Source organism: Arachis hypogaea, chromosome 18 (assembly GCF_003086295.3).
Source record: "Arachis hypogaea cultivar Tifrunner chromosome 18, arahy.Tifrunner.gnm2.J5K5, whole genome shotgun sequence".
Taxonomy (NCBI): Eukaryota; Viridiplantae; Streptophyta; class Magnoliopsida; order Fabales; family Fabaceae; genus Arachis; species Arachis hypogaea.
This window is the reverse complement of record NC_092053.1, coordinates 49,906,012-49,978,100: the sequence shown is the minus strand read 5'-3', so window position 1 is coordinate 49,978,100 and position 72,089 is coordinate 49,906,012.

The following is a 72,089-nucleotide window of genomic DNA, read 5'->3' as shown; positions in this document are numbered from 1 at the left end:
TACACATCAGATGCGGCCCATATGTTAGAGCCCGAGTCGGTCGAGTTGAGGGAGAACTTGACATTTCAAGTAACACCGGTGCGTATTGACGACACTAGTGTGAAGAAACTGCGTGCAAAGGAAGTTCCATTAGTTAAAGTTGCCAGGAAGAGAGCAGGAGTGGAAGAGCATACTTAGGAATTGGAGTCTGAGATGCGGAAGGATTATCCCGAGGTATTCTCAGGTAATCACTAAATTTTGAGGACAAAATTCTTATTTGGTTGGAAGAATGTAAGAACCGCGATTAACTAACCGATTAATTAAATAATTAAATTGCCCAAATTAGGTTCCGAAATTTTAGAATGAGAACTTGGGGATTTAAATATGATTTTTGGACTCAGTAGATTTTTCTGAGTCAGATGAACCGGCAGATGAACCGGCCAAACCGGTTTAAGTTTGTCTGGTACTGTGCGAGAATAATTAAAAATAGTAAAAAACCTTAGGAAAATATTTAAAGTCGAAAACTAGGCGTTAATTTTAAAGGTTTGGTCCGAAATTTGGCCAAATGGACCAAAAATGCTAACGGGTTGGACCGAACCCAAGTTGGGCCCAAGCCCAACATATAAAACCTTATTTAATGAGCCATCAGCTCATTCACCACACTTATAAACACAAAACACAGCTGCAAGAGTGAAGTGAGAGGGGAGAGCTAAAACACTATTCACTCTCTTCTTCAATCCATCATATCTCGAGCTACGATGCTCCAATTCACGAGCCATCAGCGGTGGCGCGAAGCTCTTGCCGAGCCTGTCATTTCTAGCTAAGCCTTGTGGTAAGCTTCTCAAAATTCAATGCCAGTTTCCTGCCCTAAGAATTTCGAGTTTTTGGGTTTTGTATTAAGTGAAATTTTGTGATTTTGGGTGTTTATGTACACTCTAGCCTTTGGTTCCTATTGGGTTTGACCCAATAAATCTTGGATAAGGTGAGTTTATTCTGAACCCTTGTGAAGTTGCAATTTTGATGAAACCCTAGGTTGATTTAGTTATGAGTTATGTGTATATAGCTTGAATTGGTGTTGTATGGAGAATGTTGGTGACTTGAATAACTTGAAAGTGGACTTGGTGATTTGATTGAGTTTGAAAGAGCTTGTGGAAACTTGGTGGAGTTAATTTGGTGATTTAGTGCATATTGGGAATGGGCCAAGGTATGGTTTCGGTTTTCTCTATTTAATATATATAATATTTCTGGACACTTAGGCTAGTGACTCATAGGATAGGATTGGATTAAATTGGTTGTTGAATTTGTTGAATGATGATGTATGATAATTTGATGATTTTGGGTTATTTTGATGGAAGTTGGTATTGATATTGATAAATAATGTTGGATGTTGAACTTGAAGTTGATTTCTCATGATTGGTGGTAATAGAATGATGATTGATAAGTTTGTTATGTGAGAAATGGTTTAAAGCGATATAATTGATAATTGGGTTTGAGAATTTAATGATATGGGTGGTGGAATGTGGTACACATGGTAAGAACTGATGTGAGTTGAATTTGATGTGGTTTTGGTTTGGTTTTGGTTGAAAATTTTGGTAAATTTAGAAATTAGTGAACTTTTGTAAAAATAAATTTTTGATGAACTTCAACGGATTATATCTTGAGCTACAGTTTGTGAAATGAGATGAATTTTATATCAAATCAAAGATAATTTAAAGAGCTCTAAAACGGTATCAACTTTGTAGAAATCCAAATTTTGAATAGAAAGATATGATCGTTGCAAGTTGATGTCTGAAATCTGAATTCTGTGAATGCTGCAGAATTTGTGATTTCTGGTTTGTGTGCGCACACACACCCTGTGTAATTTTGATAGTGTGCGCACGCACACAAGGGGATATGGCTGCTGTTGGGAGCGCTAGCAGGCTCTGTGCGCACACACAACTAACGAAGTTTTGCAAGCTGTGCGCATGCGCAGCCTTGTGCACACGCACATGTTGGAAGGTGCATTCTGTTGAGGGTGTTCGCACGCATCGTGCGTATGAGCAGAATGAAAATTTTTACTCCCTGTGCATACGCACACCTTTATACGTACGCACACTTCTTAAAAATCTTTCTGGGCTTGCATACGCATAACCCTATGCGTATGCACACTGTCCTGTTTTTCAATAAAAACCTTGTTTTCAACTGTTTCACCTTCCCAGCAAGCTTGTGAACTTCCGTGACACTTATATAAGACTCTTTGGCTTGTTTTTGGATGTCAAAACATAGAAAAGGTTCTAGGCGATCTAACTCGGTATTTCTGGTAAAAAGTTAGAAAACGGAGGCTTAAGTTTCTGGAGTACTGAGGATGGTTTTAGTTGAGTGAAAGGGCGGCGTATGGTATTGGTGATTATTGATAATGAATTGTGAAAGTGGTAAACTGAAGAATTCTGAATGAATTGTGAAAGTGGTGAACTGAAGAGTTCGGATTGGAAATTATGAATTGACAGTGGTTGAGATGAGTCTGGGACTCGGAATGCAATGATAAATTATTGATATACTAAAAAATGATTTTCTGAAAACCACTGGATTGCTGTTATATACTGAGAATTGTTGAGACGCTATGCGCCTGGCAGGGACGGTAGGTTAATCTCGCCTGTCGAGGTCACGGCGGCGGCGTAAGGACGGTAGGTTTATCCCACTTATGCTGAGATGCGAGGTTTGTGGCAAGAGTATCCTGCTCGCATCCCTTTGGAATCATTAGAGTGTGCAGACACTGACATCCTAGACGGTGTTTCGGGCACCATATCTTGGGGGTTCCCATTATGAGACCGAAGGGCGACATCTCCATGGAGATGTGCCGGGTTGGCAGTTGAACCGATAATGTGATATTACAACCAATAGGACAGGCATTCATCATGTGAATCTTTTATCTGTTTGCTTGCTTTGCCGACTTGTATTGCTTGCCTAATTGTATAACATGCTTAATTGCCTATTTGAATTACTTGACGTATATGCTTATACTTGTGTTTTACTTGCATTGTATTAATTGTGTATTCTATTGGGATTGAGGAGGTTCAGAAGTCGGTGGCGATAGGATCGCATGGAGGATAGGTTGGTGAAGGCTGTGGGACAGCGCAGAGTTGTTAGTTTAGAAATCCACTAAGTTAGATTATCCTTTTATCATTATGGTTTTAAGTTATGTTTTAATGATTTAGTTATGCTTTAAGTTGAATCTTGTGATGGATATAAAGTTCTAGGATTGCCTCTGGCGTCCCGGAGTCTTATATCTTACATCACTAGTTACTGTTACCATACTGAGAACCTCCGATTCTCATACCATATTCTGTTGTTGTTTTTCAGATGCAGGACGCAACCCACCTCTGTGAGTTGTTTTGGTGGTGACAGAGTGGAGGATCTCTATCTTGTTTTGAAGTCATTTTGGTTATTTTGTTTAAGATCTCTCACTTTTGTATTTATTTGGCCTAGAGATTTACTTTGAGAGGAAAATTTGTATAGGTTGTGTTAACTAAACTCTGTATGTCTGTATGTAACTAGCCGGCTTAAACTCCGCGAGCGGCGGCTAGATCTCTATATTATTATCTTTTGTTATATATTTTGTTATTAACCTTTGCTTTATGATATGAGGTAAGGTTTAGGATAATTAGGGTGTTACATAGATTGTGGTTTGTTCTAAACATATTAAAACAACATTTTAAGAGTTTAACAGGAGCGTCTAATAGGAAAGAGGTGCAATAAAAGTGGTTGATGAAATTTTTTGCAGTCATTTAAAATATTTGATTGAAAAGAAACGGAAGGATATTTTAGAACAAAAAATCAAATGTTGTGGTAAATATTAATAAATTGTTTCTAGACTATGAAAAATGGAGTAATATTGATTTTTTTATTATTGATGATAATGACAGAAATAACAATGAGATAAATTTATTAATTTTGTGTTCTTGTTTGTTTTATTCTCTTTTGTTCCACTTTACTATATTAAACTTTTTTGTTTGAAGAAAAAAGATGTCATGTTCTTAATAAAAATAAAACTATCACAAAATTCAAGAAAAACTGTCTCCCTTCACATTCCGAAAAAATATGGAACAAACTCTCCAAGCTGTCACGTTCTTCTTCATTAAACAAAAAAAAAGGTGAATTCTACTATATATAGAAAAGAATGTCATTTTATATGTATAGAAATGTGATGTATAATATGACTATGTGACAAGTGTCCTACTAAAAAACAAAATCTATCTTTATTCAGTCTGTCTACAAATTTACTACAGTATAGTTTCACATAATGAAACTGATAAACAACTATGATAATGTGAGGTATTAGTAGTAATTATGTTAGCATAATTATGGGCTTGTAAGTTAAGCATTTTTAAGTTTTTGGACAAAAGAATGAATTTAAAATAAAGATACACGTAGACACAATAAAAATCTAAGCATGCTGACCCTCACAGATTATTTATTATTTTCTTCCTTTTTTCCCCTTAATTCTCTCTATACAATATATATAGGACCATAAAATCCAAAAAACAAAATCTCTCTCTTCATGGTTAATTTAGTCTATTAATTAACATATATATTTATTTCTTATTTATTTAAATATTATCTAAATAATAAAAATAATTATTTAAGATAATAAATTTTTTAACTTAATAAATTGTAAACAAAATTTGTGATAGATATATATAACAAAAAATATTTTAGGAACAAAATTATTACACCAAAGTAATTTTAATTTTGGTATATATATATAGTAGATTCTTTATCTACCTTTTCAAACAAAAAAAAATTCTCAAAAAGTAAAAAGAAATAAGAATTTCTAATTCATTTTTGTGATTTTTTTCATTCTAATATGAAATTACATGAAATATTTTCTTTTTCTCAATAACAACTACAAAAATTGTAGTGTAAATTATAATATGTTCTCTTAAGTCTTAACTTTAATTTATGAATAATTTACTCACTAATTTTTTTTTAAAATAAAGAATTTTACCGAATTATCAAATACTCTCGTATAATATATTTTTTATATTTATGTTTTTTATAATTTAGTTTTAATCTAATAAAATTTAAAAATAATCTATTTTAATTTCTAACAATCAAAATATTTTGTAATAGTAGGTTAGATACTTACGAAATATTTTCAAATAATGAAATAATTAAGAGTTTTAACTTATCTTTTTAATTATTTTTTAATTTATAAATAAAATTTTTTGAATGTTTTATTTTTGATATTTTTAAAAAATAACATATATATTTAAATTTGAGAATTAATTACGACTTTTAATAATTACTCTAGAAAAATACAACTTTAAATATTTTACTATATCAAACCGATACAACCAACAAACTATTTTTTAAAGACAGAAAAAAGTATTTTAGAGGGACTAAAATGTCATAAATAAATATTGAAGAAGTAAACTTTCCAAAAAACATTAGCAGCCTTTACTGTAAAGTTACTCTTTTGTCCTAAAAAAAATCAACTTATAAGCCCATAAGCCCACAATTATACTAACATATTACTACTAATAATATATTTATTTATCAACCTCATCACATGAACTGTATTATAGTATCCCTATAAATAGACTGAACCAAAACAGATTTTATCCCTTTAATAAAACACTTGTTGCTTAGTTATAGCATACACCGCATTTTTACACATGTAAAAAAATAAGTCTTTCTACACCAAAAAATTCACCAAAAAAAAAAAAAAGGCAATGACCCTCCAAATTTCATTTTTTATAATTATATAAATAACAATTTAGTTTTCTCTAAAATTTTAGTTTAATTGATTTTTTATTAATTTCAACCCCTTCCTAAAATTTAATATAGCTCTATCCTTGCTAACGTACACCTACTAAAAGTTTAAAAATTATTTCTAACATTAAATTTAATTTTATTTTATTTTTAATGTTTGAAATAAATTTTAGTTTTACTCTTACTTTTATCTATCGTTGATTTTTTATAGTTGACAATTAATTGAATTTTACACCTATAGCATACATTTATGTATCATCACCAAAAGTTGATATCACTGGTAGACAATGAAAAAAAAAAAATATATATATATATATATATATATACTTTTAACACTTTAATTGACAATTTATTTGTGAAAGAAACACTACATTTTAGGAGTAGTGCTCTTTGCATTTGGTTGTTAAACAAAAAGCTACTTAAAAGAAAGGCACACTGGCATTAAGATGATCTGGAGAAAGTTTATGACAGAGTTGACTGGAGGTTTTTAACTCATATCCTTAAAAGCTTTGGTTTTTCTATTTCTACACTCAATTTGATTATGAATTGTGTCACTGCTTCTTCCTTATCTATTCTTTGGAATGGGAGTCGTCTGAATGGCTTTACTCCTAGCCGAGGTCTTAGACAAGGAGACCCTATGTCACCCTATCTTTTTGTGTTGTGTATGGAGCGATTGGCATGCTTTATTAGTCATCAGGTTGATTTGGGCTTGTGGGAACCGATTGCTATTTCTAGAGGAGGACCAAGAATATCCCACTTAATGTTTGCGGATGACTTGCTTCTATTCTGTAAAGCTACAAAGAGACAAGTGCAAAATGTGATGTTGGTTTTAGAGACTTTTTGCAAAGCATCTGGGATGAAGATTAATGTGGAGAAGTCTAAAGCGCTTTGCTCCAAGAATGTCTCTGCAACAAGGAAAGAGGTTTTCACTGGGGTATCCTCTATCAGATTTGTCCAGGACTTGGGCAAGTATCTTGGAGTTACCCTTAGCCATTCTAGGGTGACTCGTTCAGCTTTCAATGGTGTCCTGGATAAGATTCGGAGTAGGCTAGCAAGCTGGAAAGGAAGTTTACTCAATCGGGCTGGTAGACTTTGCTTGGTTAATTCTGTTGTCGCTGCTATTCCCACGTACCAGATGCAGGTCTCTATTTTTCCCAAAGGAATCATTAGTAAATTGGAGTCTATGATGAGGAATTTTCTTTGGAAAGGACAAGTTGATGGAAGAGGATTGAATCTTGTTAGTTGGAAGGTACTGGTTACTCCAAAAAAATATGGAGGTTTAGGGATTAGAGATCCTTATTGTGTAAATATTGCTCTTCTTGGAAAGCTAGTTTGGACTTTCTTCCAGCAGCCAAACAAGCTATGGGTCCAATTGTTGGATGCCAAATACCGATCATCTCTATATGACTGTTTTAGTTATCCTAAGAACAAGGACTCTCCCATTTGGAGGTGTCTTTGCAAGGCTTGGGAAGTGTTGAAGGATGGGTTTGCTTGGTGTATTGGAGATTTGAACCAGAATTTTTAGTTTTCTAGCTGGAGGAAAGAAGGACGGTTATCTAATGAGATCGATTATGTTCACATTTCTAATTCGAATCTCCGATACAGGATATTTGGTCGGTTGGTAGGTGGCATTTGGATACTCTTTATTCTCCTTTATCTCAAAATCTAAAAGATAATATTCTTTCTTACAATCCAGATGAACAAGCAGGTCGGAAGTGGGTTGGTATTGGAGTGGGTCTGCTGCCAAAGTCTATAACTCTCGCAATGGTTACTTGTGGTTGTGTAAGCAGCTGTTTGGTTGGGAGGAGCGGGAGAATTGGCTTTGGCTTTGGCGCCAGCTTGTTCCGGAAAAGCATAAATTTTTGGCTTGGTTGTGTCTTAAGGAGGCTCTTCCTACTGCAAGTTTTCGCTTTAGAAGAGGGATGTCGTCGTCGGATAAGTGTCCAAGATGTCTTTCTAGCCAGGAATTGGTTTTACATTGTATTCGGGATTGTTCCAAAGCTCAGCTTGTCTGGCATAGGTTGGATATTTCTTGTCATCCTTTGGATTTGAAGAACTGGTTCTTGTATCATAGCAGAGAGCATCCGTTCAAGTTCTTTTCGGGACTTTGGTGGATATGGCGAGCAAGGAATAATGACATCTTTAATCCCGATGAAACTTGGCCTCCGGAAAAAGTGATTTGTCTGGCATTAACTTCAGAAAAGGAGCTTAGGAATATCTTTGAATTACAACGTATGTCCCTTCCCTCTACTCTAAATGGTTTTTGGAATCCCCCATCCATTGGTACTTTTAAGATTAATTGTGATGCTAGTTATTTTGGTTCGGGTGATAGTGTTGGTTTTGCTTGTGTTATTAGAGATTGTAATGGGAGCTGGCAAAGGGGGTGTTTGGGAATGATTGAGAGTAATAGTATTCTTCAAGGAGAATTGTTTGCTATTTGGAGAGGATATCTCTTAGCTTGGGATGTGGGTCAATGAGATGTTATTTGTGAGACGGATTGTGTGGAAGCATTTAATCTTGTTACTCAAGATGGTTTTGGGTTTATTGATCCACTGGTGCTCAAAATAAGAGATATCATGAATTGGAATTGGCGGGTTGACTTTCGTTTGATTATGAGAGATGCAAACACGGTGGCAGATACTATGGCAAAGATGGCGATGAAGTTACAACTTTCGCATGTGGAGCTTCTTTCACCTTGGGAGGAGTTTAAGAGTAGTCTTAAACGGGACTGTCCCTCTATTTAGGCAGTTCCTTGTTTTGTTTGTTTTGTTTTTCTTTGTTTAATTTATTTCAGTCACCAAAAAAACAAAAAGCTACTTGAGACATTTGCTTTCTTTGCAATTTGTTGTTTAACTAAAAGGTACACAACTAACACAAGGCATGATATTTTTTTGCAACAGATAGTGCATATTTTTCAAATATCATATTTTTGTAACACTTTTAAAAATTGTTTATTATTGTAATCAAATTTTGTTATAAGAAAAAGACTTTTTCTATACATAGAAAGAACAGGAATATTTAATCTTATTTTAAAATAAAATTAAATAATAATATATTTAATACAAGGCCAAATGTAAGTTTGAAATTTCTCCTTAATAAGAGAGTCGTTTCGTTGTAAGTATAGTTTCAAACCAACAATTAATCTGCATTAAAGTTTAATTTTGTTTGTCACAAGTTCAACCCAATAAAAATAACCGAGAGTATTACTTTTGGGTCGTTCTCCCTAAGAATTACAATTGAATGCTCAATTATTGGTTATGAGTTTCACGGAGGTGGGTTGATAAAGAAGTAAGAAATTAAATGGCAAGAAATTTAAATAACAAGAAAATAAAAAAAACAACTAAGATAACAAATACTAAAGAAGCATTTATGGTAAGAATTGAGAATCAAAGTTTTCTATCATAGTCATTAATCATAATACAACAAATATCAAGAGTTAAGCCTATTACGTTATCTTCGTATCGGAAGAAAGTCAAATATGCCTAGTTAACCCTAATCCATAAGTAATGTTAATGGAAATAAGATTAACTAACAACTCTAGATCACCAACCCAAGTTGGGTATTAATGACTCAAGATTGCCTAATTTCTCTTTCTAAGCCAAGAATGCTAAAAAATCTACTCTAAAACTAAGCCAAACATTTTAGCAAACACTTGGTGTGCATTAAAGTAAAAGCATGATAAATTATAATAATAATAAATCTACTACTATAAAATGCAAGAAAATAACAACAATAACTCAAACAAGAATCAATAAAACAAGAAACATCAAATTGCATTAAAGAAAATTCAATTTAACAAAAGTGTTCCTAAACTAAAAAGTGGCATAAAAGAGAAATTAACAATAAGAACTAAGAGAACAAAGATGTAAGAACAAGAAATTATAAGAAAAACTAATTGAAAACAAGAATTAAAACATAAATCTACCCTAATTCTAGAGAAAAGAGGGAGCTTCTCTCTCTAGAAAACTACTCTAAAACATGTTTCTAACCTACACTAATTGCTCCCCTTGTTCCTTCTTGGATTTGGTTTCAAATACTTCAGAAATGAATTGGATTTGGGTCTGGATGAGTTCAAAAATCGCTCCCAGCGTGTTCCTTTAAGTTTGTCACGTGACAAGTGTTATGTGTACGTGAAGGTCACGCGTACGCATCGCTTGACAAAGCTCTGGTCACGCGTACACGCGGGTCAGGCACACGCCGAATTGGGCAGATTACCAAAACCTCATTTCTTCATGAATTCTTCATTTTTGCAGCTTTTTCTTCATTTCTTCAACCAAATCTTTGCCTTTTAAGCCTGAAATCACTTAACAAACACATCAAAGCATCGAATGGAATTAAAAGAAATTAAATTTAACAATTTAAGAATCTAAAAGTATGTTTTTACTCTTAAGCACAATTTAGGAGAAATTTACAAAATCATACTATTTTATTGAATAAATATGAAATAAGTTGATAAAATTCACTAAATTCAACTCAAGATAAACTCTAAAAATTAGGATTTATCAATATTTTACGTGATAACTATTTAACCACGATATATTTTTATATATAAATAAAAAAATATTTTATTTATTAATATATATAAATTTTAGACTATTTACGAATTTAAAACCTGATATACATTTCGAATACAGTAGATACAAAATAAATATACATGTGTCTGAATGCACTTTATTTAAAATATGAAAAAAATTAAATACATTTATCTCGAAATCCTTTTTTTTTTTGTCAATTTAAGCACATTTTAGTATTTTAAATGTTGTGCATCTGGGATCTGTGTGCATGTGCATTTGAACTTTAAAATATTTCATTGATATATACAAAATATATGTGTGTGTTCGAACCATTTCAAATTGATAGTATCTATTTATTTTTTCAATCAACAAGTCATATAATTATATTTTGTGTTGGGAATAAGTAGTATGACTACAATTCAATCAATTATGTGTCAAATAATTTGTTATTGTTATTATATTAAAATGTTAATATAATAAGGTCTTTGATTAAATTTAGAGATTTATCATTGTGATAGTGATCATAATATTGAGAGATAAATCTTTTATAATTTAATCTAAATTGTTCTTGGTCATAGGATTATTAAAAAAGACATTAATAATCCGGAAAGACCAATATATATATAATATTTTCATTAGATGAAGATTAATAGATCTAATTTATTAAATTATATATATAGATGGTGCATATAGAGATATGACCATTGAACTGACTCACTCTGAGAATTCCTAATGGTTATAATTACCGCATATTTGTCAATAGGATATTCTCAAGATGAACATAGTAATAGAGTTTCCTTTGACCTGCAACTATAATAGTAATTAACAATGTATTTATTATACTTTGATTCCGGACACCTAATACCCTAGGGTGCTAGTTGAATGGATATTGGGTATGATTTAAATACTTGTAGAATTAATGATTAGTCAATAAAGAATCCGTCTACTCTCGGTAAAGAGTTTGAGCTCTGATTATAATGACTGAGATGAATAAAACCTTGGCCAAGGGGATTGAATGAATGAAGAAATGAGTTTCTTAGGTCATTCACAGTTCATTATAATAATGGTAATAAGTTAGAGTTTGACAATTAAACCATACTCTAAGGGTTAACCAAGAGCTGGAAAGATGGAAGGAATTATACTTTGTTCTTCTAAGGTTCTTACTAAAAATATATTATTTCATACTATCGGGTCGTTAATGAGTGTTGCTAGACGCCAACCTTGATTAGTAAATTTAGTATGACTAATTTACTACTCGCTTAGTATTGAACCTATGGGGTCACACACTAACAAGTGTTCTAATATTTGCTGTAGAATTATTTAATTATTATTTTGATTTGATCAAATAAATAATTATATTAATTCAGATGGAATATTATTATATTTTTTGCTAGCACCAAGAATATAATAATAGTATGATAATTGAGAATATTAAATGAGATTTGAGAATAATTAGTTATTCTATTTCTAAATTTGAGAAATAAATTTGGATGGGATCCTAACTGATTCTGTTTCAAATTGAGTTATGATATGATTCATAAATTTGAAGGATTTAGATTTAGAATTTCAAAATATGATTTAAATTTGAATTGAGAATCAAATTTAAAATCAGTAACAAATCTCATACTATATATATCTATGACAAGAGTGGAGGAATAACAGAGGAGAATAAAACATATTCTTTTACCTCTACACACATAAATGTATGTGAGCCTAATTCTTGGAGAAGAATTTTATGGCGTGCAAAGAGTTGCAAGAGGTTTCTTAATTTAGATCAAATTTCCATTGGTCAAGAAGTTGACAGTAAAGATTGTCTCGGTGGGGATACGTATAAAGTCTTCGTACAATCGAAGAATAAAGTTTTTACTAAAGCATCCAAAGGTATTTAGATCTAATCTATATTACATTATTGAAATAAAATTTAAGCACAAAAATAGATCTTTAGGATTACCTTCTTTTCTTCCGCTGCGTGTTATGAACACATGCTAATCCTTCTTTTCTAATACTTTATTATTGAGTCTTTTCTAATATTTTATTAATAATAGTGTGTTTTTAGTTATGTTTTTTCTAAAATTAAGAATTTGCTTTAATCTTTTATACTTTTTAATCTTTTTATTTTCAAAATAAAAAACCTATAAATACTAAAATTTTTATTTTTTCACAATATTCTAAAAAAATTAAAATTTACATTTTATATATAATATAATTTTTTTGTTATTTAATTAGAATTTATTGTTGTGGTATAAACATACACGAAGTTAATTAGAGACAGATTTTATAATAGTGCTTTTCAAGCTTAGAAAGAGAAGCTAAATCCAGTTTGTAATCAAACTTTTAAAATTATTTATTAATATAATAATATCTCTAATATAAACACTTCAATTCACTCTCTAATTTTCTCTACGAGGTGCATTGTTAGGATGGTGGCCCTCCATCTTCCTCTTCTCTGATCCGTTTACTCACTCCCACCTTCTCTTTCCACACACCTTTCCTGCCTCCATCTTTTCTTTGTATTTTTTTGTGTTTTGCTAGCCTTCCCCTAACTTTTTTCTCTAATTTCTTCATGTCACATCTTTTTGCCCCCTTTTTTTTTTCTCTTTTATTGTCTTACCACCCTTCTCCTCTCCTCCTTTCTCCTTTTCTCTAGTTTCTGTTTTCATCTCAGATCCAAATTCAAGTCTCAAAAACTTTACTATTTTCCTTCTTCATTATAGCATTACCAAAGTTTTGTAGGTGAACGATGGTTTTAAGAAAAAATAAAGCATCTTAAAATTATTACTTTGGTGAGGAATTGAAAAATTTTTTATTTGAAAAATTATCGGTGGATATATGAAAATAAAAGAAATAAATTTGGTATTATAAATTTACAAATAACAAAAGATAGTTTGCCGCAAAATCTTATTATTTTTGAGAGTTCCTTCAATGGAATGGGATAGTTCTATGAAATAATTTATCTACTTTTTTAATGCGGTCTTAAACTCCTTAATTCTAGAAGAAAAAAAAATTCTATTTCATTTATAACATAAGAGTGTCATGTCACATGTGGTAGTTGTCAAAAGAGGGAGAGAAAAATAGAATTATATCAATTTTTAGTTGTTAAAAATTATATCAAATATCAAATATTTCATTTCAATTGTAATAAAATTATATCAAATATTAATTTTTAGTTGTTAAATTAGTAATATATCATAAATATGAAAAAGTTTTAGATAAAATAATTTAAGAGCAATGTTAGGGACCAGCAACTTTTGTGATTGGTAGTTATCAAATAACCATTAATGATGATTTAATAGTGTGAGATTGGTGTGAGATTTCATCTAATGACTCACCTTTCTCTGCTGGTTACATACTAACCAAAATTTAATAAAATTGCTGACCCCTAGACTTTTCCATAATTTGATATTTTATTAATATTAAACTATAAAATAGCTTTTTTTTTATATTTTGGATGTTGTTTTCAATTATATAAAAAATTTTAGAATATGTTTTGTGTTAATAATTAATAATATATATTATTTTTAAATTTATTTTAAAAATATCACACAAAAAAATGTTCGACATGCCGACCTATCAAATTTGAGTGAGTTTAAGCATGTTCAAAAATATTTTTTTTATTAGTATGAAAGACATCAAGACATGCATATATAATAAGCATCGATGAGTTATGTGACATGCAGAAACAGCAATTAAAGAAGTGTATTTTACTAAAATATAAGGTTGAGAAGCCAAGTACAGCAAAATCATGGCAAGGCATGTGTCCCTCATTGTAGTGTGGGGCGATAAACTAAATTCTACTTCACTAAATGCCCTAAGTGAGTAGTGTATTGAGAGAGAAGTTTCTATAAAGGAATGAGTGAAATTTTATATTGCTATATGGGTTGGAGAAAGAAGATATATAAATCAAATAATGTATATATGCATAGTTCAAACGTGCAATCATCCCGTAGCGTATACACGACATTGGAAAAAATTGGCTCCTTCCTACACATGATGCGCATGCAAGAGCCTTGAGAGATCAATGTATATCGAAAAAACATTTCAAAAAGGAAGTAACATGTATGTTTTGCTACTCATTACAAACATTATAAATACAATATTATTCATAATCACTACAAGAAAAATACTGAGTACCTTAAAAAAACGAATAAACTTCAACGTTATAAATTTCACCAGAAAATATTTATTATCAGATTTTTTCGTCTAACGATAATTACCATCGAAAATTGTGATGGATTATTGATGCGTGGTAGAAGTTAACCAATTAAGAGATTTCAATTAAGAGAACAGCGTTGTACGTATAGCTCTTAACCAGTTAAGATCCACCTCACCAATTTAAAAAGGGTTGTCACAAATTTTAGAAATAAAAATACTGGGAGTATGAGTCCCAGGTCGTCTACCAACGAGTTGCAGGAAAGAATGCTATTTTATTAACTAGGGAATTTTAGAAAAATTGAGTTTTGGTAATGAGTAATTAAAATGATTAAAAATTAAAGCAATAAAAATAAACTAAGAATAATTATTGATACTCTAAATAAAAGGCCTTAACTGGGGGAATAAAATGGAACTTCTATCCTTGTTGGGATCTTCTCAAGTGTGGTGTAAAAAGGTTGTTGTTCTCAATCGATTACCCCTTACTAAATAAGGGAAAGTATGGTTATTGAACTAACTCTTACTCTCAAGTCCTAGTCCTCTCCCTTGGGGAGGTCTAGTGTCAGTAGAAATGGAATTAGCTAACAACGTCCAGTTTAACCAAGCACTTGAGCATTCCAACTCAAGTATCTCCTCTTAATCAACCCCCATGTCAAGTGGAAGTTCTACTCCATTGACATGGAATTAATAATCATAAAAATATGAGAAGACATAATTAAATAAAATAAAATAGAGGATTAAAATTAATTAAAATAAAAATAATTCTATATATTAATAAATTCAAAATGCAACATAATTATCTGAACAGAGTCAATGAGTAACTAATTAAAAATAAGGGACTAAGGAAACAAACTAAAGTAATGTTTTCAATGGAGGTAATGACTCTCAGCATCTAAAAAGCCAAGTAAAAGCATAAACTATCAATGTAACGCAAATCTAAAAGCTCAGATCTAAAACTGAAGTAATCCTAATATGATGAATCTGAATGTGTGTGGATGTGTAATGAGTTTCTGCATGTTCCCTAGGTTTAGTCTGTGTTTCTGGGCCAAAACTGTGTTAAAATGCGGCCCGAAATTGCCCCCAGCGTATTCTGTTATTTCTGCAGATCGCGCAGGTCACGCGTACGTGTCGTTCACGCATTCGCGTCATTCAGCGATTTTCTTTGTCACGTGTTCACGTCATTTGTGCAGGCTCCATCCACGCGTTTGCGTCAGGCACGTATTTGCGTCGCTGCGAATTCTCCATTTCGCGCGTTTGCGTGGGCCATGCGCTCGCGTCATTGCTCGCTGGTCATCTCCTTAGTTTCTTGTGTTCCTTCCATTTTTGCAAGCCTCCTCTCCAATTTCCAAGTCATTCATGCCCTATGAAGCCTGAAACACTTAACACATGGATCACGGCATCGAATGAGATAAAAGAGAATTAAAATACATAATTAAAAGTCTCTAGGAAGCAAGTTTTCAACCATGGAGTGATTTTGCGAAGGAATTGAAAATACGTGCTAATCATATGAATAAGTGGGTAAAGATTTGATAAAATCACACAATTAAACACAATATAAATCATAAAATAATGGTTTATCAACCTCCCCATATTTAAACATTAGCATGTCCTCATGCTTAGTTGAAGGAGATAAAATAAATGAGTAGGGACATGTAAAACTCATGCAATGCAATGCAACATATATATATATATATATATTATATTTTTTTATATATATATATATATGAATGTAACTATATGATTCTTGTCTACTTGGTTAAAAGTAAATAAGTTCTTCAAGACAAATATAAATTGACGAACGCCCCAGCGGTGTATTGGTAGATTTCTCTTTAATAACACCTCGTCGTGAGTATAGCTCTACCAACAACAATCCTCGGGGTGTCAAATTTAGAAGAGGAATTTGGTTGTCACAAGTTTAACCCCAATAGAAATAACCGAAGTATTCAAACCTCGGGTCGTCTCACAAGGAATGGACAAACATGTGCTTCGACATTGGTTAGAAATCCGGGGTTGTGAGTTATGAGCATGAAAATAAATGGAAATATTAACAAGCAAGTAATCTTAAATTGCAATAAAATAATTCAACCACCTAAGCAAAACTTGAGCAATTCCAATGAACAAGCAATATTCTATTTAATTCTACTTAAACCAAACAAGTAACTATAACTAAGGCAATTGAAATTGGAAATTGGTTTTCAAATATGAATGATAAAAACAACTCTTGACTAGACATGGGAATTGGGATCACAATCCTTGTCCAACAACTATATCTTGACAATTATGAGGAACCAAGCTCATTAAGTCTACCCCCAAAGTCTTAAGTATGTGATATCTACCCCTAGACTTGAGGTATGTCAAATGGCTTTGGCCACATCAACCCATAAGTCCCAACCTACCTACTAATTAAATTAGTAGTGGGTTGGCGTCAATGAGTATCAAATTGACTACCAAGGGCTCCGAAATCATCAAATCTATTAGACCCAATGACTCAAGTTTACCCAATTCCCTTGACCTAGGCCAAGAGTGGAAAAGACTACTCCATAATCAAAGCAAACAATTCATCAAACACTTGGTAAGCATTAATAAAAGACATGTTCAAAATAGCAATCAAATTGAATTCCACAAATACCCACTAACAATTATCAAAATACAATTAAGTAATCAATAAGATTAAACATACAAATCATCAATGTAACATCAACAAGTCAAGATTCACAACATTCATGAAATAGGTATAAAATGACAATTGACAAGAATCATAAAACTATCACTAAATGTAAGCAAGATTGTAACAAGGAATTCAATTTGAACAATTAAAACTGTAATTAACAAGATCCAATTCACAAATCAACAAGGAAAGATCAAAATGAAAACTAGGTCTAGAGAGGAACAAGGGTTTCTCTCTCTAGAATAACCAAAGAACCTAAAACTAGCTAAAATTGTGTCCTAGTGTAAAATGAGTCATCTCTTTCTTTCCTCCTAGCATCCGTGGGTCTTTTCCATGCAGAAACAGCTTGAAGTTGGGCCTCCTTGGCCTCAGAAATCGCCAGGCACGATTTCTCTTAATGAGGTCACGTGCAGCTTCCCACGTGTGTGCGCCATGAGTGCGTGCACGCCATGCGTGCGCGCGCGCCGATTGCTTTTATGATCCACGCGTGCGCACCAGTTGTGCGTGTGCGTTGATAGGAATCTTCCAATCTGCGCGGATGCGTCCATCCTTTCGCGTCGCTTCCAGCCAATCCCATCCACGCGTGCGCGTGGAGTGCGCGGGCGCGCCGATGCTGCTGCTCCCAAGACTTCAATTCTTCATGTTCCTCCCTTTTTGTACATGCTTTCTGATGTGTATTTTCGGAAAATGAAAAATGAATCCCAAACACACAAAACTTAACCGGCAAGTGCACCGTGTCGCATCAAGTAATAAAACTCACGGGAGTGAGGTCGATCCCACAGGGATTGAAGGATTGAGCAATTTTAGTTTAGTGGTTGATTTAGTCAAGCGAATCAAGAGTTGATTTGAGTGGTTTGTATTCGACAGAAGCTAAATTTGCATGAAATTAAAAGGGAGAGGGACAATTGCAGTAAATTAAAGAGCAAAGAAGGTAAATGTGCTGAATCTTAAAGAGCAAGAAATTAAATGGCAGAAACTTAGAACGCAAGAAATGTAAATTGCAGAATCTTAAAGTGCAAGAAATGTAAATGGCTTGAATTGTAAAGGGAATTGGGAAGTGGATTTGCAGAATTTAAACAAGGAAAAGTAAATTACATTAATCAGACAAGTAGAAGGTGACTTGAATTGAACCGGATCTAAAACGGAAATGTAAATGAACTTGAAGAGCTCTAAACAGAGAATTTAAAATGCAACTCCAGATCTCAGGACCCAAGAGACTAGATAACCGAGTCTAGATCTCAATTCCTTCCTAGATCCAAATGTAGAATTCAATTGCAAGAAATTAAAGATCAAAACAGAAGAAAACTTGAATGTGAATCTCAATTCTCCAATGGTGCAGTAAAAGAAACAGAAAGAGATCTCAAGGTGAGATTGAGACAGAATTTCCCCAATTCTCAACACCCAAGACTCAAGACAAGTGTAATTGAAATTGAAAACAAGAAAACTAAGAGGAAGAGAATTCAATTCTCCTCTCCGAAACTCAGAAACTCAAAATAATTCAAAACCAAAAGCTCTCCAAAAACTACTCACAAAACTAAAAGGAAAGCTCCCTTAAAACTTAAATCCTAAGCTATTTATACACTTTCTTCAAATGGTCTTCAAGCCTTGAATTGGGCCTTTGCTCTTGATGGAATTGGGTTGATAAAGGCCTTGGTTGATTGCTCTTGGAGTTGGAGAAAGATCCATTGTGAACCGGGTTGTAAATCATAAAAGCTTGAGTAAAAGTTTGAGGCAAACTTTTACTCAAACTTTTTATACCAGCTGCCCTCCTTTTGCTGATACCAACGTTTGGGCTAAAGTTTGAGGTCAAACTTTTGCTCAAATGTTGGTTCCCTTGTGTATATGTGTGGCGCCAACGTTTGCCAAAAAGCTTGAGGCAAACGTTGGCGCAAGCTTTTCTCCTCCAGGGTGTGCAAGTGTGGCGCCAACGTTTGCCAAAAAGCTTGAGGCAAACGTTGGCACAAGCTTTTCTCCTCCAGGGTGTTGTTTTTGTGATGCCAACGTTTGCCAAAAAGTTTGAGGCAAACGTTGGCTCAAGCTTTTTCCTCCAGGGTATTTTCAATTCTTCCAAAAGTTTGAGCTAAAGTTTGAGGCAAACTTTGGCTCAAACTTTTTTCCTCTGGGATGTTTTCAACTCTTCCAAAAGTTTGAGCTAAAGTTTGAGGCAAACTTTGGCTCAAACTTTTTGTTCTCTCTTGCTCCTAGCCATTCCTTCTTCCTTCAACCTTCTTCAAAACTCTTTTCACCTATCATCAATCAATCAAAACAATCAAAACTATGCCCCAAATCATAAGATTGTGTTTCTTTCATAATATATGACAATTATAGCACAAAATCTCATGAAAGTGCATTAATTCATCCATGGTTGATTGAATCAAAGGAAACATGGAAATCTACCCAATTGGCTTGCTTATGGCTTAAGAAAGTGCATAAATCAATTGAAAACAAGAGAAAAAGACTAGTGAAAATAGGCTAAGATGACTTGTCATCACAACACCAAACTTAAAGCTTGCTTGTCCCCAAGCAAGAAAGGAATTATGCTCAAAGGTTCTTTTAATTAAGACGGATTGAAGAATAACTTGTAAGGTCCTGTGAGTGAAGTGATTAAGAAACAGTGGGGTGAACTCTAAATTATATGCTCATGCAGGGGCTTCAGTGCTTACTAGTCCTCACATATTGGGGGTCTTAGGTCCTAGGACTTTCATCCAAATGATATCATGGAGATCTCTTTATAGGTAATCACCTTGAAGCAGCTTATGATTCTTGTGTTTTGGCTTTGACTCTAAGTGTCATGTCTCAAAGCGGCTTTTTAGGTAAGCTTTCAATCAATACTCCTAAACCAGTTGGTTTTATGGTATTAGGTGTTAAAGCACCCCTAAGGATTTACTTACTCAAGCCTCTCTCTTTGACACAATTCGACCACAAGCATTTACTAGGATAACAACTCTTTGAGTTCTTGTTTCTTTCTTCTTTTCTGCCTAGTAATTGATGCTCAGAGCCTTGGGCCATGTTCTTTTTGTTTTTGTATTTTCTTTATTTTCTTTTGTTTTGTTTGCTGCTTCTTGGATCAATAATTGTTTGAGAATCTCCACAACACTTCTTTGAACTCTATGTCCTGCCTATGAACTCCCATGCAAGTTTTCATAAGCATGCAACCTCAATACATAATCATACAACTAGAACCACCACTTCTCCTAATCTTTTGCTTGCCTCAAAATTGTTTAATTCCTCAACCCTTCTTTTCAAAGAACTTTCATGTGATGCATTTTTTTGAATTATTGAGTGCAAACAAGTTTTGGAGATAGTGTTGTAAATGATCAAGCATCTTGCTTATTGAATTGCAGAAAAACTATATTAGACAGAAGGACAGATAGGGGTATAATATAACTTTCAATCACAACAATATCTGATAATGAATAATACAACCTTTTGGAGTTTACTTGCTGTCCTCTTCCTCATCATCATTGCTGGTCTTCACATTCCTCTTTCATCTCTTTGATTGATGATGCTAAATCTTCCCAAAAGTTTGTATGGTACTCTGCAGTGATATTGAAAGTTGCTTGTTCCCCAAGCACTTAGAAACAATGGTTAGCATGCATGATTTATTTATAGGCCTTTGAACTTACTTTGGTGTGGGAACACCAAACTTAGTACCTTGCCAATGGTTCTCATGCTTCAGATTAACCATGTGTGGAACTCTTTTTCTTTTTTCAAAAGCAATAGAACTAAAGACTAGGAAACAGCAGAATAGTTAACTAGTTCGTCTAGATACTTGAAGCTAGCATTATGCAGAAAGTGAGAATGTGTTTTATGATGGGATTTTGGTGGAACACCAAACTTAGAATCCTTCATTCTCTTTATATTGTTTTGGTGTGTAACACCAAACTTAGCTTCTTGCAATATAGATGAAGTTAATTAACCTTTTTATTAAAATAGCTATGAAAAGAGAACTACCTCAGGTTGGGTTGCCTCCCAACAAGCGCTCTTTTATTGTCATTAGCTTGATATCCTCTGTGCTTGCTCAGCTCAGATTCTGAGCTTCCTTCTCCTTGTCCCATTGTCCTCCTAAGTGAGGCTTTGCTCTGTGATGCTCATCCTGGATGAGTGATTCTTTTCCTTCAGCCCTCTTCTCACCCATTTCTGCGAGGTTCTTAGCCAGTTGTTGCATTTGCTTCTCAATTCTTTTGATTGAGGCTTCCTGGTTCTTCATTGTCACCTCTTGGTGTTTCATCATTCTCTCTATTAAGATCTCCAGATTAGTGATCCTTTGAGAGTCTTGTGAGATTGGTTGGTTGTGGGGTGTTGGGGGTTGGAAGGGTGGGTAGTGTGGTGGTATGTAGTGATTGTTGTTGGTATGGTGGTGTTTTTGCAGGTTTGGGAAATTGGGGTTGTTGCAGTTGAAGTCCCTTTGTTCCTGATGTTGAGATTCCCTCATTCTTAGATAAGAATGTGGCTTCCATGGTGGGAATTGTGCATTCACTGTAGTAGAATGTAGAAAATCAATTTGTCTAGCTATTGACTCCAATTGTTGCTGAGTTTGCTGGTGTAGCTATTTGTTTTGATTCATGACTGCCTTCACTCCTTCAAGATTCATTACTTCCTTTTCTGAAATTGCATTCTGTGGTGTCTCAAATGAGTGTTGGTTATTGGCTCTTTTGTCATTGAACTCTGCAGTTCCTTGGCCGGTTGCTGTTGCTTTGAGTAGGCCATCTGAGAAGTAATCCACCGCTTTTCTTGTTTTTGGGGTTAATCCTTCATAGAACGCTTGGAAACCCACTTTGTCACTTGCTTTCTTGTATCTTTCCCATGCTTTGAACAATGGTTCTTCCTCTCCTTGTATGAATGGATGTATTCCCTCTTTCATCTTGATGTTTTGTTGGGATGAGGAGAATTTGGCTAGAAACTTAGCAACCAAATCATCCCAACTAGTGATACTTCCTTGGGGAAAGGTTTCAAGCCATTGTGCCGCTTCATCCTTCAGTGAGAAAGGAAATAACAAGAGCTTATAGGTATCATGATTTACACTATCGAGATTGATAGCGCCACAAGTCCTCAGAAAAATGGATAGGTGCTATTTAGGATCCTCCAATGGATTTCCACCATAGGAACAGTTGTTCTTGATTAGTGTAATGAGTTGCGGCTTCATGTTGTGGTGTTCTTCTTTCTCAGAAACTTCTTCTTCAATGATATCCTTCCCTCTGGCCTCTCTTCTTTCCTGTGACATATAAATCAACAAACGGAACACACAGTGGTATTCTTGAAAATTGAGTGTAGTCAGTTGAGACAAAACTTCAAACAGTTAGTGGGTTAGTCAAAAATTAGAGAAACAGAAAAGAAAAAGTGCTTGATCTAGATCTCCACTTCACTTAATCATTGTCAATCTATTTCAATCCCCGGCAACGGCGCCAAAAACTTGATGTGTACTTTTGGAAAACAAAAAATGAATCCCAAACACACAAAACTTAACCGGCAAGTGCATCGGGTCACATCAAGTAATAAAACTCATGGGAGTGAGGTCGATCCCACAGGGATTGAAGGATTGAGCAATTTTAGTTTAGTGGTTGATTTAGTCAAGCGAATCAAGAGTTGATTTGAGTGGTTTGTATTCGACAGAAGCTAAATTTACATGAAATTAAAAGGGAGAGGGACAATTGCAGTAAATTAAAGAGCAGAGAAGGTAAATATGCTGAATCTTAAAGAGCAAGAAATTAAATGGCAGAAACTTAGAACGCAAGAAATGTAAATTGCAGAATCTTAAAGTGCAAGAAATGTAAATGGTTTGAATTGTAAAGGGAATTGGGAAGTGGATTTGCAGAATTTAAACAAGGAAAAGTAAATTGCATTAATCAGACAAGTAGAAGGTGACTTGAATTGAACCGGATCTAAAACGGAAATGTAAATGAACTTGAAGAGCTCTAAATAGAGAATTTAAAATGCAACTCCAAATCTCAGGACCCAAGAGGCTAGATAATCGAGTCTAGATCTCAATGCCTTCCTAGATCCAAATGTAGAATTCAATTGCAAGAAATTAAAGATCAAAACAGAAGAAAACTTGAATGTGAATCTCAATTCTCCAATGGTGCAGTAAAAGAAACAGAAAGAGATCTCAAGGTGAGATTGAGACAGAATTTCCCCAATTCTCAACACCCAAGACTCAAGACAAGTGTAATTGAAATTGAAAACAAGAAAACTAAGAGGAAGAGAATTCAATTCTCCTCTCCGAAACTCAGAAACTCAAAATAATTCAAAACCAAAAGCTCTCCAAAAACTATTCAGCAAAACTAAAAGGAAAGCTCCCTTAAAACTTAAATCCTAAGCTATTTATACACTTTCTTCAAATGGTCTTCAAGCCTTGAATTGGGCCTTTGCTCTTGATGGAATTGGGTTGATAAAGGCCTTGGTTGATTGCTCTTGGAGTTGGAGAAAGATCCATTGTGAACCTGGTTGTAAATCATAAAAGCTTGAGTAAAAGTTTGAGGCAAACTTTTACTCAAACTTTTTATACCAGCTGCCCTCCTTTTGCTGATACCAATGTTTGGGCTAAATTTTGAGGTCAAACTTTTGCTCAAACGTTGGTTCCCTTGTGTATATGTGTGGCGCCAACGTTTTCCAAAAAGCTTGAGGCAAACGTTGGCGCAAGCTTTTCTCCTCCAGGGTGTGCAAGTGTGGCGCCAACGTTTGCCAAAAAGCTTGAGGCAAACGTTGGCGCAAGCTTTTCTCCTCCAGGGTGTTGTTTTTGTGATGCCAACATTTGCCAAAAAGTTTGAGGCAAACGTTGGCTCAAGCTTTTTCCTCCAGGGTGTTTTCAATTCTTCCAAAAGTTTGAGCTAAAGTTTGAGGCAAACTTTGGCTCAAACTTTTTTCCTCTGGGATGTTTTCAACTCTTCCAAAAGTTTGAGCTAAAGTTTGAGGCAAACTTTGGCTCAAACTTTTTGTTCTCTCTTGCTCCTAGCCATTCCTTCTTCCTTTAACCTTCTTCAAAACTCTTTTCACCTATCATCAATCAATCAAAACAATCAAAGCTATGCCCCAAATCATAAGATTGTGTTTCTTTCATAATATATGACAATTATAGCAAAAAATCTCATGAAAGTGCATTAATTCATCCATGGTTGATTGAATCAAAGGAAACATGGAAATCTACCCAATTGGCTTGCTTATGGCTTAAGAAAGTGCATAAATCAATTGAAAACAAGAGAAAAAGACTAGTGAAAATAGGCTAAGATGACTTGTCATCACTTTCTCCCTCTCTCCTAAGTCATTCCTACCCTATAATTCCTGAAATTACTCAACAAAAACATCACGGTATCGAATGGCAATAGAAGAGGATTAAAATATGGCAATTTCAAGGCAAAATAAGCATGTTCTTCATCATAAAGTAATATTGGGAAGCGAACAAAAAACCATGCAATTCTTGTGAATAAATGTGTGAAATATTGATAAAATCCCCCAAAATAAGCGCAAGATAAACCACGAAATCGGGGTTTATCAAATCTCCCCACACTTAAACCAAGCATGTCCTCATGCTTAAAATAAAAAGACCAAAGATTATGATGGGAAAGGATTTATGAAATGCTAAGTACCTAAACGGATGCATGCAACTAATGTAAAATCATCTACCTACTTGGTCAAAAGTGAATCCATCCTTCAAGAATACATGTGAGCATATAGGTTGAAAATAGTATGCAATTCATGAATCCTACCAAATTGAACATCACCATGGAGTGCATATAACTTGCTAAACGAACGCTTGTGAAAGCCGGGAGCAAGCATTGAGCCTCGAACCCTCACCAGAAGTGTATCCGCTCTATTCGCTCAAGTGTATAGGGTTCATCACTCAATCTCCTCCTAATCATGCTTTCCAAGCTTTGTCTTTCATCTAATCAATCAACAATTACTTAATGCATACTTAAAAGTATCATGAGGTCTTATTCACGGGTTGTAATGGGGCTAGGGTGAAGGTAAGGATGTATATGGCTAAGTGGGCTTAAAATTTGAGTCCTTGATCAACCTCGGATCCCACTAGACACCTAAAACAACCTATACAACTACAATACATTCCTAGCTACCCTTGAATTTTACCCTTTTTGCATACTCATGCATCCTTTTCAATCCACCTACTATATGCATTGTTTTTATTACTTTATCTTGGGGCATTTTTGTCCCCTTTCATTTCTTTCTTTCTCTCTCTTTTTTTTTTGACATTATCATCATCCCCTTTTCTTTGGGGGTTTCTTTGTGAACCAAAGTGTCAATGCATACGGTGTAATCATTTAGCACATGAGTATGTTCCCACGATCCTAGAATTTTCAATTACACTACAATTACATGCCTATATACCTACCCGAATTTCCAAAGTATACCCCCTTATTTGAATGATACACATCCTAACTCACCTAAGCTAATCAAAGATTCAAATTCAGGGACATTCATGGTTTTTCACTTAGGATTGTTGATGTGCTCTGTTTAAGAACAAGAAGGTTTATCAAAGGCTCAAAATTAGTTAGCAATGGTAGATATAAGGGTTAAGGCTATTTGGGAAAAGTGACTGTTGAAATGATGGCCTCAATCATGCAAATGCATTCATACACAAAGCAATAGACATATAGAATTAGACAAAGCAAGGATCACACTCATAGAGAGAGAGATATGCACACAAGAATGGAAATAATGGTTATAAGATGTAACCATGCAATAGGCTCAAAACTTTCTTGCTTGTGTTCTTAACTCAATCACTATGTTCCAAAATACATTCTTAAAGCAAGTTTGTTGCAGAAATTTTCAAAATTTTGGTAGGTCACCCAGAACACAGTTTCTTGGAAAGAAAGTTATTGTTTTGACCAAGTAACTCTATACAAACTAACCATCATGCAAAGAGTATTTACAAGCAAGACTAACTACACATGCAATATAAAAAAAAAGAAGAAAGATAAATCCATGGGTATTGAGGAGAAGAGAGTGTTATCCATGGAGATCGGTCGAACGACCTCCCCACACTTTAGAAATTAGCACGGTCCTCCGTGCTATGAATGATACGCAAGGGACGGTCGGGACCAGAGTCTTCACTATCCCCTCCATCAGAACTTTCATCGCTTGGGTTCGAGGTGGATGTGAATATCTCAGGTTCCTCCATGCTAGGGGCAACACAATGCAGAAGTTTCTTGATGTAAGTATATCGGCGGTGGTTACGCCTCTCATATCTATCAAGCTTCCGGTGAAGATCTTCTATCCTTTGATGTGTGGATCTCAGTGGTGGTGATGATGAGCTAGAAGGAAAAAGAAGTGGCGGGGCCATGTCGAGGCTTGGTTTGTTCATGGGAAGATATAGGTATTTTCCGCTTGGGACCACATCGCCCTTAGCTGGAACCATAATCTTCTTATCCTTGGCTTCCCAAGAAACACCCGCAGCAGCAACTAAGTCAGATACTAAAGCTAGAAATGGCAGGTTACCCCGGTCGTGAACTTGACTCATTGCTTGCTTGACAAGAGGTGGGATGTTCACCGGCTTCTCCGTGAGAATACACCAAACAAGCAAGGCAAGGTCCGCCGTGATCGACGACTTGTGAGTGCTAGGTAGCACATCATGAGATAGGATCTGGGCCCAAGCTCTAGCTTCCACAGTGAGGAAGCGAGCGTCAATACTCTTGGGCCTCATCCGCAGTCGACCTTGGATCCAAAAAGATTCTGGCTCAGCAATGACTCGGAGGATCGAGTCCCAATCGAATCCATACTCTTCTCGCTGACGTAGGACTTTTTGGTAGCCATCCATGGCACCTGGCACTGGTAAAACATTAAGTACTTGCTGAATAGCCTCTTCTGAAACTGAGACTTGCTTACGGCGCATGTATACCGATTGAAGAGAGGGAAAGTGGTAGTTAGTATAAAATTCTTCCACCCAAGAGAGGTTGATTTCTCTTGGTTTCCTCAAGAGAAACTCCCATCCTTGCTGTTCAATTCGGGGCAGAATATAAGGCGCAACCTTGTCCGGTGGAGCTAGTAGATGCTCAGGATGATAGTTCCTTACGGCTATGGAAGGGAACTTAAGTTCACAGAAGCGGTTGGGGAACCTTGAAGAGTCTCTTGCCGGTTTGCCCTTGTCATTCTCATCAATAGGAGCGGGTGTCTTTCCGTTCTTTGATAAGGGTTTGGCTCCTATTGAAAAACGCGCCTTAGAATTTGATTTTTGGGGTGGCCTGTTTCCTTGGAGCTATCTCTTTGCCTTTCTTGGTGGCCATCCTAAAAAGAAAGAGAAAGAAGGAAAACATTAAACCCAAGAAACAATTTGATGAAAACATGCAAGTGACTTGTAATGCCCATGACGAATATGAAAGCAAGAGGTATGTCACTTGTTATGGGATACAAGAGAAAGTAAGGCATGCAAAGGCATGAGAAGAGTAGTCTCAAGCATCCTTAATAAAAAGCAAGTCATGTTCAATTAATACGGAATTGGTAAGTATAAACTTGAAACATACAAATTAGACTCAATGCATTCAAGAAGAAACAAGTGAATGAGGAGGGAGCACCCAATTGAAAGTACATGGCTAAATTGAGCCAAAATGGTATGTGTGCATTTCCTCGAACACTTGGCGTGCAATAATCAAGCAATGAGCAATTATGAGATACCAAACCAATTCAAAGCCCAAAATGGAACATCAATCATCACATAAACATCACACAATGGTAAAAGAGTGACAAAAGATCTAGTAATGCAAATTAAGTTCAAGTTCAACATCCATGGAGAAATAAAGAAAAGAGAGGGAAAATAAGCAAACAAAAACAAGAAACATCATCATCAAGTAAAAGAGAAACTAAGTAAGGCAACAAGAAGCATCTACTTAGAAGAAATAGCATAAGGAAAAGTGGAAGTAAAGGAAAGGAAGAAGTTAAACCTTGAAGAGTATGAAAAAGCAAGGTTGAATCTTCTTTTGCAAAGATGAGAGAGGAAATAGGAGAAGTGTAGCGCTACCGGAAAAGGGTGGTTGTCACCGATGAGTGGCCGGAGACAATGGTGGTGGTTTGTGTAAGAAGAAGAAGAGAAGAGAAATGATGGAGAGAGTGGGAGAATGAACTAAGAAAGAAAAAGAAGTGTGAGTGAGAAAGGAAGTGAAACGGCGCGAAGTATAAAACTGACTCGCGCAACCGGCGCGTGCGCGCAAGGTGCGCTGACGCGTCGGTGAAGGTATTAGCTGAGGGCGTGTGCGCGTCAGTGGCGCGCACGCGCAAGAGGAGTTGTGCCCCAGGCATAAAAGTGGCACAAACCTGTCTCAAGTCTCTGGTTTTTGTACCAGGGTGACCCAGGGAGGCATGCGCGCGGACGCGCACCATGCGCGGACGCGTGCTTGTGGTATCCTACAGCTGGCGCGGGCGCGCACTACGCGCGGACGCGTCAGTTTCGGCACAAAGTTGGCCCAAACCTGGCACAACTCTCTAGTTTTTGTACCAGAGACTTCACATAACCCCATCGGCGCGCGCGCGCACTGTGCGCTTGCGCGTCGATGGTCAACTGGCAATGGTGCGCGCAGGCGGCATGTACGCGAACGCGTGGGTGCCTGGCGCGAGTTGGGCACAAAGTTGGCCTGATTCTCGGGTTTTTGGCCTGAAAATGGGAATTCGCAACCGGCGCGTGCGCGCACTGTGCGCTTGCGTGTCGGTGCCCTTTTTCAAAGAAAAATTTTGTTTTCTTTATCTCTTTTCACAACCTATCTATATGAACATTCTACCTATCTAACAGAATCAACAAAGCTAGCATTCCTAAGCACTCAATCAATCATCAAAAGATCATAAAATTCAAAGAACTAAAGATACTAAAGATGGTATAAACAAGGAAGATCTTACCACGGTGGGGTGCCTCCCACCAAGCACTTTTCTTTAACGTCCTTAAGTTGGACGGTCCTCTTCTTAAGCTTCATCTCTACCTGGTGCATCCTCCAATATGTACACCTCTAGCTCCCTTGGAGGTTTGCAACCATGATATTTCTTCACTCTATGCCCATTCACCTTGAAAGTTGCTTCATTTTTGGGATCAAACAATTCCACCACTCCGTAGGGCTTCATTTCTTTCACCTTAAAAGGTCCTTCCCATCTAGAACGGAGCTTGCCAGGCATAAATCGGAGCCTTGAGTTGTAGAGGAGGACTTCATCTCCTTCTTTAAAGTCCTTCTTCCGAATGTGATGGTCATGGAATGCTTTAGTCTTTTCCTTGTAAATTCGGGCATTCTCATATGACTCGTTCCTCAAACACTCAAGCTCTTCTAGTTGTAACTTCCTAGCTTCACCCGCCTTGGCTAAATCCATGTTGCACTGCTTTACCGCCCAATATGCTCGATGCTCAATTTCCACCGGAAGATGACATGCCTTACCATAGACGATCCGGAAGGGACTCATCCCTATCGGAGTCTTGTAGGCCGTTCTGTATGCCCATAGTGCATCTCCTAACCGGAGGCTCCAATCCTTTCTTTGTGGATTGACCACTTTTTCCAAGATTCTTTTGATTTCCCGGTTGGACACTTTTGCTTGCCCATTTGTTTGCGGATGATAAGTAGTAGCAACCTTATGCGACACTTCATAGCGCTTGAGCAATGCTTCTACCTTCCTGTTACAAAAGTGGGATCCTTGGTCGCTCACGATTGCTCGTGACGACCCATAACGGCATACAATGTGATTCCTAATGAAAGAAACAACGGTATTGGCGTCGTCAATCGCTAACAGAATGTAGAGATACCCACTAGAGTTAAAAAATGGTCCCATAAAGTCAATGCTCCATACATCAAATATCTCACAGAACAACATAGGTTGCTGAGGCATTTCATCCTTTTGGGATGTGTTTCTTGACTTCTGACACTAATGGCAAGACACACATAACCGGTTAGCATCCTTGAATAAGGTTGGCCACCAGAATCCACAATCCAACACTTTTTTAGCAGTCCTTTGTGGGCCAAAGTGGCCACCACAGTCGAACAAGTGACAAGCTTCCAGAATTGGTTGAAATTCGGATTCCGGGACACACCTTCGGATTACTTGGTCTACACCTCTCTTCCACAAGTGAGGGTCATCCCAAATATAGTATTTGGAATCACTCCTCAACTTGTCCCTTTGGTTTTTCGAAAAGTTGGGAGGGAAGATTCTTGCAACCAAGTAGTTCGCCATTGGGGCAAACCAAGGAAAACTAGCCGACACAGCATGCAAACTATCCAATGGGAATGAGTCATTGATCAGAAATGGATCAGTTTTTAAATTCTCAATGTGGCTTAAGTGATCCGCAACCAGGTTTTGAGATCCACTCCGGTCCCTAATCTCAATGTCGAATTCTTGCAAAAGCAAGATCCAACATATGAGTCTAGGCTTTGACTCATTCTTTGTCAATAAGTACTTCAAAGCTGCATGATCCGTGTATACCACTATCTTTGAACCTAGCAAATAAGATCTGAATTTATCTAAAGCATGAACAATGGCTAAGAGTTCTTTTTCGGTAGTGGTATAGTTGGATTGTGCGGCATCTAGTGTCTTAGAAGAGTAAGCAATGACATAAGGAAGTTTACCCTCGCGCTGTGCAAGCGCGGCACCCATAGCATAGTTTGACGCATCGCACATTATCTCAAACGGTAACGTCCAGTTGGGGCCTCACACAATCGGCGCTATGGTGAGAACTTTCCTCAACTCTTCAAAAGCTTTTACACATTCACTGTCAAACTCAAAATCCACATCTTTTTGGAGTAGGCGCGACAATGGCAAAGCAATCTTACTGAGGTCCTTGATAAAGCGCCTGTAAAATCCTGCATGTCCCAAAAATGAGCAGACCTCCCTCACGGATGAGGGGTGAGGCAAAGTAGTGACAACATCGACCTTGGCCGGGTCCACAGAAATGCCTTCACTAGAGACTACATGTCCTAACACTATGCCTTGTCGTACCATAAAATGACATTTTTCAAAATTTAAGACAAGGTTGGTGTCAACACATCTAGCTAGGACCTTGGCCAAGCTCTCTAAACAACAATCGAATGAGATACCATAAATGCTGAAGTCGTCCATAAAAACTTCTAGACAATTCTCCATTAGATCGGAGAAGAGACTCATCATACACCTCTAAAAAGTAGCGGGTGCGTTACACAGTCCAAATGGCATCCTTTTATAGGCAAAGGTGCCAAACGGACATGTAAACGTGGTCTTCTCCTGATCTTCAGGAGCAATATGTATCTGAAAATATCCAGTAAATCCATCAAGAAAACAGTAGTGAGATTTACCTGCCAAGCGGTCTAGCATCTGATCGATGAAGGGTAAGGGGTAATGGTCCTTCCGTGTGGCGGCGTTTAATCTTCTGTAGTCAATACATACTCGCCACGCATTTTGTACTCTTTTAGTGACCATTTCTCCGTCTTCCTTCTTGACCGTTGTGATGCCCGACTTCTTGGGGACAACTTGAACCGGGCTCACCCACTCACTGTCGGAAATAGGGTATATGATATCCGCATCCAGTAGTCGGGTGACCTCTTTCTTCACTATGTCGAGGATGGTTGGGTTGAGCCTCCTTTGCGGTTGCCGAATCGGCTTGGCTCCATCTTGGAGAAATATCCTATGCATGCACTTACGCGGGTCAATTCCCACAATATCCGTAAGGCTCCATCCTATTGCTTTCTTGTACTTTCTTAGAATGTCTAGGAGCTTTTCGTCTTCTTCACTTGAGAGCTCGCTAGCAATAATAACTGGAAACCCACAGTTGTCTTCTAAGAACGCATATTTCAGATGGGAGGGAAGGGGCTTCAGTTCACTTGTTACCTCAAGATGAGGTTCCTTTTCATCAAGCTCATGGGACTCATTCTTGACAACTTCTTTAGGTTCATCCTCTTGGTCATCCATCTCCTCAACAGTGGGGTAGCACAATTTATCATGATCTTCTTCTTGTACTTCCGCTACCACTTCATCAATTATATCGCATCGGAGCATAGAGTGTTCTTCGGGAGGATGTTTCATGGCTTCCTCTAAATTGAACTTGATAGTCTTATATCCAACCCCAAAGGAATATATACCGGTGAAGGCATCTAGCTTGAACTTGGAGGTTTTGAGGAAGGGTCTACCAAGTGGGACAGAGGATGAGCTTCTACCTTCCGTTGGAGGCATCTCAAGGATGTAAAAGTCAACCGGAAAAACCAAATCCTTAATTGCCACAAGTACATCTTCAACTATCCCTATTACTGTGATCACACTTTTATCGGCTAAGGCAAACCTTGTCGCCGATTTCTTCAATGGAGCTAAATTCAACCGCACATAGATGGAAAGCGGCATGATGCTAACACAAGCTCCCAAGTCACACATACAATCATGAAAAGTGTATCCACCAATACAACAAGACACTAAGCACGGTCCAGGGTCACCACATTTTCTTGGAATAGGTTCCATCAGGGAAGAAATTGAGCTACCCAAGGATAGTGTCTCCAATTCCCCTATTCTATCCTTGTGAGTACACAAGTCTTTCAAAAATTTTGCATACTTGGGGATTTGTTGAATAGCGTCAAGGAGTGGTATGGTTACCTCGACCTTTTTGAACACTTGGAGTATGTCTAAATCAAATTCCAGTGTCTTCTTTGCTTTCTTCACCATGGAAGGAAATGGAATAGGAATTGATTCATCAACTATAGCTTTCCTCTTGGGTTCCTTAAGGTTTACTCCTTCTTCCTCATGCCTTTTGTCTACCACCTCTTCTTCATGTGGAGTTCCAACAACTACCTCTTCCTCATGCATTTCTCCCATGACTCTTGGGGGTATCTCCTCCAATGTAGTTCCCGACCGTAGAGTAATGGCATTGAGCCCGCCTCTTGGGTTTGGTTGGGGTTGTGATGGAAGGTTGGAGGAACTTGAGGGTTGAGTGGTGTTGTTATTGGGAGTTGGTGGTTGGCTTGACATGTTCATCTTTGAGAGCATGTTGGTGAGGTTGGCCAATTGAGTGTTCAAGGCCTCGAATTGAGCCTTGTTGATCTCATCTCGTTTTTCCATAGCGGCTCTAAGCTCATCAACTTGATTATTGGAAGATGTAGGAGTTTGGTTTTGTTGTCTATGGTGTGGTGTTTGGTACTTGGTGTAGTTATTTTGGTTTTGGTTGGCTTGGTAGTTGGTGTTATTATGGTGGTATTAGGATGAAGATTGGTTGTTGTTGTGATGAGAAGAAGGGTTGTTCCATCTTTGGTTCTGATTGCTTCCTTGCGCATTGTCTCTCCACTCTTGATGTTGATTACTACCTTGATGGTAGTTGTTTTGACCTTGAGGAGGGTATGGTGGGCGATTGTTGTAATTCACATTGGCGACCACAAGGGCATGTTCCTCTTGAATTTGATGGCATTGGTTGGTGTAATGTGTGGTGCTAGAGCACAAACCACAAATCCTAGGAGGGCCTTCAAGTTGAGCAACCGGAGGAGGGGCTTGGATGGCCTTGATAGAGCAGTACTCCCTTTGATCTCTTTGAATTTGTGTAAGGATGGTGGTCATATCCCCAAGTGCCTTGGTTAGACTTGCTTCGGAGGGGGCGGTTCTACCACACCCTTAAGGGGGTTATTCCTCACTCTTGTGTGTTGTGTAGATTCGGTGACATCCTTTATCAAATCCCAAGCTTCTCCTTCCATCTTGTTTTTCGAAAGGGATCCGCCACTAGAGGCGATAAGCAATCTTCTATCTTTCGCACAAAGACCTCCGGTAAAGTAGCTAATGAGCAAGCGAGTGGTCATTCCGTGGAGTGGGCATGACTCCAATAGCCTCTTGAACCGAGACCAATACTCATACATGCTCTCTTGGTCTCTTTGCATTATGCCCGAAATCTCTTTCCGGATGTACTCGGTCTTCTCCGGTGGGAAGAATTTGTCAAGAAACTCTCTTCTCAAGAAATCCCAATTAGTCACAATATCATCCGGTAGCGAATAGAACCATGTTTTTGCTTGTGTTTCAAGAGAAAAAGGAAAGGCAAAAACCATGATGGCTACCTCATCGGCTCCATACCTTCGAGCCGTAGAACAAGCAACATGAAAATCTTTCAAATGTCGGATGGGGTCTTGACCCGGCAACCCATAATACTTAGGAAGTAGATTTATCAAGCTACTCTTCAACTCAAAGTTTGGATCAAGGTTAGGATACCTTGCTTGTAACGGTTGAAGTATGATATCCGGAGCTCCTTGCTCATGCAAAGTGATCCGGCGTGGCTCCGTCATGTGTGGCTCACCTGTAGGATGCAAAGATGTATTAGTAGTGCCAACAGAAGAATAGGAAGTAGCGGACTCCAAGTCACTCTCGGTAACGTCTAGTGATTCGGTGTTTTCCTCAAGAGAGGCCGAAGTACTAGGCGTGTAGTCCAATCGCCTTCTAGCTTGCCGAGTGTGTAACAAAGTTCTTTCAATCTCGGGATCAAAGTTGGCTAAGCTAGAATTCGGTTGAGACCGAGTCATCAAACTTGAAAGTCATAGTACAAATGCAAAAGAAATCTAAACTATAGCTAAGTATTGAAAGAGCAAAATATCTACAATATTCACATATTCACATAACCAATATCAAGGCATATGTTGCAACCATTCCCCGGCAATGGCGCCAAAAATTTGACGAACGCCCCAGCGGTGTATTGGTAGATTTCTCTTTAATAACACCTCGTCGTGAGTATAGCTCTACCAACAACAATCCTCGGGGGGTCAAATTTAGAAGAGAGATTTAGTTGTCACAAGTTCAACCCCAATAGAAATAACCGAAGTATTCAAACCTCGGGTCGTCTCACAAGGAATGGGCAAACATGTGCTTTGACATTGGTTAGAAATTCGGGATTGTGAGTTATGAGCATGAAAATAAATGGAAATCTTAACAAGGAAGTAATCTTAAATTGCAATAAACTAATTCAACCACCTAAGCAAAACTTAAGCAATTCCAATGAACAAGCAATATTCTATTTAATTCTACTTAAACCAAATAAGTAACTATAACTAAGGCAATTGAAATTGGAAATTGGTTTTCAAATATGAATGATAAAAACAACTCTTGACTAGGCATGGGAATTGGGATCACAATCCTTGTCCAACAACTATATCTTGACAATTATGAGGAACCAAGCTCATTAAGTCTACCCCCAAAGTCTTAAGTACGTGAAATCTACCCCTAGACTTGAGGTATGTCAAATGGCTTTGGCCACATCAACCCATAAGTCCCAACCTACCTACTAATTAAATTAGTAGTGGGTTGGCGTCAATGAGTATCAAATTAACCACCAAGGGCTCCGAAATCATCAAATCTATTAGACCCAATGACTCAAGTTTACCCAATTCCCTTGACCTAGGCCAAGAGTGGAAAAGACTACTCCATAATCAAAGTAAACAATTCATCAAACACTTGGTAAGCATTAATAAAAGACATGTTCAAAATAGAAATCAAATTGAATTCCACAAATACCCACTAACAATTATCAACATACAATTAAGTAATCAACAAGATTAAACATAGAAATCATTAATGTAACATCAACAAGTCAAGATTCACAACATTCATGAAATGGGTATAAAATGACAATTGACAAGAATCATAAAACTATCACTAAATGTAAGCAAGATTGTAACAAGGAATTCAAATTGAACAATTAAAACTGTAATTAACAAGATCCAATTCACAAATCAACAAGGAAAGATCAAAATGAAAACTAGATCTAGAAAGGAACAAGGGTTTCTCTCTCTAGAATAACCAAAGAACCTAAAACTAGCTAAAATTGTGTCCTAGTGTAAAATGAGTCATCTCTCTCTTTTCCCCTAGCATCCTTAGGTCTTTTCCATATAGAAACAGCTTGAAGTTGGGCCTCCTTGGCCTCAGAAATCGCCAGGCACGATTTCTCTTAATGAGGTCACGTGCAGCTTCCTACGCGTGCGCGCCAGTTGCGCGTGCGCGTCGATAGGAATCTTCCAATCTGCGCGGATGCGTCCATCCTTTCGCGTCACTTCCAGCCAATCCCATCCACGCGTGCGCGTGGAGTGCGTGGGCGCGCCGATGCTGCTGCTCCCAAGACTTCAATTCTTCATATTCCTCCCTTTTTGTACATGCTTTCTCCCTCTCTCCTAAGTCATTCCTACCCTATAATTCCTAAAATTACTCAACAAAAACATCACGGTATCGAATGGCAATAGAAGAGGATTAAAATATGGCAATTTCAAGGCAAAATAAGCATGTTCTTCATCATAGAGTAATATTGGGAAGTGAACACAAAACCATGCAATTCTTGTGAATAAATGTGAGAAATATTGATAAAATCCCCCAAAATAAGCGCAAGATAAACCACGAAATCGGGGTTTATCATAAATCAAATTCCACTAATTCAATTTATACAGTAAGAACAGATAAAAATGCAAGAAGATAGCTCATGAAAGCAGGGAACATAGATTTTAAGCGTTGAACCCTCACTGATGGTGTATGTGCACTCTAGTCTCTCAAGTGTATAGGGTAATCACTCTACTCTTCTCTAATTATGCTTTCTAAATTTTGTTCTTCACCTAATCAATCAACAATATTTAACATACCAATGCAAACATCATGAGGTCTTTTCAAGGTTGTAATAGGGCTAAGGTAAGGGTAAGGGTATATATATATGGCTAAGAGAGCTACAAATTGAATCTTTAATTAACCTAAGCTTTCACCTAAAATACATATATTCTATATAACTTTAGAATCATGCCTAGCTACCCATAATTTTCACTTTTGCATTACATACTCATGCACTAACTTTCTTTTAATTTTTATCACATATTCATTGATCTCTGAACTTAACTTAACTTAGAATTGGAGAAATTTTGTCCCCTTATATTTATTTAAATATATAAATTTTTTTGGAACATGAAAATAAATATAGCTTATCAATGCACATGGATTTTTTTAATTTTTATAGTTTCACATGAGTAGGTACCCAAATTCTCATTATTTTATCATGACACATTCCCTTGTTAACCCTTGTTCCCACAATCTTCCCATACTCAATTAACACACAATTTCTATCTTAAACTAACCAAAGATTCAATTGGGATATTTAATTGTTTTTCCGCTTAAGGCTAGTAATGTGGTAAAATATAGAACAAATGGGATTAAAAGGCTCAAAGTGGCTGACAAAGGTAATTTAAAGGGTAGGCTTATTTGGGATAAGTGAGCTAAACAAATAATGGCCTCAATCATACGCATGCATATAACATATTAAACATTGGACATATAGGATGAAACAAAATAAGATTACAATCATAGAGAAGTAAACACACAAGAATAAAATATTTATGGTTAAATAATATAACCATGTAATTAAGCTCAAATCTCACAGGTTGTGTGTTCTTAGCTTTTTAAACTATGTTCCAAATACAACTTTAAACAATTTTAACACAAAAGTTTTGATTTAAATTAGTGAAAATTTTCAAAAATAGGGTCTTAGAAGAAACTTATTATTTTCAATCAAGTAGAACATGCATGTAAATAACCTATTTCTATGCAATCTATCCTATTCTACAAAAGAAAAATTAACTAAATATCCTATTTTACTGGTGTTTAAGGAAAAGAAATTACCTCCGGAAGTCAGGTACTGACCGACCTCCCCACACTTAAGGCTTTGCACCGTCCTCGGTGCCATCTGTCAGGAACAAAAGGGGGATGGTAGCAGTATCTCCACCATTGGGACCGTCGTGGCTCCCTGTGCTGGTAAATGAAGTGGAGTCCGGGGTGTCTGGGTCTTTGTAGTTTCCCATAAGTAGCTCCTTGAGGTATGTGAATCGGCGCTTGTTACGGCGCTCTCTTAACTTTGCTTTGTGTTCCTGCCAATCCAACCTTTCAAGTATCTGATGGAGCAGTTAGTTTGTTATAGGTACTTGTGGTGTTGAAGGAGGAATGTCTTCAGCCGGTTCTGTAGGCTGGCTTGTAGTGGATGCTGGTGGTCTGATATATTTCCCATTAGGGACGTACTGATCATCCCGTGGAAGTATGGCTTTGGTGTCTCCAGCTCTGTAGGAGACTCCGGCTGCTGAGACGAGATTTGAAACCAAGGCGGGAAAAGGTAGGTTGTCCGTAATTTGTACGTGTCCCATTGCATTCCGAATGTGTCTTGGTAAGTTTAGGTGCTGGTCTGTAAGGATACACCAGAGTAAAACAACCATATCTGTAGTGAAGGAGGACTCGTGAGTGCTCGAAAAGACGTAGTGAGACATAATTTGTGCCCTTACTCGAGCCTCCAAGGTAAGTGCTGAAGCCGATATGCCCTTAGGTCGGGAACGATGGTATCCGTAGATCCATCTGCTGCCAGGTTGTGCTATAACTCTGAGAACGGCATCCCAGTCAAATTGGTATGTCTGGCGCTTGAGTGATGCTTCTTGAATGCGTCCAATCCTTCTGCAGCAGGGGGAAGATCTAAAGCTTGTTGAATGTTCTTTTCAGTTATGGGGACTTACTTCTGACGGACATAGACAGACTGCATGGTTGACATGTGAAAGTTAGAGTAGAATTCTACTACCCATGAGAGATTAACCTGCCGTGGCTGTCTCCGTAGGAATCCTCATTGTCTTCGTTCAATTTGCAGCTCAACAAATTCAGTAATGCGGGTCAGGAGGATGAGAAGGTATTCATTGTTGTAATTCCTCTCTGCCAGGATGGGGAACATCTGCTCACAGTAGCGGTTAGAAAATCGCGCAGTGTCCTTTGCTGGGAAGGCTTTTTCTTTCTCATCGACCTTGATGATCCTCTTGATTCTTTTTGTTGAGAGCTTTACTACTGTTGAAGATGGCTCTACCACTAATGCTCTTTTTGTTCCTCTCCTTGCTGGTGGTTTGAGAGTGGCTCTCTCCTTGCCTTTCTTGGTGGCCATCCTGAAAAAGGAAAGAGAAAGTAATATGTAAAGCGAAGGGTTCGAGCAAGGGAGCGAACATTATGGGTGATAATCAATGCACGGGGAAGAAGGATGTCGTTAACACATGGTCTAGACTACATGTGAGAACTTCATCTTAGGTAATATAGTAGGTGCATGTGATGGCAATTAAATGCAAGATGTTTATTGGCATACCGGCAAAGACATGAGTAGCATAGATCAAGCATGCAATGTCCAAGTTAGATTACCACATCATTCAAACTAACAATCTGTTTGTATTGACAATAATATTTTAATCAATAAAATATAAAATAGGTTATGTGAAAAACTGGCATTAAGGTAGTAGGATAACATAAAAGTAGTACATGATGCCATATGGGCTTTTTCACAAACACATAGCATGCATGGTAAATATGTTTTTTAAAATATAAAATAGAATATGCAAGTAACTCTTTAAAAGGTAATATTAATTGTCAAACAGATCCATGATAATCCATAAGCAAAATATAGAAAATAAAGACCGAATTAAATTTCCAACACCAATTAAAAGGAATAAAAGAAAGAAAGAAAAAGAAAAAGAAAATATAGATAAAGAAAGTAAAAAGGAAAAGAAGAAGAAAACATAATAAAAATAAGAATAATAATGGAAAAGTAAAGAGGGAGAGAGGAAAATAAAAACCTTGATAATGGTGGTAAAAAAGAAGGGAGGAGAAAGTAAGAAGTGAGATTGAGTAGAGAAAGAAGAAGGGGGAAGAAAGAAATAATAAAGGAAAGGAAAAATTAGGATTTGGCGAAGAAAAGATAAGATATTTTGGCTGATCTGGATATTCTGTCTGCCGCATGTGATGCGGACGCGTAAGTCACGCGGTCGCATGGTGTGTGATGTTTTTCAAATGACGCGAACGCGTGGGTCACGCGGTCGCGTGACTTGATTTGTGCGAATGGCGCGAGGGCAGCGACGCATTCGTGCAACTCTCTGTCTCAAACTTAATTTGCCAAAATGTTTGGGTGACGCGATCGCGTGGATGGCCATGTTTGGAGGATGACGCGGATGCGTGGGGCACACGGTCGCGTGACAGGGCTGGTGCTTCTAGCATTACTCCAGCCCCACTCTATCATAACTTGCTGCCATACACCTCTTTTACGTCAATTTTTAAGGGCACGCGTTCGCGTGGGTGACGCGGACGCATGGGCATGTTTGTACCTAAGGCATGCCTTCAGCCATGCTTTCACGTGACTCTCTGTCCAATTCTCTTTTCATCAAAACGCACTGGTGATGTGGACGCGTCAGCGACGCTGCCACGTCGCATGCGTGTTTTTTTTTTATATATAAAATATGTAGAATGCTCGTGCAAACTATATGCAACTATATGCAGGGATGATGAGAAGAGTCATTAACATCATAAAAATAAAGTAAAAATAAAACTAAGACTGAAACGGAATGATCATACCATGGTGGGTTGTCTCCCACCTAGCACTTTGCTTTTACGTCCTTAAGTTGGACGTTCTTTAGGCTTATTCTGCTTCTCTTGGTAGGTCTTCCAAGAGGAAGATCTCTAGTTCCTTTTGATTCTTCATCTTCTCACCATGATAAAACTTTAGGCGATGTCCATTGACCTTTAGAAATTTGGAGCTAGTAGGATGACGCAGGTGGAAAACTCCGTATGGCTCTACCTTTTCTACTCTGTATGGACCTTCCCATCTTGATCTCAGTTTACCTGGCATGAGCCTCAGTCTGGAGTTATATAGTAGAACTAACTCCCCTGGTCTAAATTCTTTCCTCTTAATGTGCTTGTCATGGACAGCCTTCATTTTCTCCTTGTAACGCCTGGAGTTGTCATATGCTTCTAGGCGGAAGTTCTCTAGTTCTGCTAATTGTAGCTTTCTTTCAGCACCAGCTTTCGTAAGATTCATGTTGCACTCTCTTACAGCCCAGAAAGCCTTGTGTTCCACCTCAACGGGGAGGTGGCAAGCCTTTCCGTATACCAAGCGGAAGGGGCTCATCCCAATGGGTGTCTTGTACGCTATTCTATATGCCTATAGTGCATCTTGTAGCCTGGCACTCCAGTCCTTCCTATGAGGTTTTACTATCTTCTCTAGAATACGTTTAATCTCTCTGTTAGAGACTTCTGCTTGCCCATTGGTCTGGGGGTGATAAGCTGTTGCTACTTTGTGAATTATCCCATGCTTCTTCAGTAATCATGTTAGTCTCCTATTACAAAAATGGGTGCCTTGATCACTCACGATTGCTCGTGGTGATCCAAAGCGACAGATAATATGGCTTCTAACAAAGGAAACAACAGTGTTAGCATCATTAGTGCAGGTAGGAATTGCTTCCACCTATTTAGAAACATAATCTACGGCTAACAGTATATAAGAGTATCCATTAGAATTTGGAAACGGACCCATGAAGTCAATGCCCCAAACGTCAAAATTTTCACAGAAAAGCATAATCTGTTAAGGTATCTCATACCTCTTGGATATATTACCAAACCTTTGGTATGGGGAACAAGATTTACAAAATTCAGCAGCATCTTTAAAAAGAGTAGGCCACTAGAATCCACAGTCTAGAATTTTTCTAGCTGTTCTTTGAGGGCCACAATGTCCTTCACTCTCAGATGAGTGGCAAGCCTCTAAAATAGACTGGAATTCTGATTGAGGCACACACCGTCTAATTACCTGGTCAGCACCACACCTCCATAAATATGGATCATCCCATATATGATATTTGGACTCGCTTTTCAGCTTGTCTCTCTGGTGCTTAGTAAAATTTGGAGGAAAAGTGTGGCTAACTAGATAATTAGCTACAGGTGCATACCAATGAACTACTTCAGATACTGCTTATAAGCTATCAAATGGGAAATTATCATTTATAGGAGTGGAGTTACCCTTAATGTGCTTAAGGCGACTCAAGTGGTCTGCCACTAGATTCTGGTTAACACTCCTATCCTTAATTTCTAAATCAAATTCTTGCAGCAGTAGTATCCAACGTATTAGCCTTAGTTTGGACTCCTTTTTAGCTAATAAGAATTTTAGAGCTGCATGGTCTGAGTACATTACTACCTTACCAAGTAAATAGGCTCAGAATTTATCCAGAGCAAAAACAATAGCAAGAAGCTCTTTTTCAGTAGTAGTGTAATTAGACTGAGCAGCATCTAAAGTCTTAGATGCATAAGCGATTACAAAAGGGTCCTTACCTTCGCGCTAAGCCAGCGCTGCTCCTACTGCATGATTGGAAGCATCACACATAATTTCAAATGGCTGGCTCCAGTCTGGTCCTCTTACAATGGGAACTTGAGTCAGGGCGGTCTTCAGCTTATCAAATGCCTGCATACAATCCTCACTGAACTTGAACTCAATTTCCTTCTGCAGCAATCTGGATAAAGGTAATGCTACCTTACTAAAGTCCTTAATAAATCTCCTATAAACCTGCATGGCCAAGGAACGAATGGACTTCCCTCACGGAGGAGGAGTAAGGTAAACTAGAAATAACGTCCACCTTTGCTGGATCTACAGAAATGCCAGTATTAGACACAACATGTCCTAGTACAATTCCTTGTTTGACCATAAAGTGACATTTTTTAAAATTTAATACAAGATTTGTACTAACACATCTGTCTAACACTCTAGATAAACTATCCAAGCAAAGGCTAAATGAATCTCTATATATGCTGAAATCATCCATAAAAACTTCCATACAGTTCTTAATCAGATCAGAGAAAAGACTCATCATACATCTTTGAAAAGTGGCTGGTGCATTGCATAAGCCAAAGGGCATTCTTTTATAAGCATAAGTCCCAAAAGGACTTGTAAAAGTAGTCTTTTCCTGATCTTCAGGAGCTATATGAATTTGAAAGTAGCCTGTATAACCATCTAAGAAGCAGTAATGGGATTTACCTGACAGGTGATCAAGCATCTGATCAATGAATGACAAGGGGTAATGATCCTTGTGAGTGGCTTGGTTGAGACGCCTATAGTTAATGCAAACTCTCCATGAATTTTGCACTCTAGTTGTCAAGAGCTCTCCATGCTCATTTCTTACTGTTGTGACTCCAGACTTCTTGGGCACCACTTGTACTGGACTGACCCATTCACTGTCTGAGATGGGGTAAATGATATCTGCTTCAAGTAGTCTGGTTACTTCTTTCTTGACAACTTCTAAGATGGTGGGATTCAATCTTCTTTGAGGCTGACGGACAGGCTTTGCTCCCTCTTCTAAGAATATTCTGTGCTCACAAACTTGAGGACTAATGCCTACTATATCCGCCAAGCTCCATCCAATTGCTTTCTTATGTTTTCTCAGCACACTGAGTAGCTATTCTTCCTGTTGAGAAGTGAGTTTCCTTGCAATGATGACTGGAAACTTCTGCTTGTCCTCAAGGTAAGCATACTTGAGGTATGGAGGAAGGGGCTTTAATTCTAATTTCTGCTCATAGCTACGCTCTAGATCATCCGGGGCTGGTGATAATGGTAAAGTCTTCTCATTGTTTTCAGAAAGTGTCCCCACACTTGGACCTTGCTCTATGTACTTCTCTTCCTATTCTTCCTGGTGAACTTCAGCTACAGTTTCATCAATAATGTCGCACTGGAAGATAGAATGATCTTCCGGAGGATGTTTCATAGCTTCGTTTAAACTGAAACTCATTGTTCTGCCATCTATCTCAAAGGAGTAAGTTCCTGAGAATGCATCCAGCTTGAACTTTGAAGTTTTCAGGAATGGTCTTCCAAGCAGGATTGATGATGGTCTTCCTGAGTCATTAGGGGGCATTTCCAGGATGTAGAAATCAATGAGAAATGTGAGCCCCTTAATGCTCACTAATACATCTTCAGCAATTCCAACAACTGTAATAATGCTTTTATCTGCTAACATAAAACGAGCTGCCGACCTTTTAAGGGAGGGAGTCTCAAAGTATCATATATAGACAAAAGCATTATACTAACACATGCTCCTAAATCACACATGCAGTCAGAAAAATTTACACCTCCAATGGTACAGTTAACCACACATGGACCTAGATCACTATATTTTTCAGGTATATTTCCCATTAAAGCAGATATAGAACTACCTAAAGGAATAGTTTCTAATTCATTAATTTTATCTTTATGTATGCACAAATCCTTTAGAAACTTTGCGTATTTAGGTACCTGTTGAATAACATAAAAAAGGGGAACAGTTACCTCGACCTTTTTGAATATTTCTACCATTTTGGGATCAAGTTCCATATGCTTTCTGGGCTTCCTTGAAAGTTGTGGAAAGGGAATAGGATTGGCGCAAATTGTAGCCTCTGCATTCCTTGGTGTTTCATTCTGTGGTTGAACTACTTCTTCTTCAACTATGTCTTGTATGTCATCTTCCTTTTCAGCATCTTCCACTTCCACCACATCCTCTGATGGCACGTTTTCTGGTGGGTTTGGCTTCTCATGGTTCCTCTCCTGTAATGTGGTTCTGGACCTCAAAGTGATGGCGTTGATACCACCATTGGGATTGGGCAGTGGTTGAGAAGGAATTCCATTAGAGCTTGAAGGTTGATGTGTGGAATTAAGTGAGGAATCCATCCAGGAGACGAGAGCTTGTAAAGTGGCAGTCAAGCCATTTAAACTAGAGTTCAGCTGCGCCTGCATGTCTTGTTGTCCTTGTACAAGAGAACGGAGCATCTCGTCATTTGATGAGGAATTAGAATAAGCAATCCGAGAAACCTGTTGTTGGGTTTGCTGGGTTCCTTGTGATTGTCTTAGGTGAGGTGCTTTGTAAGGTTGATTCTGATTCTGCTGTCTGTTGTTGTTATTATTATTCCACCTCTAGTTTCTATTATTGTCTCTGCCTCCTCTGTTAAAATTATCCCTCCAGCCATGGTTAGAATTATCTCTCCATCCTTGGTTGGAGTTGTCCTGCCATCCATGGTTATAGTTGCCACTTTGGTTGTAGTTGCCACCTTGTTGATTGTATCCTTGATTTGGGCGGTCATAGAAGATGTGAGTGGCTGCCACAGTGTTATCTTCCTGGAGCTGCGGACATTCATCAGTATAATGACTATAATCAGCACAGATTCTGCATACTCTTTGTGGAACTAACTGTTGGCTTTGTTGTGGTGAAGGCTGAGCTTGTTGTGCCTGTTGTTGATTTAACTACATCTGCTTCAGTAGGTTGGTCATTTCACATATACTCTGGGTGAGAGCAGTAGTCTCTTTGCTAGAGGAAATCTCTGCAACAGCTTTGGGATGGTTGCGCCTCTGTCTGTGATTCCTAGTGGACTCAGCTAAGTCACTGATCAGCTACCATGCTTCATCTGTGGTTTTATACTTTTTCAGAGAATCATTACTGGCACCTTCCAGTGTAGTCTTATCTTGGGGGTTCATGCCTTGAGTGAAGTAGCTTATCAATACTAGTTTATCAATCATGTGATGGGGACATGCATCCAGGAGATTATTGAAGCGCTCCCAATATTCGTAGAGAGTCTCGGATTCGCCCTGAATAATCATTGAAATCTCCTTCCTTAATCTATCAGTAACTTCAGATGGAAAGTATTTTTCCAAAAATTCTCTTCTAAATGTATCCCAGTTAGTAACGGTCACTTCAGGCTGAGCGTAATATCATTCCCTCGCCTTTCCCTCAAGAGAAAATGGGAAAGCGGTTAACAGAATAGAAGTTTCATCTGCACCATGACGCCTAACAGTAGAACAGGCTGTCTGGAAATCCCTAAAGTGCTTGATAGGCTCTTGAGCAAGTAAGCTATGAAACTTGGGTATCAAGTTGATCAGTGCGGTTTTTAGTTGAAAATCTGCAGCTACGGTCGGGTGATGCACTTGATACGGCTGCAGTGTAAAATCTAGGGCTCCAGCTTCCTGGAGGGTAATTCTCCTAGGTGCTGCCATGGTATCTGCACGTGAATCAACTGAATCAGTAGTAAAGGAGCTTGTTTCGCTCTCTGATGGCGGTTCAGATTCACCCTCAGATGAGACTGGTGAATCGATAATAATCATTTCACCACCCTCAGAGGCTAACCGACGTCGAGTTCGTCTAATATGTGAAAGGGTTCTTTCAATTTCAGGATCAAATGGGACTAAACTCGGATCAGGCAATGAACACGTCATTCAATGAGAGAGACATGTAGCTCATGGTAACAGAAATAAAAATAAAATATGCAAATAAAAATAAAATATATACACTAATTAATAATTTAGCACACTATTGCAACTCCCCCGGCAACGGCGCCAAAAATTGATGCGTGACAGAAGTTAACCAATTAAGAGATTTCAATTAAGAGAACAGCGTTGCACGTATAGCTCTTAAACAGTTAAGATCCACCTCCCCAATTTAAAAAGGGTGGTCACAAATTTTAGAAATAAAAATACTGGGAGTATGAGTCCCAGGTCGTCTCCCAACGAGTTGCAGGAAAGAGTGCTATTTTATTAACTAGGGGTTTTCAGAAAAATTGAGTTTTGGTAATGAGTAATTAAAATGATTAAAAATTAAAGCAATAAAAATAAATTAAGAATAATTATTGATACTGTAAATAAAAGGCCTTGACTGGGGGAATAATTAAATAGAACTTCTATCCCTGTTGGGATCTTCTCAAGTGTGGTGTAAAAAGGTTGTTGTTCTCACTCGATTACCCCTTACTAAATAAGGGAAAGTATGGTGATTGGACTAACTCTTACCCTCAAGTCCTAGTCCTCTCCCTTGGGGAGGTCTAGTGTCAGTAGGAATGGAATTAGCTAACAACGTCCAGTTTAACCAAGCACTTGAGCATTCCAACTCAAGTATCTCCTCTTAATCAACACCCATGTCAAGTGGAAGTTCTACTCCATTGGCATGGAATTAATAATCATAAAAATATGAGAAGACATAATTAAATAAAATAAAATTGAGGATTAAAATTAATTAAAATAAAAATAATTCTATATATTAATAAATTCAAAACGCAACATAATTATCTGAACAGAGTCAATAAGTAACTAATTAAAAATAAGGGAATAAGGAAACAAACTAAAGTAATGTCTTCAACGGAGGTAATGACTCTCAGTATCCAAAAAGCCAAGCAAAAGCATAAACTATCAATGTAACACAAATCTAAAAGTTCAGATCTAAAACTGAAGTAATCATAATATGATGAATCTGAATGTGTGTGGATGCGTAATGAGTTTCTGCATGTTCCCTAGGTTTAGTCTGTGTTTCTGGGCCGAAAACTGGGTCAAAATGCGGCCCGAAATCTCCCCCAGTGTATTCTGTTATTTCTGCAGATCGCGTAGGTCACGCGTACGTGTCGTCCACGCGTTCGCGTTATTCAGCGATTTTCCTTGTCACGCGTTCGCATGGTTCACGTGTTTGCGTCATTCGTGCAGGCTCCAATCCACGCGTTTGCGTCAGGCACGCGTTCGCGTCGCTGTAAGTTCTCCATTTCGCGTGGCCATGTGCTCGCGTCATTGCTTGCTGGTCATCTCCTTAGTTTCTTGTGTTCCTTCCATTTTTGCAAGCCTCCTCTCCAATTTCCAAGTTATTCATGCCTTATGAAACCTGAAACACTTAACACACGGATCACGGCATCGAATGGGATAAAGAAAAATTAAAATACATAATTAAAAGTCTCTAGGAAGCAAGTTTTCAACCATGGAGTGATTTTGGGAAGGAATTGTAAATACATGCTAATCATATGAATAAGTGGGTAAAGATTTGATAAAACCACACAATTAAACATAATATAAATTATAAAATAATGTTTTATCTGTTATCAACTCGAAAAATCAATTGGTTATCGACAGATTATTCTAACAGTATTGTTAACGCCAAAAAAATGTTGTTTTGCGCACTGTTACCGTCAGATTAATCCTACGGTAATTGATACGTACTTCAAATGTTCGTGATATGAAGAGATCAAATATTATTCAAAAGTTATTAGTTTATTTTGATGTATTTTTATTTTTGTTTATTTAGTTACTAGATTGGGTTTTATATTTGTGGGCTTTAGAATTTTCTTTGTTTTAACCTAATAAGAAGTTATAAATACCTCCTTAGCTATTTTAGTCGTAGTATTCAGTGATTAGAGGTTTGAAAATTCTCTTTTGGTTTCGTGATGAAACCATGATATGGACAAGTGAGGTTGAGTAAGTTTCTCTCTTGTTGCATTGTGGAATTGGGTAGAAGGTTGAGGAGTCTCTTCGATTCAATTTCCAAACTATGGCATAGACAAGTTAGGTTGGGGAATCCCTTTCTTATTGCGTCAAGAAATTGGATATAAAGTAGAGTGATTTTCTTTGTATTCAATTTCAATCTATCCCTTTTATTTCTATTTTAATTTTAATGTATTTTTTATTCAATTTGAATTCTTATCTTTTTGTTATCTTTTATTTTTCTTATTAGTAATTCTGATGGTAATCTCAATTATTTATTTTTTTAATTAGAAATAAATGTTCAATTTTAATTTTAATTTAATTTTTTCACACAATTAATAGTTTATTCATAAATAATAAAAAATTGTTATTTAATTAAAATAAATAATACATTGTTTAAATATATTAAAAGTTAACTACATCAAATATGTACAATGAAAAATAAAACAGAAAACAAATAACTATAGATCTAGGTAGTCGTCGTCGTCAGTCCTGTGGCCCTGAGTCAGCAGTGCAGAAGGCGGTGATGTCTGTATGCCATCAACAAGACCGCTGCCACCGGAAAAGTTGATGCCAGCAGCGTGCATCTGAGCCTAGTATACCTCCATCTAAGCCTCCATATGATACATCCACTCCACCGACTCCCAGAACTCTAGCCTGAACTCATCAGTAGACGTCACGCAGGTGAGGATCTCCTGATACATCTTCCGATAATCGTTAAGCTCCTGAGCCTGCTGCTGAAGGCTTCGTTGGAGCTCCTGTGCCTGCAACCTTGATAAGCGGATATTTTATACGCTTTTTGGGGATAATTTCATATAGTTTTGAGTATGTTTTAGTTAGTTTTTAGTCTATTTCAATTAGTTTTTAGGAAAAATTCATATTTCTGGACTTTACTATGAGTTGTGTGTTTTTCTATAATTTCAGGTATTTTTCTGGCTGAAATTGAAGGAGCTGAGCAAAAATCTGATTCAGGCTGAAAAAGGACTGCTGATGCTGTTGGATTCTGACCTCCCTGCACTCAAAGTGGATTTTCTGGAGCTACAGAACTCGAAATGGCGTGCTTCCAATTGCGTTGGAAAGTAGACATCCAGGGCTTTCCAGCAATATATAATAGTCCATACTTTGCATAAGAATAGACGACGTAAACTGGCGTTCAACGCCAGTCCTCTGCCCAATTCTGGCGTCCAGCGCCAGAAAAGGATCAAAAACTGGAGTTGAACGCCCAAACTGGCACAAAAACTGGCGTTCAACTCCACAAATGGCCTCTGCACGTGAATTGCTTAAGTCTCAGCCCCAGCACACACCAAGTGGGCCCCAGCACACAGAAGTGGGCCCCAGAAGTGAATTTCTGCATCATCCATCATAGTTTATCCAATTTTTGTAAACCTAGGCTACTAGTTTAGTATTTAAACAACTTTTAGAGATTTATTTTGTATCTCATGACAATTTCAGATCTAAACTTTGTATTCTCTGATGGCATGAGTCTCTAAACCCCATTGTTGGGGGTGAGGAGCTCTGCTGTGTCTCGATGAATTAATGCAAGTATTTCTGTTTTCCATTCAAACACGCTTGTTCCTATCTAAGATGTTCATTCGCGCTTAACTGTGATGAAGGTGATGATCCGTGACATTCATCACCTTCCTCAAACCATGAACGTGTGCCTGACAACCACCTCCGTTCTATATCCGATTGAATGAGTATCTCTGAGATTTCTTAACCAGAATCTCCGTGGTATAAGCTAGAACTGATGGCGGCATTCATGAGAATCCGGAAAGTCTAAACCTTGTCTGTGGTATTTCGAGTAGGATTCAAGGATTGAATGACTGTGACGAGCTTCAAACTCCTGAAGGCTGGGCGTTAGTGACAGACGCAAAAGGATAGTAAATCCTATTCCAACCGGATCGAGAACCAACCGGTGATTAGCCGTGCTGTGACAGAGCGCGTGAGCGTAGTTTTCACTGGAAGGATGGAAGGTAGCCATTGACAACGGTGATCCACCAACACACAGCTTGCCATAGGAGGACGTGCGTGCGTGAACAAGAAGACAGAGGAAAGCAGAGATCCAGAAGACAAAGCATCTCCAAAACTCCAACATATTCTCCATTACTGCATAACAAGTAACCTTTAATCCATGCTCTATTGTTTATTCGCAATTCAACTGATAAACATAATTGACTTCCTGACTAAGATTTACAAGATAACCATAGATTGCTTCAAACCAACAATCTCCGTGGGATTCGACCCTTACTCACGTGAGGTATTACTTGGACGACCCAGTGCACTTGCTGGTTAGTGGTACGCGTTGTGAAAAGTGTGATTCACAATTCGTGCACCAAGTTTTTGGTGCCGTTGCCGGGGATTGTTCGTGTTTGGACAACTAACGGTTTATTTTGTTGCTTAGATTAGGAAAAATCTTTCTTTTTTTTGGTTTAGAGTCTTTTATTATTTATCCCTTGTTAAAACACTTTAAATTTATAGCTCAGTTAGTTAGAACGTGGTGTTTATGTTCATGGTAATTGGCTATCATATTTTTTAAAAACCTTTTTCAAAAATAATTTTTCTATTAAATCCTGTGCCAAACTTTAAGTTTGGTGTTTTCTTGTTGATTTTTCTTAAAATTTTCGAAAATTTTCATAACTCATTTGGCTAGAGCGTTAATCTGTGTTCTTGGTAATTGGGTTAGAGTCTTTTATATTCTTTTCAAAACCTTCTTTTTCATAAATAATATTTTCCCTATTAAATTTTGTGCCAAACTTTAAGTTTGGTGTTTTCTTGTTGATTTCCCTTGGGTTTTCAAAAATTTTGGTGGTTTTCTAAAAATTTTAAGTTTGGTGTTCCTTGGTGTTTTCCCTCCAAAAATTTCAAAAAAAAAAAAAAAACAAGGAGCATTAGATCTAAAAACTTTTAAATCTTGTGCTATCTTATTGTTTTTCTCTCTCCTCACTAAATTCAAAATTATCTTTTCTCTCCTTTTTTAAAACAAATTTTCGAAAATTATAAAAAAAAAAATAAAAAAATAAAAAAAATAAAAAAAATAAAATTTTTTTTTTCAAAATTCAAATTCTTTTTAGTTATTTTATTTTATTTAAGTATTTACTTCTTATAAAATAAAATAAATAAAAAGGTAAATCAGTCCAAGTCATATCCATATATCCATCATGGACATAAGTGGAAATGAACAGTCCAGGAGGACTCTGGGGTCATATTCTAACCCCTCTACTGCTTCATATGGGAGTAGCATATGCATACCCTCCATTGGAGTTAGTAGCTTTGAGTTGAATCCTCAGCTCATTATCATGGTGCAGCAAAGTTGCCAGTATTCTGGTCTTCCACAGGAAGAACCTACAGAGTTTCTGGCACAATTTCTACAAATTGCTGACACAGTACATGATAAGGAAATAGACCAGGATGTCTACAGACTATTACTGTTTCCATTTGCTGTAAAAGATCAAGCTAAGAGGTGGTTAAATAACCAACCTAAGGCCAGCATAAGAACATGGAAACAACTGACAGAAAAATTCCTGAATCAGTATTTTCCTCCAAAAAGGATGACACAGCTAAGGCTGGACATCCAAGGCTTTAAACAAGGAGATAACGAATCTCTTTATGATGCCTGGGAGAGATACAGAGAGATGCTACGAAAATGCCCCTCTGAAATATTTTCAGAGTGGGTTCAGTTAGACATCTTCTACTATGGGCTTGTAGAAGGAGCTCAGATGTCTCTAGATTACTCAGCTGGTGGATCTATCCACATGAGAAAGACAATTGAAGAGGCTCAAGAGCTCATTGATACAGTTGCCAGGAATCAGCATCTGTATCTAAGCAGCAACCCTTCCATGAATGAAGAGGTTAAAACAGTAACTGCTGAATTCAGTACTGTAAAACAAGCTGCTGAATTCAATCAGCAATTGGATTTTCTAACAAAGAAGCTAGCTGAATTCAAGGACAGGCTACAGGAGACAAGGATAGCTAATATACATATGGACGAACAGTTTAAGCAAACAAAGCAGCAGCTATCAAGGCAAATAGCAGAAGAATGCCAAGCAGTTCAATTAAGAAGTGGGAAAACATTAAATACCCCACCTCAAGGCATCAAAAATTCAAGAAATGAGCAACCCACCAAAGATTCACCTGAGGACAGTAAGAGCCCAGGGAAAAATAATTCTGGCACTAAAACGCCAGAAAATGGGTGGAAGGCTGGCGCTGAACGCCCAGACCATGCCCAAAACTGGCGTTCAGCGCCAGAAACAAGGCAGGATTGGCGTTCAACGCCAGAAATGGGCAAGAATCTGGCGTTGAACGCCCAAATGGGGCAGAATCCAGCGTTGAACGCCCAAAATGGGTACACTTCTGGCGTTCAGGTGCCAGGAACAGACAGTGAGCTGGCGTCTAACGTCACTCCAGCTTCTGACTCTGGCACTCAATTGCCAGTGAGGGATCAGACACACACAAGTGCTGATAACAACCCCTCTAAAAAGGCTTCTTTAACCACTAAGGTTGAGGAATATAAAGCCAAGATACCTTATCCTCAAAAACTCCAGAAAGAGGAGCAGGATAAGCAATTTGCTCGCTTTGCAGATTATCTAAGGACTCTTGAAATAAAGATTCCATTTGCAGAGGCACTTGAGCAAATACCTTCTTATGCCAAGTTCATGAAAGAGATCTTGAGTCATAAAAAGGAGTGGAGAGAAACAGAAAGAGTTCTCCTCACTGAAGAATGCAGTGCAGTCATTCTGAAAAGCTTTCCTGAAAAGCTTAAAGACCCTGGGAGTTTTCTGATACCATGCATATTAGAAGGTGATTGCACCAAGACAGCTTTATGCGATCTTGGGGCAAGCATCAACCTGATACCTGCATCCACTATCAGGAAGCTTGGCTTAACTGAAGAAGTTAAACCAACCCGGATATGTCTCCAACTTGCTGATGGTTCCACTAAATACCCATCAGGCGTGATCGAGGACATGATTGTCAGAGTTGGGCCATTCGCCTTTCCCACTGACTTTGTTGTGCTGGAAATGGAGGAGCACAAGAGTGCTACTCTCATTCTAGGAAGACCCTTCCTAGCAACTGGACGATCCCTCATTGATGTCCAACAGGGGGAAATAACCCTGAGAGTCAATGATGATGAGTTTAAGTTGAACGCTGTCAAAGCCATGCAGCATCCAGACACATCAACAGACTGCATGAAAGTTGATCTCATTGACTCTTTGGTAGAAGAGATCAACATGGCTGAGAGTCTCAAATCAGAGTTGGAAGACATCTTTAAAGATGTTCAGCCTTATTTGGAGGATTCAGAGGACATGAAAGAGCCTCTGAACTTTCTTCTGAAAGAGGAAAAACCTCCTAAACCCGAGCTCAAGCCACTACCACCATCCTTGAAATATGCATTTCTGGGAGAAGATGACACTTTTCCAGTGATCATAAGCTCTGCTTTAAATTCACAGGAAGAGGAAGCACTTATTCAAGTGCTAAGGACACACAAGACAACTCTTGGGTGGTCCATAGGTGACCTTAAGGGCATAAGCCTAGCTAGATGCATGCACAAAATCCTATTGGAGGACAATGCCAAACCAGTGGTTCAACCACAGAGGCGGCTAAATCCAGCCATGAAGGAAGTGGTGCAGAAAGAGGTCACCAAGTTACTAGAGGCTGGGATTATTTATCCTATTTTTGATAGCCCCTGGGTGAGCCCTGTTCAAGTCGTCCCAAAAAAGGGAGGCATGACAGTGATTCATAATGAAAAAAATGAACTGGTTCCCACAAGAACAGTTACAGGGTGGCGCATGTGTATTGACTACAGAAGGCTCAATACAGCCACCAGAAAGGATCATTTTCCTTTACCATTCATAGACCAGATGCTAGAGAGACTAGCAGGTCATGATTATTACTACTTTTTGGATGGCTATTCAGGCTATAACCAGATTGCAGTGGATCCCCAGGATCAAGAGAAAACAGCATTCACATGCCCATCTGGAGTGTTTGCTTATAGAAGGATGCCATTTGGGTTATGTAATGCGCCTGCAACCTTCCAGAGATGCATGCTCTCTATTTTCTCTGACATGGTGGAAAAATTTCTGGAAGTCTTCATGGATGACTTCTCAGTATATGGAGACTCATTCAGCTCCTGTCTTGATCACTTGAAACTTGTTCTGAAAAGATGCCAAGAGACCAACCTAGTTTTGAACTGGGAAAAGTGTCACTTCATGGTGACTGAAGGAATTGTTCTTGGGCATAAAATCTCAAACAAGGGAATAGAGGTGGATCAAGCAAAAATAGAGGTAATTGAAAAATTACCACCACCTGCCAATGTTAAGGCAATCAGAAGCTTTCTAGGAAATGCAGGATTCTGTAGGAGGTTTATAAAGGATTTTTCAAAAATCGCAAAACCTCTAAGCAATCTGCTAGCTGCTGACACGCCATTTGTGTTTGACACAGCATGCCTGCAGGCGTTTGAAACACTGAAAGCTAAGCTGGTCACAGCACCAGTTATTTCTGCACCAGACTGGACATTACCATTTGAGCTAATGTGTGATGCCAGTGATCATGCCATTGGTGCAGTATTGGAACAGAGGCATGACAAGCTTCTGCATGTCATTTATTATGCTAGTCGCGTTTTAAATGATGCCCAGAAAAATTACACAACCACAGAGAAGGAATTACTTGCAGTGGTTTACGCCATTGACAAGTTCAGATCCTACTTAGTAGGATCAAAGGTGATTGTGTACACTGACCATGCTGCTCTTAAGTATCTACTCACAAAGCAGGATTCAAAACCCATGCTCATCAGATGGGTATTGCTTCTGCAAGAGTTTGATATAGAAATAAGAGACAGAAAAGGGACAGAGAACCAAGTAGCTGATCATCTGTCCCGGATAGAGCCAGTGGAAGGGACGTCCCTCCCCTTTCTTGAGATCTCTGAGACGTTCCCTAATGAGCATCTATTTGCCATTCAGGAAGCACCATGGTTTGCCGATATTGCAAACTATAAAGCTGCAAGGTTCATACCCAAGGAGTACAATAGAATACAAAAGAAGAAATTAGTTACTGATGCAAAGTACTACTTGTGGGATGAACCCTATCTCTTTAAGAGATGTGCAGACGGAATTATCCGTAGGTGTGTCCCCAAAGAGGAAGCACAGAGAATCCTATGGCATTGCCACGGATCTCAATATGGAGGCCATTTCGGAGGTGAGCGAATAGCCACCAAGGTCCTCCAATGTGGCTTCTATTGGCCCACACTCTATAAAGATTCCCGAGAGTTTGTACGTAATTGTGACAGTTGCCAAAGAGTTGGTAATCTGCCTCATGGTTACGCCATGCCTCAACAAGGAATCTTGGAAATTGAGTTGTTTGACGTATGGGGAATTGACTTCATGGGACCTTTTCCACCATCATATTCAAACACTTATATTCTGGTGGCAGTTGACTATGTATCAAAATGGGTTGAGGCTATTGCCACACCCACCAATGATACTAAAACAGTGCTGAAGTTCCTCTAGAAACATATCTTTAGCAGGTTTGGTGTCCCTAGAGTGTTAATCAGTGATGGGGGCACTCACTTCTGCAATAAACAGCTTTACTCTGCCATGGTTCGGTATGGAATTCGCCATAAAGTGGCCACCCCATATCATCCACAAACCAATGGGCAAGCTGAAGTCTCTAACAGAGAATTAAAGAGAATCCTGGAACGGACAGTAAATACCCGTAGAAAGGATTGGGCAAGGAGCTTGGATGATGCTCTGTGGGCTTACAGAACAGCATTCAAGACCCCTATAGGGACCTCTCCATACCAACTCGTGTATGGTAAGGCATGCCACTTGCCCGTGGAACTGGAACATAAGGCCTACTGGGCAACCAGATTCCTAAACTTTGATGCCAAATTAGCAGGAGAAAAACGATTGCTCTAGCTAAATGAGCTAGAGGAATTCAGATTCACAGCTTTCGAAAATGCCAAGCTTTATAAAGAAAAATAAAAAAAATGGCATGACAGAAAGCTGTCATCTAGAATCTTTGAACCAGGACAGAAGGTCCTGTTGTTTAACTCTAGACTCAGGCTATTCCCCGGGAAACTGAAATCCTGGTGGAGGGGTGATGAGATATTTTGGAGGAAAAATAATTTCTCCCAAAACACCCAAAACTAACCGGCAAGTGCACCGGGTCGTATCAAGTAATAAAAACTCACGGGAGTGAGGTCGATCCCACAGGGATTGAAGGATTGAGCAATTTTAGTTTAGTGGTTGATTTAGTCAAGCGAATCAAGATTTGGTTGATGGTTTTGTGACTTGCAGAATTAAATTGCATTGAAGTAAAGAGAACAAGAAATAAATTGCTGAAACTTAAAGAACAAGAAATTAAATGGCAGAAACTTAAAGTGCAAGAAATGTAAATTGCAGAATCTTAAAGTGCAAGGAATGTAAATTGCTTGAAATGTAAAGGGGATTGGGATGTGGATTTGCAGAAATTAAACAAGGAAAAACTAAATTGCATCAAACAGAAGAGGGAAAAGGAATTGGGATTGAACCGGATCTTGAAGCAGTAAAGTAAATGAACATTAAAAGCAAGAAACAGAGAATATAAAATTGAGATCTCAGGGCCCAGAGACTAGGAAACCAAGTCTAGATCTCAATGCCTTCCTAGATCCAACAAGAACAATTGCAAGGAAAATGTAAATTGCAAAGAAAAGAGATGAAGAGTAATGAACCGGAAATGGAATTCAATTAACAGTAAAGAAACAGAGAGATCCAAGATTGAGATTGAAACAGAATTTCTTCAATTCTCCAATCCAAGATCCAAGACAAGTGTAAATGAAATTAAAAGCAATGAAAGCAAAGAAATTAAAGTTCAAAAGCTCTCCGAAAACTATTATGAAAATTCCAAAAGGAAAGCTCCCCGAAGAACTTGAATTCTATCCTATTTATACACTTTCTTCAAATGATCTTCAAGCCTTGAGTTGGACCTTTGCTCTTGGTGGAATTGGGTTGAAAGAGGCCTTGGTTGATTGCTCTTGAAGTTTGAAGAAGAACCGAAGTGAACCAATTGAACCGGTTTTGAGGTTAGCAAAAGTTGGACCAAAAGTTTGAGCTAAAGTTAGGGGTCTAACTTTGGCTCCAACTTTTCATATCAGTTGGCACATTTTTCTGGTGTGGACGTTGGTGCCAACGTTAGGGGTCTAACTTTGACCCTAACGTTGGCCTTCCATTGGTGCTAGTGGCGCCAACGTTAGCCTCCAAGTTAGGGGGCTAACGTTGGCGCAAACGTTGGCTCCTTCCCCATTGTAATTCATGTGCCAACGTTAGCCTCCAAGTTAGGGGGCTAACGTTGGCGCAAACGTTGGTGCCCAGGGGAGAAACTCTCAAGTTCCAACGTTAGCCTCCAAGTTAGGAGGCTAACGTTGGGGCTAACGTTGGCCCTTCTCCCTTTGTAATTCATGTGCCAACGTTAGCCTCCAAGTTAGGGGGCTAACGTTGGTGCAAACGTGGGATGGCCAGGGAGGAAATTTCAAGTTCCAACGTTAGCCTCCAAGTTAGGGGGCTAACGTTGGGGCTAACTTCTTGCTTCCTGGTTCAATTTCACTTATTCCATTGTCCTCTCTTCACTCCTAGCCATTCCTCTTTGCTTCAACCTTTCTCCAAGCTTTCTTCACCTATCATTAATCAACCAAACTCATCAAAGCTATGCTCAAAATCATGAGATATTCAATCTTTCATAATATGCAACAAATATAGCATAAAACCTCATGAAATGGCATGAATTCATATATGGTTGGTTCAATCAAGGGAAACATGAAATTCTACTCAATTAGCTTGCTTGTAGCTCAAGAAAGTGCATAATTCTAATGAAAACAAAAGAAAAAGACTAGCTAAAATAGGCTAGGATGACTTGTCATCACAACACCAAACTTAAAGCTTGCTTGTCCCCAAGCAAGAAAAGATTTATTGAGAAGAAAGAATGAAATGGAAGAGGAAGTTCATGCTAGCAGAGTATTATTGATAGTTCATGGGGTTTTGTGTGGATATGCAAATACTCACTTCTTATTGACTCCTAGGCCTAGAAAGTCTCCTTCAAGCTTCAAGTGACATACTGCTATGACTTCTCATTATTCCTTTATCCTTGGCTATTACTTTGTGCATAAGCTTTATTTGAGTGTCATGTGTAGCAAGTTCATTTTCTTTTCTTTATACTTGACACATTATTCACCATAGACACTTGGCTCACATTCCTTCTTAAAACATTGATGCCCAGCACCTCTTTGGGTTACTAAATGCCTTGTAGTTAGGTTGCTCTTGATAGTGGACTTTCAGCTGATGATCCCGGATTAGTTAACCCAAGTCACCAAGTGTTGATGCACTCCAAAGAGCTTAATAATCCAAGCAGATCCTAATACAAAGACACCACAGGCATATATTCTAAGGTTCAAGCTATTGGTGTCCAGCTTTGCTTCTTTTCGTTTTTCTTTTATTCTGCCACTTTTTGGCTATCTCTTTTTCTTCTTTCCTTTTTTTTGTTTTTCTTTCTAACCAAGGAATTTAATTCAATTGAGATTCCTAGACAGTAGGCCACTTCTTTACTTAGAAGGAGATATCCTAGCTCTTTATTCACTAAAAGTGAGCTATTATACAATCACACATATACCACCACTTACTTTTATTTCACTTCTAACTAACAGAGACTATCTTGCTTCACATTCAAACTGTTCTTTTATTGAATTTAAAGATGCAGGGGACAACACATGCCTCTTGTCAAGTGAAAATAAACACACAAGCACACACATAAACTAGCCTACTTATTTTAAAAGAAACTAACATAATGCAAAGACTTTTAAGAAGAACTACTTAGAAATGCAAAGACAACTTAGAACAGATAGAATGCATGTTTTTTTCTTTGTAGTGATGAACAAGGAGCAAGTCCACCTTTCATTTGTCATGCCTTTTCTTTCTCCTTTCATACACTTGGCTGCTAGTGTTCCCACCATCCTTGTTTGGTGCCTGTTGATCTTGCCAAAAGCCAGCCTTATTCATAGCCTCATCCACTCTATCTTCGAGTCTCATAGCTCTGCTCACTTCTCTCTCACTTCTCATTTTGAAGAATTCATCAAAAGTTGGGAATGCCGAATCCATGTTATGCAAATGTTCTCCAATATAGTTCAGTTTGATTTGGCTATTGATGTTGTAATCGGCTTGTACTTCATACCTTGCTTCTTGGAGTGTTGTGAACTCCTTGAAAGCCTTCAAACTTTCAGCTTGCATTTGTTCCAACTTCCCAAAAGATTCATGAGATTGAAAGGCATGTTCTTCTTGCATCGCAAGAAATCTTGACTCGAATTCATTTTGTTTGTTTATTATTCTTAGCTCTCTTTCTTCTTGTGCTTGTTGGTTTTGCATGTACAGAGAATGGTATTCCTCTTGCCTCTCTTGGATTCTCGTGTACTGTTGAGACAATCTCCCTATTGCTTCTTGCATTTGAGTCATATCCATATTGCCATGTGGGAAAAAGTGTGGCTGCTCCTCCTCCTCTTGTGGCTCTTCTTCTATGTGTGCCTCATCTTCTTCCATTGGTTCTTCTACTTCCCTTCCTCCATGTGGCCTTCGGCCTTGATGTGCTTCAAGGGGCATCATCATCCGTTCAATGGTTATGGGCATGCCTTGGCTTAACCACATTGGATTCTCCTCTTCCATTGGAACCTTAGCCCTTGCACACAACCTCCAAATGGTGCTCGGATAGTACAACCAAGATCTGGCCGAATTCTTTTCAGCTATCTTTTGAATGTCTCTTGTAAGAATATCATGAACTCTTATCTCTCCACCCACCATGATACAATGCAGCATCACGGCTCTCTCCCTATTAACTTCTGAGGTGTTCATAGTGCCCAGAATTGACCTTTTCATCAACTCATACCATCCTTTTGCTTCCGGAGTGAGGTTACATCTTTTCAGGAACTTGTATCTGTTCTTGTTATCTCTTTCCCATTCTGAGTTCTCAAAACAAATATCTCTCGCAATCTCCTCATAATCTTGATCCTCAGTCAATCTTTGTTGGTATCCCGGTTCATCAAAGCGGACTGACTTGAGTTTCAAGACTTTCTTGATTGCGTCCGGGCTAAAGTCTACTTCCACCCCTCGCACATAGCTTTTGTACGTTGGGGGCTCACGCATGTCAAGCCTTGGGACATTTGCATAGAACTCTCTTATGATATTGGTGTTAATTCGGGTGACTAGTGATGTAAGTTCCTCCCATCTCCTCTTCCGGATTTTGTTTTTCATTTCTTGACATCCATCATCCGGCAACATGAATGGAATTTCAGGATAGATTCTTTTCTCGTTCATCCATTGAATTTGCATTTGATGATGCCAAGACTTGAACCTCCGTTGGTCATATTCATGTGTTTCTTCCTCCACTATTGGATCTTTTCCTTTTCGTCGTTTGGTTCTTGAGGAAGATGCCATGATCACTTGGTTGGTTGAGAGGGAATGTGAAGAATGTTGGAGAGTTTGATGTGTGTTTGGAGGAAAAAGAGATGAGGTCCGGACTTGCTATGACAAGAAGTTATGAAGAGAAGTTTAAGTGGTTGGAGTTTAAAGTAGAAGAAAGGTTGCACAAGGCTTGTTATGTTGAGGAGTGATTCGGTCATGTGCATGGCTTGAAGGTGGTATGCTTTTAAATGAGCAATGAAGGGCTAGGATGCAATTAGACACTATGGAGATCAAAGGTATGCATGTAAGGATGAATGAAGACAAAATTTGCTCCTTCCCTTGCCTTTGTCGTGATCATTCTCAAGGAGTGGCAGATTTCTTCCTTGAAGCATGTGATAGGATTTTGTCCTTATGCTATGCTTTCCTTTGTCTTGTCTTTTTCATTGAAGATTCTTTGACCTCCTAGTCATCACAACAAGACAACATACATTAGTCTTATCTAACCGTAGCAATATTGTTCTTTTTAGTAAAAATATGTGAACTATCAATTCTTATCTCATGTGAACCGTGACACTCTCTTTGGAGGACACCAAACTTAGTGTTTAGTAATGTATAAAGAAAATGAGTTTCTTCCTCCAATTGGTGAAGTTCAAATGTTAAATGTTCATAAGAATTGTTTTCATCATACTTTCTTTTTCTCTTTTTTTTTTCATGAAGGATTAATTGCATCCTTGAATCGGTGCATCAAGATTTGATGAACACCAAACTTGTTTCTTGTCAAAGGGTACATCACAATTAATACCTTCATTATCGAATAAAAAAAATTTTCTATTTATAAGGTTTTGGAAAATAACAAATGTATGATTATTGATGCATGAGTTTCAAATTTTCATGAAGCTATGTGGACACCAAACTTACTGTTTGGCCATATGCTCTACCAAAACATTTTAAGCATGTGAAACAAAATCCTTTGTAATCTTGGTTAAGTGTGCTTGAAGATACACCGAACTTAGTATATGTTTCAAAATAGTACATGCAATAAATGGACATGTTCATGAAAAGAGAAAAGAATTCATGCATCAAGTGATCATAATTTATTGAATGTAAAATGACATGAATCTTAAAGCATGGGTTGCCTCCCATGGAGCGCTCTTTTATTGTCACTAGCTTGACATTGAGGCTTTCTTTTATGGTGGTTGGTGCTTGTAGGGCCTCAATTTGTCTCCCCTGACCGTGATCCTCTTCTTTGTTCTCTGGTGTTCAATTTCAGCATGCTCTAATGATAGTATGTTGCTGACAGTGTAGTAATCCTTGGTTTGTTGATTTGCCCCCAACTGTTGATATATCAGTTGCACTTTGTCACCTTTAGAAAGTCCCTCTGTTGGAATCTTTCTATTCTTCCAGCCCCTTTTTTCTTTGTTTCTGCGCTTCATCTTTCCTTTTGTTGATCTTTCTTTTCTGGCTGTAGGCTTTCCTTGGGGACCTCTCTTCTTAGTGGCCAGTACTCTAATATCCTCTTGGGCTTTTTCATCAGTCTGCACAATCCTTAGCATGGGGATGTTGCTGTGACTTTCCTGGTCATTTTTCATATATTCTTTCTTTTCCTTGCTAATTTGTGCCTCTGGTAAAACCTTCAGAGTAACACTCTGGTCATGCATCCTGAGAGTTAATTCCCCTTCCTCTACGTCTATGATAGCTCTAGCAGTGGCCAAGAATGGCCTTCCCAGTATAACAGAGTCACCATCATCATTGTTTGATTCTAGAACCACAAAATCAGCAGGGAATATAAAACTGTCCACCTTGACCAAAAGATTTTCAATTACACCCCTGGGGTATACCATTGACTTGTCTACCAGCTCCAGAGACATTTGTACTGGTTTGACCTCCTCTATATGCAGCTTTTTCACCAAGGAGGATGATATTAAGTTAATACTTGCTCCGAGATCACACATTGCTTTAGTGATTGTCAATTTCCCAATGGTGCAAGGCAACAGGAAGCTTCCTGGGTCCTCAAGCTTGGGAGGAAGCCCCTTTTGAATCAAGGCCCTGCATTCCTCAGCAATCATTATGGTTTCTTTCTCATCCCAGCTTCTTTTCTTGTTGATAAGATCCTTCAGAAACTTGGAATATAGAGGCATTTGTTCAAGTGCTTCAGCTAAGGGAATATTGATTTCCAGCTTCTTAAAAATCTCAAGGAATTTGTGAAAATGCTGGTCTTTAACCTCTTTGTTAAACCTCTGAGGATATGGCAGTGGAGGTGTGATGCTTTTTCCTATTTGCTGCTGCCCCTGAGCTACTTCCTTTGAGCTATGTGGCTGGTTGTTCTTCTCTTTGAGTTTCTCAGTGTCTTTGTTTGGCATCACAACTTGCTCTTTAGCCTCATCTACCTTTGTTTGATTCTCCTCCTCCATTGGTTCTTTGGTGTTCTCTGCTTGCTTCCTTGTAGTGTCATTGTTGCTCATCAATGTTCTCCCACTCCTTAATTGTATTGCCTTGCATTCCTCCTTAGGATTTGGAATTGTGTCACTGGGCAGTGAGTTTGAAGGTCTCTCAACAGATACTTGCTTGGAGAGTTGCCCCATCTGTCTCTCTAGGCTCTTCATAGAGGCTTCCTGATTCTTGGCTACCATTTCTTGGTGTTTCAACATTTTGTCTATCATGGCCTCCAAGTGAGTGATTCTTTGGGCTTCAGGTGATATTTGAGGTGGGTTATGAGATGTGGGTGGTGGATGGTAGGCATTTTGGTTGGTGGATTGGTTATTAGATTGGTATTGGTTGAGGTTGGGGTAGTTGTTTTGAGGTTTTCTGTAGGGGTTTTGGTTAGTCTGCTGGTTGTGATTTTGGTTACTTCTTGGGTTGTGTTGGTTTGAGTTCCTCTGCCATGGTTGTTGGTTTTGGACATGGTTATCTCCCCATCTGAGGTTTGGGTGGTTCTTCCAGGATGGATTGTATGTATCACCATACACTTCATTTGGTCCTTGGTTGTGCATATACTGTACTTGCTCTTGTTGTTGTTCTTCTTGAGTTTCTTCACTCTGTCCCCATGTGGTTGATGGTTGGCTAGTGTTGACTGCTGCAACTTGGAGACTATCAATCCTCTTGGCCATTTGCTCAAATTGTTGCTGAATTTGCTGCTGCATTATCTTGTTTTGAGCCAGGATTGAATCCACTCCTTCTAGCTCCATTACTCCTCTCCTTTGTGATGGTTGGCGGCCTCTTTGATGAGCAAAGAAATATTGGTTGTTGGACACCATATCAATGAGTTCTTGAGCCTCTTCTGCAGTTTTCATGAGTTGCAAGGAACCTCCAGCTGAATGATCCAAAGCTTCCTGAGATTTTAGTGTTAAGCCTTCATAGAAGTTTTGAAGCTTCTCCCACTCATTAAACATGGCAGGGGGACATTTCCTGATCAGAGCCTTGTACCTCTCCCATGCCTCATAGATAGGTTCGGCCTCCATTTGTGTAAATGTTTGTACCTCAGCCTTTAACCTTATAATCCTCTGAGGTGGATAAAATTTTGCAAGGAACTTAGTTACCAAATCATCCCAGTTGTTGATGCTGTCCCTTGGAAAGGATTCCAACCATTGAGTGGCCTTGTCCCTGAGAGAAAATGGAAATAGCATCAGCTTGTAGCTGTCAGGGGGCACTCCATTAGTTTTGACAGTGTTGCATATCCTCAAGAAAGTGGATAAATGTTGGTGTGGGTCCTCAAGTGGTCCTCCACCAAAAGAGCAGTTGTTCTGAACCAAAGTGATGAGTTGTGGCTTGAGTTCAAAATTGTTAGCATTGACATTTGGAGCCAAGATGCTGCTCCCACAATGTCTAGGATTTGCAAAGGTGTAGGAAGCCAAAACTCTCCTCTGGGGTGGGTTGCCATTGTTATTGTCTTCTCCACCTGGTGGATTGGTTAAATGTTCCTCCATCTCTTGGAATTCTTCGTCTGATTCCTCTTCTCCAACAATGTTTTTCCCTCTTTCAGCTCTTCTTAACCTCCTGAGAGTTCTTTCATCTTGTTCATGAAAATTGGGTATGGTTCTTCCTGTACCTGACATACAAGCAGAACATGAGAAATGCACAAAACTAGTGACACTTCAATTTACTGCCAGATTGAAGTGTTAGTTAGTTTAAGCAAAAAATCAAACAGTTAGTGGGTTAATCAAAATTAACGAAAAAGTGCTTGATCTAAATTACCACCTCACTTAATCATTGTCAATCTAATCAATCCCCGGCAACGGCGCCAAAAACTTGATGAGATATTTTGGAGGAAAAATAATTTCTCCCAAAACACCCAAAACTAACCGGCAAGTGCACCGGGTCGTATCAAGTAATAAAAACTCACGGGAGTGAGGTCGATCCCACAGGGATTGAAGGATTGAGCAATTTTAGTTTAGTGGTTGATTTAGTCAAGCGAATCAAGATTTGGTTGATGGTTTTGTGACTTGCAGAATTAAATTGCATTGAAGTAAAGAGAACAAGAAATAAATTGCTGAAACTTAAAGAACAAGAAATTAAATGGCAGAAACTTAAAGTGCAAGAAATGTAAATTGCAGAATCTTAAAGTGCAAGGAATGTAAATTGCTTGAAATGTAAAGGGGATTGGGATGTGGATTTGCAGAAATTAAACAAGGAAAAACTAAATTGCATCAAACAGAAGAGGGAAAAGGAATTGGGATTGAACCGGATCTTGAAGCAGTAAAGTAAATGAACATTAAAAGCAAGAAACAGAGAATATAAAATTGAGATCTCAGGGCCCAGAGACTAGAAAACCAAGTCTAGATCTCAATGCCTTCCTAGATCCAACAAGAACAATTGCAAGGAAAATGTAAATTGCAAAGAAAAGAGATGAAGAGTAATGAACCGGAAATGGAATTCAATTAACAGTAAAGAAACAAAGAGATCTAAGATTGAGATTGAAACAGAATTTCTTCAATTCTCCAATCCAAGATCCAAGACAAGTGTAAATGAAATTGAAAGCAATGAAAGCAAAGAAATTAAAGTTCAAAAGCTCTCCGAAAAATATTATGAAAATTCCAAAAGGAAAGCTCCCCGAAGAACTTGAATTCTATCCTATTTATACACTTTCTTCAAATGATCTTCAAGCCTTGAGTTGGGCCTTTGCTCTTGGTGGAATTGGGTTGAAAGAGGCCTTGGTTGATTGCTCTTGAAGTTTGAAGAAGAACCGAAGTGAACCAATTGAACCGGTTTTGAGGTTAGCAAAAGTTGGACCAAAAGTTTGAGCCAAACTTTGGCTCCAACTTTTCATATCAGTTGGCACATTTTTCTGGTTTGGACGTTGGTGCCAACGTTAGGGGTCTAACTTTGACCCTAACGTTGGCCTTCCCTTGGTGCTAGTGGCGCCAACGTTAGCCTCCAAGTTAGGGGGCTAACGTTGGCGCAAACGTTGGCTCCTTCCCCATTGTAATTCATGTGCCAACGTTAGCCTCCAAGTTAGGGGGCTAACGTTGGCGCAAACGTTGGTTCCCAGGGGAGAAACTCTCAAGTTCCAACGTTAGCCTCCAAGTTAGGGGGCTAACGTTGGGGCTAACGTTGGCCCTTCTCCCTTTGTAATTCATGTGCCAACGTTAGCCTCCAAGTTAGGGGGCTAACGTTGGCGCAAACGTGGGATGGCCAGGGAGGAAATTTCAAGTTCCAACGTTAGCCTCCAAGTTAGGGGGCTAACGTTGGGGCTAACTTCTTGCTTCCTGGTTCAATTTCACTTATTCCATTGTCCTCTCTTCACTCCTAGCCATTCCTCTTTGCTTCAACCTTTCTCCAAGCTTTCTTCACCTATCATTAATCAACCAAACTCATCAAAGCTATGCTCAAAATCATGAGATATTCAATCTTTCATAATATGCAACAAATATAGCATAAAACCTCATGAAATGGCATGAATTCATATATGGTTGGTTCAATCAAGGGAAACATGAAAATCTACTCAATTAGCTTGCTTATAGCTCAAGAAAGTGCATAATTCTAATGAAAACAAAAGAAAAAGACTAGCTAAAATAGGCTAGGATGACTTGTCATCAAGGGGACCATACGTGATTACAAGTGTGTCACCATATGGTTATGTGGAGCTTCAAGATATTGATTCTGATAAGAAGTTCATTGTCAATGGACAGAGAATCAAGCACTATCTTGAAGGCAACATTGAGCAAGAATGCTCAAGGCTGAAGCTAGATTAAAAGCTCAGCAAGGTCCAGCTAAAGACAATAAAGAAGCGCTTGCTGGGAGGCAACCCAGCCATGGGGCATCAATCCTCTAAAGCATTTTTGCCCTATTTTTATTTTTATTTGTTTATATAAAGTTCACTGACACTAAGGTACAGAATCATTTGTATAAGTTTACAGGATTATAGAAGGAATCTGCACACAAAACAGAGATAGGAAGCTCAATGGCAAGAAAACGCCAGTAAAGGGGCATTTTGGGCGTTCAGCGCCCAAAATGGGCATCCACTGGGCGCTGAACGCCAGTAAGGGCAGCAATCTGGGCGTTCAACGCCAGAAACAGGCACCCAATGGGCGTTGAACGCCAGTAATGGCAGCAACTGGGCGCTGAACGCCCAGGAGATCAGCATTTGGGCGTTGAACGCCCAAAACAAGCAGTGTTTGGGCGTTCAAACGCCAGGAAGACAGGGAGGAGCCAAATCCATTTATCCCACACGTATTTCCATTCTAATTTCAAATTTTATGCTTCAATGCATGATTTTTACATGAACATGTCAAGAATCCTGATTTCTAAAATCCTTAATTTCAAAAAATCCATCTTTCCAAATTCAATCCAACCCTTTTCAAAATCTTTTCTGAAAACAAATCTATCTTTTTCACTCAAAAATCTTTTCAACTAATCCATATCTTTTTCAAATATCCATATTATCTTTTTCAAAATTCAGATTTATCTTTTTCAAAAATCTATCATATCTTTTCAAAATTAAACTCTATCTTCTATCTTATCTTTTTCAACTCAATCTTTTTATCTTATCTCTTCCAATTTTTCGAAAACCCACCCCCACCCCTTTAAAATTGGGTTCAGCCTCCCCCCTCCTCCATCAACAAGTGCACCTCGATCTCCTTCTATCCCTCTCCTTTCTTTTCTTTTGCTTGAGGACAAGCAAACCTCTAAGTTTGGTGTGTTTATCCGAGATCACTAAGATCATGGCTCCCAAAGGAAAACAATCCACTCCAAGAGGCAAGAAAGAGAGCGTTCCAAAACCACTTTGGAATCAAGGGAAGTTCTTATCTAAAGAACATTCAGACCATTATCTTAAAGTAATGGGTCTGAGATCAGTGATCCCGGAAGTTAGATTCGATCTGAAAGAAGACGAATATCCGGAGATCCGGGAGCAAATTCGAATCAGGAACTGGGAAGTCCTAGCTAATCCTGAAACAAAAGTAGGAGGGAACATGGTCCAGGAGTTCTATGCTAATATGTGGCAGACTGACAAGCAAAGACTATCTGGAACTGCCTGCTACGAATTTCGGACCATGGTCAGGGGAAAGATTGTTCATACCACCCCTAACAAGATCAGAGAGATATTAAAGCTACCTCAGCTAAAGGATGATCCAGACTCCTTCAACAGGAGGATGATGAGAGCAGACATTGGCCTGGATAAGATTCTAGAGGACATATGTATCCCTGGAGCCAGGTGGACCACCAACACAAAGGGCGTCCCAAATCAACTCAAGAGAGAGGATCTCAAACCAGTTGCCAGAGGATGGCTGGACTTCATTGGGCGTTCTCTGTTGCCCACTAGCAACCGTTCTGAAGTCACAGTTAAAAGAGCAGTGATGATTCATTGCATCATGACGGGGAAGGAAGTGGAGGTTCATTAGCTGATTTCCACTGAACTCTACAAGATTGCTAATAAAAATTCAAAAGAGGCCAGGTTGGCTTATCCAAGCGTGATTTCTCTGCTCTGCAAGGACGCTGGAGTCAAGATGGGAATAACTGAATATATCTTAATTGAAAAGTCAATCACCAAAGCATCAATGGAGAGACAACAAGCACAGGAGGATCCTATCAAGAAGAGAGCACAGGAATTCCTCCCAGAGATTTCTCAAGCAGAATATTGGGAATATCTTGAGACGTCTGTCACCAAGATACAGGAAGCTATGGAGCAAATAATAAAACAACAGAAGGAACACAGTCAAATGCTGACCTATATGTTTAAAGAACAAGAGAAGCAGGGGCGTGACTTAAGGGAACTGAAGCGCCAAAAGTCTTCTCTTGTAGTACCAAGCATCCCAAGGATCAGAGGAACCCCCGTGCCCCCAGAATAAAGGTTGTTAATTTCCAATTTCTGCCTTAACTCTGTGACAGTGTCCTTATAAAAGTTTACCTTAGAAGTCATATAATAGTAATTAGTATCTATTTGATTTTATCTCCAATTAAGCTATAGTTTATTTTTCTCATCATCATTAAACATGAATAAAATAGTAGATCTTTTGAATAAGAAGCAATAAAATTTCGAGTTTAATAAAAGAAATTCTAATTGGTTAAATGTGGTGGCAATGCTTTCTATCTTCTGAATGAATGCTTGAACAGTGCATATGTCTTTTGAATTTGTTGTTTAAGACTGTTAAATATGTTGGCTCTTGAAAGAATGATGAACATGAGACATGTTATTGATAATCTGAAAAATCATAAAAATGATTCTTGAAGCAAGAAAAAGCAGCAAAGAACAAAGCTTGCAAAAAAAAAAAAAAAAAGCAAGCAGAAAAAGCCAAAAGCTCTTAAAACCAAAAGGCAAGAGCAAATAAAAAGGATCCCAAGGCTTTGAGCATCAGTGGATAGGAGGGCCTAAAGGACTAAAATCCTGGTCTAAGCGGCTAAACCAAGCTGTCCCTAACCATGTGCTTGTGGCGTGCAGGTGTCAAGTGAAAACTTGAGACTGAGCGGTTAAAGTCAAGGTCCAAAGCAAAAAGAAGAGTGTGCTTAAGAACTCTGGACACCTCTAATTGGGGACTTTAGCAAAGCTGAGTCACAATCTGAAAAGGTTCACCCAGTTATGTGTCTGTGGCATTTATGTATCCGGTAGTAATACTGGAAAACAAAGTGCTTAGGGCCACGGCCAAGACTCATAAAGAAGCTGTGTTCAAGAATCATCACACTGAACTAAGAGAATCAATAACACTATCTGAATTCTGAGTTCCTATAGATGCCAATCACTCTGAGCTTCAATGGATAAAGTGAGATGCCAAAACTGTTCAGAAGCAAAAAGCTACTAGTCCCGCTCATCTAATTAGGATCTGAGCTTCAATCAAAAACTCAGAGATATTATTGCTTCTCAACCTATTAGTCTTCTATTTTATTTGTCTAGTTGCTTGAGGACAAGCAACAGTTTAAGTTTGGTGTTGTGATAAGCGGATATTTTATACGCTTTTTGGGGATAATTTCATATAGTTTTGAGTATATTTTAGTTAGTTTTTAGTCTATTTCTATTAGTTTTTAGGAAAAATTCATATTTCTGGACTTTACTATGAGTTGTGTGTTTTTCTGTAATTTCAGGTATTTTTCTGGCTGAAATTGAAGGAGCTGAGCAAAAATCTGATTCAGGCTGAAAAAGGACTGCTGATGCTGTTGGATTCTGACCTCCCTGCACTCAAAGTGGATTTTCTGGAGCTACAGAACTCGAAATGGCGTGCTTCCAATTGCGTTGGAAATTCGACATCCAGGGCTTTCCAGCAATATATAATAGTCCATACTTTGCACAAGAATAGATGACGTAAACTGGCGTTCAACGCCAGTCCTCTGCCCAATTCTGGCGTCCAGCGCCAGAAAAGGATCAAAAACTGGAGTTGAACGCCCAAACTGGCACAAAAACTGGCGTTCAACTCCACAAATGGCCTCTGCACGTGAATTGCTTAAGTCTCAGCCCCAGCACACACCAAGTGGGCCCCAGCACACAGAAGTGGGCCCCAGAAGTGAATTTCTGCATCATCCATCATAGTTTATCCAATTTTTGTAAACCTAGGCTACTAGTTTAGTATTTAAACAACTTTTAGAGATTTATTTTGTATCTCATGACAATTTCAGATCTAAACTTTGTATTCTCTGACAGCATGAGTCTCTAAACCCCATTGTTGGGGGTGAGGAGCTCTGCTGTGTCTCGATGAATTAATGCAAGTATTTCTGTTTTCCATTCAAACACGCTTGTTCCTATCTAAGATGTTCATTCGCGCTTAACTGTGATGAAGGTGATGATCCGTGACATTCATCACCTTCCTCAAACCATGAACGTGTGCCTGACAACCACCTCCGTTCTATATCCGATTGAATGAGTATCTCTGAGATCTCTTAACCAGAATCTCCGTGGTATAAGCTAGAACTGATGGCGGCATTCATGAGAATCCGAAAAGTCTAAACCTTGTCTGTGGTATTCCGAGTAGGATTCAAGGATTGAATGACTGTGACGAGCTTCAAACTCTTGAAGGCTGGGCGTTAGTGACAGACGCAAAAGGATAGTAAATCCTATTCCAACCGGATCGAGAACCAACCGGTGATTAGCCGTGCTGTGACAGAGCGCGTGAGCGTAGTTTTCACTGGAAGGATGGAAGGTAGCCATTGACAACGGTGATCCACCAACACACAGCTTGCCATAGGAGGACGTGCGTGCGTGAACAAGAAGACAGAGGAAAGCAGAGATCCAGAAGACAAAGCATCTCCAAAACTCCAACATATTCTCCATTACTGCATAACAAGTAACCTTTAATCCATGCTCTATTGTTTATTCGCAATTCAACTGATAAACATAATTGACTTCCTGACTAAGATTTACAAGATAACCATAGATTGCTTCAAACCAACAATCTCCGTGGGATTCGACCCTTACTCACGTGAGGTATTACTTGGACGACCCAGTGCACTTGCTGGTTAGTGGTACGCGTTGTGAAAAGTGTGATTCACAATTCGTGCACCAAACCTCAAATCCATACTTTCCTTGGGCTCGACGGCTCGACTAGTGGTGGAGCCTGACGACGCCTCAATGTGGATGTGCGGAGGCTACTGGCAAAGAACGACCCGATCCCATATACGCGGTTCTTGTACAGCGTGTAAACTCTGCGAAATTAATAAATAATTCGTCAATAAATTAATCTTTATTAAAAAATTAGGAATATCAATTTTTATAATTTAGAGAAGTAGAAACATTAAAAATATGAATTTTAACACTAATTTTAAAGATTTTTGTCCAAAATTAGGCCAACGAACCGAACCGGTCAAACCGGCCCAAACCGAGCCCAAGGCCCACTTACATTACCTTAACTACCAACCTTTCTTGCCCATAGCTTCACCGGAAGCACGTAGAGAAAGAAAAATCACGATAAAACCTAATCCTAACGTCTCCAAAAATTCAATCGTCCATAACTTTCATTTCGGAGTTCCAATTGACAAGCCGTCAACGACCACGTGTTTGTCTCGAAATTCTCTTCAATTCTATCTGAACAAAGTGGTAAGAAATTATTATTTCTTTCCCAATTATCTCTCTCCTAAATTTCGTGATTTTAAGGTTTGGGTATTGAAGAATTGAATGATTTTGATGGTTTAGGTGAACTCTAGCAGCGGATAATCACTAGGTTTTGTCCAATTGATTCGTGGGTAAGGTAAGAAACTGTTAAACCCTAATGAATTATTGAATTAGTGAATCCTATGATAATTAGTGTGAATTAGATTGTGTT